Source organism: Oncorhynchus masou, chromosome 12 (assembly GCF_036934945.1).
Source record: "Oncorhynchus masou masou isolate Uvic2021 chromosome 12, UVic_Omas_1.1, whole genome shotgun sequence".
Taxonomy (NCBI): domain Eukaryota; kingdom Metazoa; phylum Chordata; class Actinopteri; order Salmoniformes; family Salmonidae; genus Oncorhynchus; species Oncorhynchus masou.
Genome location: NC_088223.1, coordinates 40270385 through 40321405, shown reverse-complemented (window position 1 = coordinate 40321405; position 51021 = coordinate 40270385). Strand labels below are relative to the sequence as shown.

At 42.5% G+C, this 51021-nt stretch overlaps 2 protein-coding genes and 1 long non-coding RNA gene across 5 annotated transcripts; 2 read left to right on the top strand and 1 right to left on the bottom strand.

The window, feature by feature from the left end:
- Positions 1-7337: 7337 nt before the first annotated feature.
- Positions 7338-10018, top strand: LOC135550072 (rRNA-processing protein UTP23 homolog). Its single transcript, XM_064980543.1, has 3 exons — positions 7338-7809; positions 7897-8068; positions 8554-10018. Exons 1-3 carry the CDS (start codon positions 7622-7624, stop codon positions 8941-8943), a joined length of 750 nt encoding a protein of 249 aa, XP_064836615.1. The 5' UTR covers positions 7338-7621; the 3' UTR covers positions 8944-10018.
- Positions 10019-11213: 1195 nt separating this feature from the next.
- On the bottom strand, positions 11214-25915 carry LOC135550071 (double-strand-break repair protein rad21 homolog A-like). Its single transcript, XM_064980542.1, has 14 exons — positions 25826-25915; positions 24792-24987; positions 24380-24509; positions 23742-23841; positions 22763-22869; positions 22211-22423; positions 19233-19352; positions 18981-19109; positions 18517-18740; positions 18080-18227; positions 17611-17756; positions 17226-17393; positions 11680-11763; positions 11214-11540 (listed from the first exon to the last, which is right to left on the bottom strand). The coding sequence occupies exons 2-14, from the start codon at positions 24933-24935 to the stop codon at positions 11349-11351; spliced, it is 1905 nt and encodes a 634-aa protein (XP_064836614.1). The 5' UTR covers positions 24936-24987; positions 25826-25915; the 3' UTR covers positions 11214-11348.
- Positions 25347-30707, top strand: LOC135550073 (uncharacterized). Of its 3 annotated transcripts, XR_010457067.1 has the most exons (8): positions 25347-25618; positions 26039-26098; positions 26668-26773; positions 28949-29010; positions 29128-29185; positions 29267-29343; positions 29421-29444; positions 29659-30707. It is a non-coding gene; the product is annotated as an uncharacterized LOC135550073 (long non-coding RNA). The 3 variants fall into 3 exon arrangements; XR_010457068.1 differs by having other exon boundaries at positions 29128-29343; positions 29740-30707; XR_010457066.1 differs by lacking the exons at positions 25347-25618; positions 26668-26773 and having other exon boundaries at positions 25948-26098; positions 29128-29343.
- Positions 30708-51021: the final 20314 nt, after the last annotated feature.

Sequence of the window (51021 nt, the reverse complement as noted above, 5' to 3'; positions counted from 1 at the left end):
TGAGGATCAGCATGGTGGATGTGTTGTTACCTACCCTTACCACCTGGGGGCGGCCTGTCAGAAAGTCCAGGATCCAGTTGCAGAGGGAGGTGTTTATTCCCAGGGTCCTTAGCTTAGTGATGAGCTTTAAGGGCACTGTGGTGATTAACACTGAGCTGTAGTTAATGAATAGCATTCTCACATAGATGTTCCCTTTGTCCAGGTGTGAAAGGGCAGTGTGGATCTGTTTGGGCGGTATGCAAATTGGAGTGGGTCTAGGGCTTCTGGGATAATGGTGTTGATGTGAGCCATGACCAGCCTTTCAAAGCACTTCATGGCTACAGATGTGAGTGCTACGGGTCGGTAGTGTTCTTGAGCACAGGGACTATGGTGGTCTGCTTGAAACATGTTGGTATTACAGATATGTTGGTGAAGACACTTGCCAGTTGGTCAGGGCATGCTCTGAGTACATGTCCTGGTAAACCGTCTGACCCTGCGGCCTTGTGAATGTTGACCTGTTTAAAGGTCTTGCTCACATCGGCTATGGAGTGCGTCATCACAGAGATGTCCGAAACAGCTGGTGCTCTCATGCATGCTTCAGTGTTTCTTGCCTCAAAGCGAGCATAAAAGGCATTTAGCTCGTCTGGTAAGCTCGCATCACTGGGCAGCTCGCGGCTTGGTTTCCCTTTGTAGTTCGTAATAGTTTGCAAGCCCTGCCAACTGTCAATCTCTTCATTCAAAGACTCAATCATGGACACTCTTATTGACAGTTGTGACTGCTTTATGTGATGTATTGCTGTCTTCAACCTTCTTGCCCTTTGTGCTGTTGTCTGTGGCCAATCATTTTTGTACCATGTTTTGTGCCGCTACCATGTTCTTATGTTATGTTGCTACCATGCTGTGTTATGTGTTGCTGCCTTGCTATGTTGTTGTCTTAGGTCTTTCTTTATGTAGTGTTGTGCTGTCTCTCTTGTGATGTGTATTTTGTCCTATATTGCCTTTTGGTAGGCCATCATTGTAAATGAGAATTTGTTCTTAACTTACTTGCCTAGTTCAATAAAGGCTAAATAAAATATAACATTAAAATCTGATGAGTGTCAGAGTCTGTGTAGTAGGATTCAATCTTAGTCCTGTATTGATTATTGACTATACTTTTTGTATTCTTCCATATTCCCAGTCACCATAAATGTGATGTTTTGCGCTTTCAGTTTTGCACGAATGCTACCGTCTATCCACGGTTTCTGGTTAGGGTAGGGTTTAATAGTCACAATGGGTACAACATCTATACACTCACTGATAAACTCAGTCACTCCGTTTATTCATCTATATTATTCTCGGTGGCAACCTGATCATATCCCAGTCCGCGTGATTTTAAAAAATCTAGAAGCGTGGATTCCGATTGGTCAGACCAGTGTTGAATAGTCCTTAGCACGGCTACTTCCTGTTTGAGTTTCTGCCCATAGGAAGGGAGGAGCAAAATTGAGTAATACAGCGAGAGTAATACAGTCAATGTGTTGATAGAACTTCGGTAGAGATTTTCTCAAATTTGCTTTGTTAAAATTCTTAGGGCTGAGATCCCTCTAACAGGATCGATATGACAACAGCCAGTGAAAGTGCAGGGCGCCAAATTCAAAACGACAGAAATCCCATATTTAAAATTCCTCAAACATAGAAGTATTTCACAACATTTTAAAGATACACTTGTTAATCCCACCACAGTGTCCGATTTCAAATAGGCTTTACGGCAAAAGCACCACAAACGATTATGTTAGGTCAGAGCCAAGTCACAGAAAAACTCTGCCATTTTTCCAGCCAAAGAGAGGAGTCACAAAAATCAGAAATAGAGATAGAATTAATCACTAACCTTTGATGATCTTCATCAGATGACACTCATAGGACTTCATGTTACACAATACATGTACGTTTTGTTCGATAAAGTTCATATTTATATAAAAAAACTCAGTATACATTCGCGCGTTATGTTCAGTAGTTCGAAAAACATCCAGTAATTTTGCAGAGAGCCACAATTTACAGAAATACTCATAATAAATGTTGATGAAAATGCAAGTGTTAAACAGTGTAGATACACTTCTCCTTAATGCAACCACTGTGTCAGATTTCAAAAAAGCTTTACGGAAAAAGCAAACCATGCAATAATCTGAGTACGGTGCTCAGAGCCCAAACAAGCCAAAAAGATATCTGTCATATTGTGCAGTCAACAGAAGTCAGAAACAACATAAATATTCACTTACCTTTGATGATCTTCATCAGAATGCACTCCCAGGAATCCCAGTTCCACAATAAATGTTTGTTTTGTTCAATAATGTCTATCATTTATGATCAAATAGCTACTTTTGTTAGTGCGTTTTGTAAACAAATCCAAACTCACAAAGCGCGATCACTAGGAGCAGACGAAATGTCAAAAGTTCCTTTACAGTCTGTAGAAACATGTCAAACGATGTATAGAATCAATCTTTAGGATGTTTTTAACATAAATCTTCAATAATGTTCCATCTGGAGAATTCCTTTGTCTGTAGAATTGCGATGGAATAGAGCTTGCTCTCACGTGAATGAGCGTCACAAGCTCAAAGCATTCTGGCAAACCTCTGACTCATTCCCCTCTCATTCGGCCCCACTTCACAGTAGAAGCATCAAGCAAGGTTCTAAAGACTGTTGACATCTAGTGGAAGCCTTAGGAAGTGCAACTTGACCAATATCCCACTGTATCTTCAATAGGAAATGAGTTGAAAAACGACCAACCTCAGATTTCCCACTTCCTGGTTGGATTTTTTCTCAGGTTTTTGCCTGCCATATGAGTTCTGTTATACTCACAGACATCATTCAAGCAGTTTTAGAAACTTCAGAGTGTTAATATGCATAATATACATACATTGCATATATTAGCAACTGGGACTGAGTAGCAGGCAGTTTACTCTGGGCACCTTATTCATCCAAGCTACTCAATACTGCCCCCAGCCATAAGAAATTAAAATCCCCAGCTACAATAAATGCGGCTTCAGGATATGTGGCTTCCAGTTCGCATAAAGTCCAGTGAAGTTATTTGAGGGCCGTCATGGTATCGGCTTGAGGGAGAATATACACGGCTGTGACCGAAGAGAGTTCTCTTGGGAGGTAATACAGTCAGCATTTGATAGTGATGTATTCTAGGTCGGGTAAACAAAAGAACTTGAGTTCCTGTATGTTATCCCAATCACACCATGCGACATTAATCATGAAACATACACCTCTGCCCTTTTCATCCTGGAGAGATATTTATTTCTGTCTGTGTGATGAACTGAGAACCCAACTGGCTGGACGGACTCAGACTGTATATCCCGAGAGAGCCATGGTTCCTGTGAAACAGAATTTGTTACAATTCCTGATGTCTCTCTGGAAGGAAGTACTCGCCCAGAGCTCGTCAACTTTATTATCCAGAGACTGAACATTAGCGAGTAATATACTCAGAAGTGGTGGGTGGTGTGCGCGCACCCTAGTCGGACTAGAAGACCACTCCGAGTACCTCTCCTCCGCTGGCGGTGTTTTGGATCAGCCTCTGGAATCAGTTTAATTGCCCTGGGGGGTACAAACAAAAGATCCAATTCGGGAGAGTCATATTCCTGGTCGTAATGCTGGTGAGTTACCGTCGCTCTGATATCCAATAGTTTTTCCCAGCTGTATGTAATAACACAAAATAAAATACTGCAAAGTTTCGTAAGCTAGAAGCACCGCAGCCCTATCTGTCGACACCATTTTGATTAGTCGTCACTGACGATCTGAAATGGTCCACCCACACAGACAGTGTGGTGAAGAAGGTGCAACAGCGCCTGTTCAACCTCAGCAGGCTGAAGAAATTTGGCTTGGCCCCTAAAACGCTCACAAACCTTTATAGATGCACAATTGAGAGCATTCTGACGGGCTGTATCACCGCCTGGTACGGCAACTGCAATGCCCGCAACCACAAGGCTCTCCAGAGGGTGGTGCGGTCTGCCCAACGCGTCACCGGAGGCAAACTACCTGCCCTCAAAGACACCTACAGCACCCATTGTTACAGGAAGGCCAAAAAGATAATCAAGGACATCAACCACCCGAGCCACAGCCCGTTCACCCGGAAGGTGAGGTCAGTACAGGTGCATCAAAACTATGACGAGAGACTGAAAAACAGCTTCTATCTCAAGGCCATCAGACTGTTAAATAGCCATCACTAGCCAGCTTCCACCCAGTTACAAAATCCTGCACCATAGAGGCTGCTGCACTATATACAAATATACTGGGAATCACTGGCCACTTTAATAATGGAACACTAGTCACTTTAATTTTTTATTTTACCTTTATTTAACCAGGCAAGTCAGTTAAGAACAAATTCTTATTTTCAATGACGGCCTAGGAACAGTGGGTTAACTGCCTGTTCAGGGGCAGAACGACAGATTTGTACCTTGTCAGCTCGGGAATTCGAATTTGCAACCTTTCGATTACTAGTCCAACGCTCTAACCACTAGGCTACCCTGCCGTATGTTTACATACTGCTTTACTCATCTCATATGTATATACTGTGTTCTATTCTACTGTATTTTAGTCAATGCCTCTCTGATATTGCTAATATTTATATATTTCTTAATTTTGTTCTTTTACTCTTAGATTTGTGAATTTTTGTGAATTGTTAGGTACTACTGCACTGTTGGAGCTAGGAACACAAGCATTTCGCTACACCCACAATATAATCTGCTAAATATGTTTGTGACCAATCAAATTTGATTTGATGGCCTTGTACAGCTCGTTGAGTGTGGTCTTAGTGCCAGCATCGGTTTGTAGTGGTAAATAGACGATGAAAACTCTCTTCGTAGATAGTGTGGTCTACAGTTTATCATGAGGTACTCTACCTCAGATGAGCAATAACTCAAAACCTCTTTAATATTACACATTGCGCACCAGCTGTTATTGACAAATAGACACACCACCACCCCTCGTCCTACCAGACGTAGCTGTCCTGTCCTGCCAACTCATGGAAAACCCAACCAACTGTATATTATCCGTGTCATCGTTCAGCCACGACTCGTTGAAACATAAGATATTACAGTTTTGAATGTCGTGTTGGTAGGATAGTCTTGAGCGGAGATCATCCCGTTTATTTTTCAGTGATTGCACATTGGCCAAAAGAACGGATGGTAGAGGCGGGTCACCCACTCGCCAACAAATTCTCACAAGCACCCCTGTATTTCTGTATTTTTTTCACGCAAATTACAGGGATTTGGGCCTGGTCTCGGAGAAGCAGTATATCCTTCACATCAGACTCATTAAAGAAAAAGTGTTTGTCCAGTTTGAGGTGAGTAATTGCTGTTCTGATATCCAGAAGCTCTATTCGGTCATAAGAGATGGTAGCAGCAACATTATGTACAAGTTACAAACGATGCGAGAGAAAAAAACACACAAAATTGCACAGTTGGTTCGGAGCCTGTTCCACTTTTTTAAAAGTGCCACTTTTTAAAAAGTGGAACAGCCCACCTCATTTTTCTTAAAATAACAGCAGTACTTCACATCACATAACGGAACTGACTTGAGACAGGAACACAAGTTGGTCAAATGGGCAGGCTGGAAAAAGATGTCGGAAGTGGACGATGAAGTGGATTCTGAATCCAGTGGCACTAGAATCAAGGAGAATTGGAGTATTGTCCAAAAGAATGGAAAACGGAGCAAATAATGTACAGTGATGAGAATGTCCCTTTGTATCTAGTAGAAGTACAGCTTGTTAATGAGGAGTAGTTGAGCAGATTTCCAATATTGAAGAAACCATTTGAGATATCCAAACTGGTGGAGAGAGTGCTGGGTAAAGTGAAGGCTGTGAGGATCACGAGAGGTTGGGCTTGTTTAGAGTTTTGAGCTTCTGCGGATCAGAAGGAATGTGCATTGCTTCTCACCCGATTTTATAATTTTGAAGTGTTGTGTGTGTGAGGCCGTTGGTAAAAGGACACAGTTCTGAGTAATGATCCACGATTTACTAATTAAATGGTAAGATTCCAACAAGGAACATATACAATAAACTAAAGCACAAACAACGAGAACCCACATGACAAACAATAACGCACAAAACAGAGAAGGAAATCAGAGGGTTAAATAATGAACATAATTAATGGAATGGAAACCAGGTGTGTAAATAATCAAGACAAAACAAAAATGAAACATGGATCGGTAGTGTCTAGAAAGCTGGTGACGTCGACCCCCGAACACCACCCGAAGAAGGAGAGGGACCAACTTCGGGCAGAAGTAGTGACAGTGTGTCTCTTCAGATAGGGCACCCCTTAAGGAGGTTAAATCTGGCAACTTGTGGGAAGTAGATTTTGAAAAGGTTAAAAATTTTCCTGTAGTGATTTTAATTTAAATTTAATTTACTAGGCAAGTCAGTTAAGAACAAATTCTTATTTTCAATGATGGCCTAGGAACAGTGGGTTAACTGCCTGTTCAGGGGCAGAACAACAGATTTGTACCTTGTCAGCTCAGGGATTTAACTTGCAACCTTCTTTGTTACTAGTCCAACACTCTAACCACTAGGCTACCCCGATGCATGTCTGATGATTCATGATGCATGTCTGATGATTGATATGGTGTCTCTCCCTACTCAAGTGCAGTTGGTGTATATAAACTACAGAGTCAGAGCATTTATCCCAAGACCAATGCAGTGTGGTCATTGTTAAGCTTTTGGTCACGTTTCAAGTGTTTGCAGAAGGGAGAAGCCGAGATATCCAAGTTGTGGAAAAGATCAAATCATGTGTTTTAAAAATGAGGAAAATGTGACATGTAATTGTGGTGGGAACCATGAAGCTACATCTTTTGATTGCCCAACAAGGGCGAAAGAGAATGAGGTGGCCAAAGTCAGTGCTGTCCAGAGCATGTCATATGCAACAACTGTTAAAAGAGTTGAGGGTTTGATTGGTGCTCCTGAAGAGTCCATGGTGCTGCATAGGCCTTCACTGCAGGCTGCAGGGGTTGCCTTTCACCAACAGGACCCTGACATTTTAAAGGTTAAGAAGGTGGACTTTGTGGCATTTATAGCTATGGTGATTAATGGCACTGCCAAGGTGGGGAGAAGGTCCAGGAATGTAGACATAATTGTGGATGCAGCGGAGCGGTTCCTGGGACTGAAAGATTTCTCGGTGGAGGAGTTACATGGAGCCTGAGAAGGGAGATTTGAAAGAAGGAAGAAGTGGGAGTTTTGTTTTTGTTAATATACTATTTTTATTTGGGTGGATTAAGTTAGTGTCCCTATATCGTATGGATTTTCTTTTTTTTGTTTTGGTTTTCAACCCGTCCAGTTGGAGGCGACAATGCAACTTTTGAGGTCGTAAGTCCGCCATAAAACCCACAGAAGAAGAAGAAACAGAAGTCTTGATTCTGACGGTTTGTTTCCAGACGAACATATTCAGCTGTTACTCAACCAAGGAAACGTGTGTTTATATTTTCCAAGCAATTTGATTTTATTGGTTATGAATCCGTGTGTACTATTAAACCGATACTGACGAAAATTTACAGAACATACGTAATGCAATTGTGTCCATTTGAGTGATATTTGTGTGATTTTTCAGGAAGTAATTCTGTCAGACAAGCTCGTTAGCTCTTTTTAGTACATTCTTGGGCTAGCGAACTAGTCACAATGACGATCAAACGACAAAAGAAAGCCAAGAAAAACGTCAATTTCTACAAACATAACTTCAGTTTTAGAGAGCCCTTTCAAATTCTCATCGACGGGACGTTTTGCCAAGCGGCTCTGAAGAATAAGATTCAAATCAAAGAGCAGATGCCGAAATACCTCATGGGGGAGGTGCAACTTTGTACTACAAAGTGAGTGGGGTTTGGTGTTGTAGTAAATGTCACACTGTCGTGAGTTTTACCCAATGTCAGTTTTTTTTGTAACCTTATGTCCTACAGTTGTGCATTGAAGGAACTCGAATCATTGAAAGACCTCTATGGTGCCAAACTCATCCTGCAGCGGTATCAGGTTAGGAACTGCAAGCATTTCAAGAACCCCGTCTCTGCGTCAGAGTGTCTGCTCTCCATGCTGGAAGGGACCAATCCACACCACTACTTTGTTGCCACACAGGTAAGTGTTATGTCATACCTTACCTGGGTCAATCAATGGTCCTGTTTCCCTGCTCAGACCTTGCATGCATCAACCGATGGTTGCATGCCACATCATTGACTGCCAAATTGCTGTAACATGGGGTCATGTTCCTCTGCGGCACACAATTGGCCCAGCTTCGTCCGGGTTTGGCCATGGTAGACCGTCATTTGTAAATAAGAAATGTGTTCTTAACTGACTTGCCTAGTTAAATAAAGGTAAATAAAGTAACCATATCATATGTTATAGCAATATGGTGCCCTTGATGACGTGCTACGCAACCATTGTTTGATGCATGCAACGTCTGAGCAGGGGAACACGACCATGTGGTTAGCTGATTTGGCATGCGTCAGCAACGCTTGTCACCTCAGGATCAACAACCAATAGTGCCGCCCACCTAACTGCATGCATCCAGTCTATACCACATTTTTTGATTCACCTCTTCATGTCGGATGTTTAATTTCTAGGACCAAGAGCTGACAGCAGGCCTGAAGAAGATCCCAGGCGTGCCTCTTATGTATATCATTGTCAACACCATAGTGTTGGACAAGCCCAGCCAATGCTCGGTTAGCCATGTGGAGGCTGTGGCTCTGGGAGAGATGGTCACCCCAGCCCAGCAGCAGAGCATCAACAGTCTGAAGGAGGTACAGGGGATCGGGCAGGATGGAGAGCGCCGGGGCAAGAAGCGTAAGAGGAAAATCTCCAATCCCAACCCGCTTAGCTGCCTAAAGAAGAAGAAAAAACAGCCACCGACACAGCCTCTTAAGACTGAGAAGAAGAAACGGAACCGTCAAAGGAAACGCAGCAAGCCAGAGGGAGGCGAGGGTCCATCCCTCAAACCGCGCCCAAACCCTTAGTGTGGTGGGAAGAAGGCTCCCATAGGTTGAAATTTGAACAGCTGAATATAAATGTATACCTTTTTTTTATAGATAAATTACTGTTTATCTTTACTAAACATATTTGCCAGATCAAAGGCATCTCATTGGAATTCAAGAGATCCAACTTCAAATGTCTGGAGAACATATTTTGAAGAAGCACACAATGAATTCAGTCTTTGTATTGCGTTCATGACGTCATGTTTCTAAAAATGTATCCTCAAACAGTTCACAATCTAGTGTTTGACCATCTGAAGGTATTGATATTCTAAGTCATTATTAAAATAAGTCCATAGCCATTATACCCAGTTTGCTGGCTCAATGAACCAGCTATGAAAAGGATCGTCATTGACATGAACTGTTACCAGTATTCATTTTATTAGAAAACGTACATCAGTTGCTGGGGCTCAGGACGACAAGCATGGCATCAAACATCTGAGTTAGAACACATTTTAGCAACAATATCTACAAGATATAATTTTGGGTTTTATACAAAAAGGAAAATGCAAGTTTACTGGCGCATAGTTTAAAAGGGGATGCACTGAAACATTACATCATATACAATTTCAGAGGGAGTCCGTTGATATCAAAACAATGCATTCATTGTAAAGGATGGTCAGAAAACCATAAATCAACTTGTCCTCTACAGCTATGAACCATAAGACGAGCAATAGTGTATTCAAGAATGACTGTCGCAATGAGTAAACACATGCAAGTTTCCATCAAAACTGTTTTAATGAGTACCAAATTAAAGTTTTCTATATACTAGAGATTTCTTGACATTCAGCTGCATCAAAGTTGAATTAAATGTAGTTTCCTGACACCCACTGGGCTGAGTTGTCTTGAAATTTAGAGATTGTGAGGAAAATGACAATAGCTTCAAAATATGCGAAAGATGCAGCGTTTAAGTCTAATTCTGACCAAACCATTAACATCTGCATTAGATAGTTGATACGAGTATTTTCATTGTCACAGTATGTGACTTCAAACAAAGGTAATTATTCAAGAAATACAATTTCAGGAGCAATTAATTGGAATAAAGTATTTCAAAATGGAACATGCAATAAGAGTAGTTATTTTTTAAATCTACATGATCCTCAAATCACAACAACAGAGACATTTTAAATGTCAAGACAATTGAAAATATAAAGTACAGTCAAGAGACACAAGCACTTGTAAACACAGAATTAAAAAACAAACCCTTTGGAATGCTTGAAACTACTAAGCTACCGTTGGTCTTCAAGATAAGATTGCTGGTTTGTTTCAGAAACTTGCCCAGTACTACACGCTTCTTTAGGTAAAGGGTATAAAACATGAGAACTTTTTTTTATGGGAGGGAAATGGAACCTCTGAATGCAACACATGATTGGATTATCGCTCACATTCTATCAAACATAAAGAGCTTTCATTGGATAACAAAAGCCAAAGACAGGAGGCATACAATAATCCCACCAACCATGACATTCAGTAACTTCATCCCCCCCACCAACCGCCACTTGACCTTTCAATTTTTTTTTATTTTTTTTTATCAAGACAAAAAAGCACATACTGAACAAAAAATATAAACACAACATGTAAAATGTTGGTCCCATGTTTCACGAGCTGAAAGAGTTCCCAGATATTTTCCATATGCACAAAAAACCTATTTCTCCAAATTAGTTTACATCGCTGTTGGTGAGCATTTCTACCTGGCAGGCATGGCATATCAAGAAACTGATTAAACAGCATGATCATTACACATGTCCACTGTGTGCTGGGGACAATAAAAGCCCACTACAATGTGCAGTTTTGTCACATAACACGATGTCTCAAGTTTTGAGGGAGCGTGCAATTGGCATGTTGACTGCAGGAATGTCCACCAAAGCTGTTGCCAGAGAATTCAATACACATTTTTCTACCATAAGTCGTTTTATGCACATCGTCATTTTAGAGAATTTGGCAGTACTTCCAACCGGCCTCACAACCACAGACCAGGTGGAGCCACACCAGCCCAGGCTTCTTCACCTGCGGGTGGGGGGATGTGCTGAGAAGTATTTCTGTCTATAATAAAGCCCTTTTGTGGGGAAAAACTAATTGGCAGGACGTGGCTCCCCAGTGGGTAGGCCTATGCCCTCTCAGGCCCAGCGCCCCTGCCCAGTCGTGTGAAATCCATAGATTTGAAAATGTTGCTGGTTGTAATGACTTATATTTTTGGCTGTTCCACTGGATGTCAGAAGGTGAATTCACCAATTTGGTATAAAAAAAAAAAATGTAAATGTAAATGTATTTATATTTTTGTTCAGCGTAGGTATAAAAAATTAAAAAAAATGTATATGCACAGTGTTAGAGAACTAAATAACATTCTATACAAAACAACAGTTTTAGAGTAAAAGCAGCCAGTGTCGAGTCTAGATTAGGTGGAAGCGGGCTCCAGGGGTGGCGATGATGTCGCTGTAGTGCCCTTTCTGGTTGAGCTCCACTGCCTGCTGCTTCTTTAGAACCAGGAAGCTGTAGAACTTGGCAGCAGCCTGCTTCTTGTTGTTGTTCCTGCACAGATCCAGCAGGCTAATTTGCTGGGCCCCCGTCTTGGCCATCACCCTCTGTTGAAGGGAGGGAGAGAACAGGTGCGTCACGGTTAAAGACCCGGTTCTGGTTAGAAATGTTGGGGTTGTTCACTTGGCGAGTCACAACAATTAGTACAGTTCTTAGTGCTCTTGTAGAAGCTCTCCTATGACATACCTGTAGGCCGTGGAGCATCTGCTGGGTTCTCTTGTTCCACCTCCTCTCCTCTCGAGCCTGTTCTCCAGCCTGACCTTCCTCATCCTTTCATGGAACACACATAACATTAACTCTACATAAATAATACACTTGTACAAGCAATGCAAGACCATAAGAGACATGCTTCTGCGTACTCCTAGGCCGACAGTGCCTTCAGAAAGTATTAATACACCATTACTTATTCCACATTTGTTACAACCCGAATTCAAAATGTATTAAAATAGATTTCTCACCCATCTACACAGAATTTTATTGCAAATTAAATACACTAAAATCGTAAATGTTGGGCGATAAGGCCTGGCTCACTGAGTCCCCAATTTATCCCAAAGGTGTTCGATGGGGTTGAGGTCAGGGCTCTGTGCAGGCCAGTCAAGTTCTTCCACACCGATCGACAAACCATTTCGGTATGTACCTCGCTTTGTGCACGGGGGCATTGTCGCTCTGAAACAGGAAAGGGCTTTTGCTGGAACTAAGGTGCCTTATTCCTCCTCCACCAAACTTTACAGTTGGCACTATGCATTTCAGGCAGGTAGCGTTCTCTTGGCAATCGCCAAACGCAGATTCGTCATCGGACTGCCAGATGGTGAAGCGTGATTCATCACTCCAGCGAATGTGTTTCCACTGCTCCAGAGTCCAATGGCGGCAAGCTTTACACCACTCCAGCCAACGCTTGGCATTGCGCACAGTGATCTTAGGCTTGTGTGCGGCTGCTCGGCCATGGAAACCCATTTCACAATGCTCCCGATGAACAGTTATTGTGCTGATGTTGCTTCCCAAGGCAGTTTGGAAGTCGGTAGTGAGTGTTGCAACCGAGGACAGAATTTCCTTTGCACTTCAGCACTTGGCGGTCCCGTTCTGTGAGCTTGTGTGGCCTACCACTTGGTAGCTGAGCTGTTGTTGTTCATAGACGTTTCCACTTCACAATAACAACTTACAGTTGACCGGGGCAGCTCTAACAGGGCAGAAATTTAACAAATGGACTTGTTGGAAAGGTGGCATCCTATGACAGTTTCACATTGAAAGTCACTCAGCTCTTCGGTACGGGCCATTCTACTGCCAATGTTCCCTATGGAGATTGTATGGCTGTGTGCTCGATTTTATACACCTGTCAGCAATGGCTGAAATTGCCAAATCCACTAATTTGAAGGGGTGTCCACATACTTTTAAATATACACTACCGGTGAAAAGTTTGGGGTCACTTAGAAATGTCCTTGTTTTTGAAAGAAAATAAAAACAATTTTCCATTAAAATAACATCAAATTGTTCAGGAATACAGTGTAGACATTGTTAATGTTGTAAATGACTATTGTAGCTGGAAATGACAGATTTGTTTTATTGAATATCTACACAGGTATACAGAGGCCCATTATCAGCAACCACTCCTGTGTTTCAATGGTACTAGCTAATCAAAGTTTATAATTTTATTTATCTTTTTTACCCTTTTTTTCTCCCCAATTTTGTGGTATCCAATTGGTAGTTAGTCTTGTCTCATCGCTGAAACTCCCATACAGACTCGGGAGAGGACTCGTACGTACTCGGGAGAGGCAAAGGTTGAGAACCGTGCGTCCCCCGAAACACAACCCAACCACAACCCAATCACTGCTTCTTGACACAATGCCCACTTAAGACGGAAGCCAGCCGCACCAATGTGTCAGAGGAAACACCGTACGCCTGGTGACAGTGTCAGGGTGCATTGCGCCCGGCCCTCCCCTAACCCAGAAAACGCTGGGCCAATTGTGCACCGCCCCATGGTTCTCCCGGTCACGGTCGGCTGCCATCGAGCCTGGACTCGAATCTCTAGTGGCACAGCTAGCACTGCGATGCAGTGTCTTAGACCACTGTTCCACTCAGGAGGCCCAAGTTTATAATTTTAAAAGGCTAATTGATCATTACAAAACCCCTTTGCAATTATGTTAGTGCAGCTGAAAACTGTTATTCTGATTAAAGAAGCAATAAAAATGGCCTTTAGACGAGTTGAGTATCTGGAACATCAGCATTTGTGGGTTCGATTACAGGCTCAAAATGGCCAGAAACAAAGAACTTTTTTCTGAAACTCGTCAGTCTATTCTTGTTCTGAGAAATGAAGGCTATTCCATGCGAGAAATTGACAAGAAACTGAAGATCTCGTACAACACCGTAACTACTCCCTTCACAGAACAGCGCAAACCAGACTAGAAAGAGGAGTGGTGTCTAGTTTGAGAAACAGACACCTCACAAGTCCTCAACTGGCAGCTTCATTAAACAGTACCCGCAAAACACCCGTCTCAACGTCAACAGTGAAGAGGCGACTCCGGGATGCTGGCCTTCTAGGCAGAGTTGCAAAGAAAAACCCATATCTCAGACTGGCCAAAAGATTAAGACGGGCAAAATAACACAGACACTGAACAGAGGAAGATTGGAAAAAAGTATTATGGACGAAGAATCTAAGTTTGAAGTGTTCAGATCACAAAGAACATTCTTGAGACAGAAAAAAATGAAAAGATGCTGGAGGAGTGCTTGACGCCATCTGTCAAGCATGATGGCGGCAATGTGATGGTCTGGGGTGCTTTGGTGGTGGTAAAGTGGGAGATTTGTACAGGGTAAAAGGCATCTTGAAGAAGGAAGACCATCCCTCCATTTTGCAATGCCATACCCTGTGGACGGCGCTTAAATTGGAGCCAATTTCCTCCTACAACAGGACAATGACTCAAAGCACAGCTCTAAACCATTCAATAACTATTTGGGGGAAAAAGCAGTCAGCTGGTATTCTGTCTATTATAGAGTGGCCAGCACAGTCACCGGATCTCAACCCTACTGAGCTGTTGTGGGAGCAGCTTGACCGTACGGCGTAAGAAGTGCCCATCAAGCCAATCTAATTTGTGGGAGGTGCTTCAGGAAGCATGGGGTGAACTCTCTTCAGATTACCTCAACAAATTGACAACTAGAATGCCAAAGGTCTGCAAGGCTGTAACGGCTGCAAATGGAGGATTCTTTGACGAAAGCAAAGTTTGAAAGACACAATTATTATTTCAATTAAAAATCATTATTTATAACCTTGTCAACGTCTTGACTATATTTCCTATTCATTTTGCAACTCATTTTATGTATGTTTTCATGGAAAACAAGGACATTTCTAAGTGACCCCAAACTTTTGAATGGTAGTGTATAAGTCTCAAAGAGCACTCCACACCTGAATTTTGCAACATTTAATTATTTTCAAAATTCTTCAACCTCTGTCAAATTGGTATTGATTATTGCTAGACAACCATTTTCAGGTTTTGCCATAGATTTTCAAGCAGATTTAAGTCAAAACTGTAACTCGGCCACTGTCTTTTTGGTAAGCAACTCCAGTGTAGATTTAGCTTTGTGTTTTGGGTTATTTTCCTGCTGAAAGGTGAATTAATCTCCCAGTGTCTGGTGGAAAGCAGACAACCAGGTTTTCCTCTAGGCTTTTGCCTGTGCTTAGCTCCATTCCATTTATTTTTTATCCTGAAAAACTCCCCAGTCCTTAACAATTACAAGAATACCCATAACATGATGCAGCCACCACTATGCTTGAAAATATGGAGTGTGGTACTCAGTAATGTGTTGCATTGGATTTGCCGCAAACAACACGTTGTATTCAGCACAAAAAATTAATTGCTTTGCCACATGTTTTGCAGTATTACTTTAGTACCTTGTTGCAAACAGGGTGCACATTTTGGAATATTTTTTATTCTATACAGGCTTCCTTCTTTTGACTGTCAATTAGGTTACTATTGTGGAGTAACTACAATGCTGTTGATCGTCTGGCACTGCAGGATTTGAGTCCCTGGCGGCGTAGTGTGTTACTGATGGTAGGCTTTGTTACTTTGGTCCCAGCTCTCTGCAGGTCATTCACTAGGTCCCCCGTGTGGTTCTGGGATTTTTGCTCACCGTTCTTGTGATCATTTTGACCCCACGGGGTGAGATCTTGCGTGGAGCCCCAGATCGAGGGAGATTATCAGTGGTCTTGTATGTCTTCCATTTCCTAATAATTGCTCTCACAGTTGATTTCTTCAAACCAAGCTGCTTACCTATTGCAGATTCAGTCTTCCCTATTGCAGATTCAGTCTTCCCAGCCTGGTGCAGGTCTACAATTTTGTTTCTGGTGTCCTTTGACAGCTTGTTGGTCTTGGCCATAGTGGAGTTTTGTAGGTGACCAAATACTTATTTTCCACCATAATTTGCAAATAAATTCATTTAAAATCCCACAATGTGATTTTTATGGATTTTTTTCTCATTTTGTCTGTCCTAGTTGAAGTGTACCTATGATGAAAACTATAGGCCTCTCATCTTCTTAATTGGGAGAATTTGCACAATTGGTGGCTGACTAAATACTTTTTTTTTTGCCCCACTGTATATATTCTTAATTTCATTCCTTTAGATTAGTGTGTATTGTTGTGAAATTGTTAGATATTACTTGATAGATATTACTGCACTGTTGTAGCTAGAAACACAAGCATTTCGCTACACCCGCAATAACATCTGCTAAACATGTGTATGTGACAAATCAAATGTGATTTAATTTGAATAGGTGCCCTTCTTTGCGAGCCATTGGAAAACCTCCCTGAGTCTTTGTGGTTGAGGGACTTTACAGATCATTTTATGTGTGTAGTACAGAGATAAGGCAGTCGTTTAAAAATCATGATAAACACTATTATTGCACACAGAGTGAGTCCATGCAACTTATGTGACTTGTTTAGCAAATTTTTACTCCTGAACTTATTTAGGCTTGCCATAAAGGGATTAAATACTAATTGACTTAAGACATTACAGCTTTTACTTTAAGTAATTTGTAAAATAAATAGAAAACATAATTCCACTTTGACATTATGGGGTATTGTGTGTAGGCCAGTGATAATATTTGTAACAAATGTTTATCTACTGGCTTCCTAAGTTGCGTAGCGGTCTAAGGCACTGCATCCCCGAGTTTTACTTGGCTCATCGCGCTCTAGTGCCTCCTTGTGGCGGGCCGGGCGCCTGCAGACTGACTTCAGTCGTCAGTTGAGCGATGTTTCCTTCGACACATTGGTGCAGCTGGCTACCGGGTTGAGTGGGTCGGTGTTAATTAAGGAGCGCAATTTGGCGGGTCATGTTTCTGAGGAAGCATGACTCAATCGTCACCTCTCCCAAGCCCATTGGGGAGTTGCAGCGATAAGACAAGATCGTAATTGGATATCAAAAAATTGGGGAGAAAAGGGGGGTAAAATACAAAACAATTATAATATCTATTTTAAATTCAGGCTGTAACACAACAAAATGTGGAAAACGTCAAGGGGTGTGAATACTTTCTGAAATCTCTGTACATATTTAGCTTCCTTTTGCAAGCTAAGACAGAATAGATCAGTTGTCACCCGCCATGGTCCAAGAGAGCCACATTGCCTTTAGGATACGCAATTCCATCAGCTGTTTAGTTCTTACTTGGAACACAAGTCTACACACCCCATAGCTCTCCAGGACCAGGAAGGTTGGCGGTGTCCTCCGGCACATCTTTATCTCTATCTCACCTCCTCGTCTGAGTCGTCCTCTCCTTCCTTCTTGTCCTTTTTCTCCCCTATCAGGTCCAGCTCGGGGAACTGGCTGAGGTTGGTGCTGTCCTCAGGGGGCAGCTCCACCGTTATGTCCAATTGCTGGGACACACCTGAATGGTTGGCAGCTTGTTCCAGAGTACCCATCTGGATAGAGAGAGAATAAGAACATTTGAGTGGTTGAGTATGGGCAAAAAGTAGAAGCAGGTCAAACTTCTACTATGAAAAAGCACTAATGAGATCTTCCAGTGGATACAATATCAAACCCCAACAAGCCTTATATGCTTGACAAACTGCCTTTGAAAGTTTCCCTAGCCATAGTTAAACAGGGCTTGAGCGAAGAGAGGAGGAAAGAGGCACTCACGGGCAAGGCTGGCTCTGTGTCCTGGGCCTTGCGTTTCTGGCCGTGCATGGAGGAGGGTGGGGGCATGACAGACTCATCCAGGGTGGTCCTGCTGCCCTCCATGACCGATGCCTGCAGTACACTGGGCTCCTCCAGGATGGTCTGGTCTGGAGCGCATACAATTACACACAGACAGAGCATTAAACTACAGTAATCAAAGAAAGGTATTGAGTACAAGTACATGAGTGTTATGGATAAGGATCAGATGAAGTGCTTATGTCAGATTGGGAGTCTGTGTTCTACTGGAGTTGAAGAAATTCCAATAGTACTACTTTGAGTGTCTACTACTTTAAATGTATCTACTTTGAATACCAGCCTATGTCTTAATGTGACCATGCCGAGAGTTGGCCCTCTAGCCTATAATGGCATCTACTGTAGAGGAATGCACTGTTGACATTCAGTAGTGAGTTAACTGAGTGGAGTATCTCACCGATGATGTCCTTCTGCATGACCTCCTCTCTGGGCACCTCAGGGTTATCCAGGTCCTTCAAGAACTCATCCAGGCTGTCTGCCTCACCTCCCTTCCGCCTCTTCCTCATCTCATCTGGAACCAGGGGGGTCAGGGTGCGGGTGAACATCTACAGAAAGAGAAAGAGAGGGGGAGAAAGATAGAGAGGATAGAGTCAGTGTTAGGCTAGGTAGAAACAACAATGCACAAACCCCCTAAAAATAGTGGCTACATTATGTCCTCACAAACTGATTGTTGAGAATAGAAACATATAGAAAAGCTCTAATGAAAGAGATTTAGGAATTAACATAAACACATCTGGGGGGGGAAACAGAAAAGCCATTGCCAGGTGCTGGATTGAACACAATAACAGTACACAGCCCTTGTTTGTCTAACTACCAGACCAGTTGCTGGGTTACCTTGAGAAGCCTGCTGTTCCAGAGGGGCTGTGCTGGCAGAGAGAAGAGCTTCTCCACGCCTCCCGTCTCTTTCCACATCATCAGCTTCTTGGTGGGTGGCGCAAGGTCCAGCGTGGTGACAATGTCAGAGTAGTCGCTGAGCTGGGCACGGATGGTCTTGCTATCCAGCTCCTTCAGGTTGTCCACAATCAGCTTCCTCTTCCTCTTGGCTTTGGTTTCCTTGACTGTGAGGAGTAAAGAGAAAATAACTTGTAAGTGAATAGTGACATTTGGTGGCAGCAGTGGGATCCAGGGTGGTAGGGATGCCTTGAAGAACAAGCAAGTGTTGAAGATCTTTTGTGTGCTACTAAACTCCAAGACCAGAGCAGTGGTGCTCCTAAGTGAATACGTTATGGCATAGATCTATGTGATGTGGAACATACATAACATGACTATCAGAATTTGAGAGATTGTGGGCTGCTGACCTGTGATGTCGATGGGCTCCAGGGCGAAAGCCTCCTCCTCGTTGTGTACCAGCGTGGTCTGCTCTGTCTGGTCCTGCATGGCGGGCAGGGGCTCTGCTGGGCCTGAGTCTGGGCTGTCTGGACCTCCCGCTATACACACACAACATTAAGAAAAATATAAAAACATACAATAACTAATACAAAGAGTTCGCTTAGACCATGTTGGTCGAAACATTGTTATGGGAACAGCATATGGTAAGTGATGCAACTTACGTGAGAGGGCATCAAAGTCATCTTCGACATCGTGTTCCTGCAGCCTCAGCACGCTCTCTGTGATGGCGGGAGGGTCATCGAAAATGCCACCCCCATCCTTGTTACTTAGGAGCTTGTCAACTAGAAACAGGCATGAAAGTGGCAATGCTCAGCAGGAATTAAAGCTGTAATATGTAACTTTTTGGGCAAACTGACCAAATTCACATAGAAATTTGAGTTATAGATCTGTGATTCATTGAAAACAAGTCTTAAAAAGTATATATGTTCTAGGTGTGCTATTTCTATGCTTCCTATTTTTAAGTTTCGTTTTTCGATTAAATCTGTATTGCTGAAGTTATTGCATGATTGAAATTTAAACGTAATTTTCGATTGAGCTGACATGTAGCATTTAAGGCGTCCGCATGCTTCCCATCTGAAATAGTCCGGAAGAGTTGGTACATATATTCTGACTACATTTTGTGACGTTTTTGTTTGTTCTTGTCTTCGGCTAGTTTTTTTTGGGCTGTTCGTGCACACACAAGACCTAAGTGGCAGGTTCTACAGACAATCACGGACTACAAAAAGAAAATCAGCCACATCACAGACACCAACGTCTTGCTTCCAGACAAACTAAACACCATCTTTGCCCGCTTTGAGGACCACACAGTGCCACCAAGGACTGTGGGCTCTCCTTCTCCGTGGCCAACATGAGTAAGACATTTAAACGTGTTAACCCTCGCAACCCTTAGCCACGTCCTCAGAGCATGTGCAGACCAGCTGGTTGGTGTGTTTAAGGACATATTCAATCTCTCCCTATCCCAGTCTGCTGTCCCCACATGCTTCAAGATGGTCACCATTGTTCCTGTACCCAAGAAGGCAAAGGTAACGGTACTAAATGACTATCGCCCCGTAGCACTCACTTCTGTCATCATGAAGTGTTTTGAGAGACTAGTCAAGGATCATATCACCTACACCCTAGACCCACTTCAATTTGTATACCACCCCAATAGGTCCACAGGCGATGCGATCGCCATCAGATTGCACCAATCCCATCTGGACAAGGGGAATAGCTATGTAAGAATGCTGTTCATTGACTACAGCTCAGCATTCAACACCATAGTACCCTCCAAGCTCATCATTAACTTTGAACTTTGAGGTCCTGGGTCTCAACCCCGCCCTGTGTGATTGGGTCCTGGACATCCTGATGGGCAGCCCCTAGGTGGTGAAGGTAGGAAACAACATCTCCACTTCGCTGATCCTCAACACTGGGGCCCCACAAGGGTGCATGCTCAGCCCCCTCCTGTACTCCCTGTTCATCCATGACTGCGTGGCCATGCATGCCTCCAACTTGATCAAGGTTGCAGACAACATAACATTAGTAGGCTTGATCACCAACAACGACGAGACAGCGTACAGGAAGGAGGTGAGGGCCCTGGGAGTGTGGTGTCAGGATAACAACCTCTCACTCAATGTCAACAAAACAAAGGAGATGATAGTGGACTTCAGGAAACAGCAAAGGGAGCACTCCCCTATCCACATCGAAGGGACAGCAGTGGAGAAGGTGTAAAGTTAAGTTCCTCAGCGTACACATCACGGACAAACTGAAATGGTCCACCCAGACAGACAGTGTGGTGAAGAAGGCGCAACAGCACCGCCACAACCTCAGGAGGCTGAATTTTTTTTGTCGTCACCTAAAACCCTCACAAACATTTACAGATGCACAATTGAGCATCCTGTCGGGTTGTATCACCGCCTGGTATGGCAACTGCACCACCCACAACCGCAAGGCTCTCCAGAGGGTGGTGCGGTCTGCACAATGCATCACCGGGGGCAAACTACCTGCCCGCCAGGACACCTACAGCACCCGATGTCACAGGAAGTCTAAAAAGATCATCATGGACAACAACCACCCGAGCCACTGCCTGTTCACCCCGCTACCATCCAGAAGGCGAGGTCAGTACAGGTGCATCAAAGCTTGGGACTGAGAGACAGCTTCTATCTCAAGGCCATCAGACTGTTAAACAGCCATCACCAGCACAGAGAGTCTGCTGCCTACATACAGACTTGAAATCATTGGCCACTAACAAAGGGATCAGTAGTCATTTTATTAATGATGTTTACATGTCTTGCATTACTCATCCCTTATGTATATACTGTATTTTATACCATCTATTGCATCTCGCCTATGCCGCTCGGATGTTATTCCATCCTTTTACTTAGATTTGTGTGTTATTAGGTAGTTGTTGTGGAATTGTTAGATTACTTGTTAGATATTGCTGCACTGTCGGAACTAGAAGCACAAGCATTTCGCGACACTCGCAATAACATTTGCTAACCATGTGTATATGACCAGTAAAATTTGATTTGAACAGATGGGACTCTTCAATGAACTGTTTGTTGTAATTCAACGAGAGACTAATCATTTTCATGCACCGTTTTTCACTTGAGAAATACTGCATCTTAGTTAGATGTGAAATTGTGCGACTAAGATCCTCTGCAAAAAAAGTATAAATTAATGACATATTTCTCGAGTGATCTTAGATTAGATCTGGCTACGGCGTCTCAAGATGAACGGACAGTACTAGTGGCACTAAGGTCTATTAAGGGAGTCAAGCACACTCGTTCGGTTTGTCTAGCTGAGTTCAGCTAGGCGCCAGTCGAACTGAATCATACAGAAGGCTTTACCGTGAATGCAGTCTCCGACGACACAGGAACATTGTCTTTAAATTTCTATGGCGCTGTATGTAGCACAGCTCTTCAGCACTACAGATTGAATCAAGCCATAGGGTTTTTACACCAGATACAACCATTATGTAAACAATTAATTGGCCACATTAGTCATGGAGGAGGCAAGGGCTATGTCCCATTTACATCTCCTTCCTCCCACACCTGTGCACACTTCAGGAGGAAGGAGATATTATTGAAACGCACCCAAGGAGACAAGGAAAGAACGAATTTGGTCATAGCCCCAACCCAGGTTATCCTTCCTTCCTTCTTACCCAGCATGCCTCCTTCGCTGTCAGCCATGGGGATCTCTCCGAAGTCATCTTTGTACTGGTCGTCATACTCCAGGTGGTTGGACTTGTCTGTGATCTGGGCCTCTGAGGTCTCTGGGTCTAGGAGCAGGTTGGAGGCTGATGCACCGTGGATGATGTCCACCTCGAAGGCACTCTCTTCCCGCATCATCTCCCGGTCATCCATCCCAAAGTCAGCTGGAGGGGAGAAAACACTGAATATGTTAGAATGAGTTTTCGGAATGTGTATGTACAGCAGTAATGAGTGGCGGGCTTTGTCACACTGGGAAGGGAGGAGCTTGGAATAGGATGGAATAGGCTGGAGTATGGGTGCATTTCAATAATATGCCTGGATATGAAACTATGGTGAAAACATGGTCGACCACTACCAAGCATTTGCTATCACCTATCCATATCAGTGCAGATGAGGTGAAGGAGATGAAAAAGGAAGCAACTACAGACTATTGAGATGCAGTCATGGTTTAGTTTGAGGAGTGAGATGGTGAAAGGATTGGACTGGGAGGCCTGGCTACATACCGAAGTCAATCTCCTGCAGCAGGTTCAGGTTGCCCACCTCCTCCCTCATGGTGATCTCTTCCACTCGACTCTGGTTCAACGTGAACTGCTTGGTTACGTCGATGTCACTGCAAATACAACATAAATCACTACCACTGAGCAAAGAAACACCTAGTGCGCTGGGTACAAGCAAACCGTTACCAGTAAGAGCATACAGAACTCCTGCAGGAGACTGAAAAGATTTGGCATGGGTCCTCAGATCCTCAAAAAGTTCTACAGCTGCACCATCGAAATCATCCTGACTGGTTGCATCACCGCCTGATTTGGCAAGTCCTCTATATCCGACCGCAAGGTGCTACAGAGGGTAGCGTGTACAGCCCAGTACAACACTGGGACCAAGCTTCCAGCCATCCAGGGACCTCTATACCAGGTGGTGTCAAAGGAAGGCCCTAAAAATTGGCATACTGTTCTTTCTGCTACCACACGGCAAGCGGCACCAGAGCGCCAAGTCAGGGCCCAAAAGGCTCCTTAACAGCTTTTACCCCCAAGTCATAAGACTGCTGAACAATCAATCAAATGGCTACCCGGACTATTTGTAATGACCACCTATTTTTTTTACGCTGCTGCTACTCTGTTTATTATGTATGCAGTCACTTTACCCCTACCTACATGTACATATGACCTCAATTACCTTGACTAACCCGTACCCCCACACATTGACTCAGTACCGGTATCCCCTGTATATAGCCTTGTTATTGTGCTACTTTTTTAACTTTAGTTTATTTCACAAATATTTTATCACTCTGCACTGTTCGCTAAGGGCTTGTAAGTACGCATTTCACGGTAAGGTCTACTACAGCTTTTGTATTCGGCTCATGTGACAAATCAAATTTGATGCGAACATATACATCAATGGAGACACAGCACTCATCAGAGCTTCATGGCAAATCTCAAAAAACATATTTCAACTTGTTGGGCTCTGATGACAAGCAGGACTTACTCTAGGTCTGGTAGTGGCTGGTCGAAGTCGTGGAACTCTTCTGGCATGGTGATGGCGTTGTAGGCAGCTTCTCTGTTCTCCTCTGGCAGATCCACCACACCTGAGAGGACAGGGATGGAGGCAGGGGTCAGGCCAGTGTAACGGATATGAAACGGCTAGCTTAGTTAGCAGTGCGCGCTAAATAGCGTTTCAATCGGTGACGTCACTTGCTCTGAGACCTTGAAGTAGTAGTTCCCCATGCTCTGCAAGGGCCGCGGCTTTTGTGGAACGATGGGTAACGATGCTTCGTGGGTGTCAGTTGTTGATGTGTGCAGAGGGTCCCTGGTTCGCGCCCGGGTATGGGCGAGGGGACGGTCTAAAGTTATACTGTTACACCAGCTCAAACCCACATAGTACACAGCCATAACATCTACCAACAATGTTAGTACTGTCTAGCAGCCCAGTGTGCCACTCACAAGTTTCATATTGGGACTCTTTTCAGGGGCCCCAATTTCAGTTCATTCAACAATATATGCCAACGAACAGTACAATCAAGATTTAAAGTAGATGGCTGTTGAGCCAAACTGTAACTCAGAGTCTTGAATGTAAATCAACAAAGAAGATGTTGGACCAGTCCAGCCGCCTAGCCAATATATTACCTGGTCTGAAGGCCATCTTGATCTTGATGAAAGCCTCGTTACAGTCAGCCAACAAGTACTTGGCTTTCCTGTTGTAGATCCTCACCACCCCCAGGAGCAGATGACCTGATGTACGCAGGGCCATTTTCACCTGGATAAATAAATAATAAGAAAGAATGTAATTGAATCTAACACCGTTCAGAAATACATGTACCCCCTATGGCAGGATAATTCACTTAAAATCTCTAGTACGCTCATCTACCAAGCCCTGACCCACAGCAAGTGAGTTGAAAATGTACACACTTCTACCGGTTCATGCAACACTAGTCTGTCAAAGTACCCATAGAGCAGCATTAACCTAGTGGAGACTAGAGAGCGCAGCACATGACAGAAACACATAATAGAAGCGCTGTATGGATAATAGCTTTTTTACCTTGGGGCAGATGATGCTCTCCACACTGCTCTCCAGGTTGCATTCAAACACATGAGCCTTGGTGAGCTTCTTATCCCAGTGGGCCGCTAGCCAGATCTTGGCCAGCGGCCCACGCTTGCTGAGTACAAAGTGGGCGTAAAACATTGACCCAGCACCTTCTCACCCAAGGGTGGAGGGGGGGGACGGGGACCGCCGACTTGCAGGGACAAAGGTTAGAGACTGCTGTTAGAAAAAACTTCCAGTCACAAGAGGTAATACACTTTGATGGTCATATTGAATAAGGAAAGATTGGACTTTCAGAAATACATTTTATATTGCCACGCATTAACCGTCATTATACTACACTTCAGCAGTTCTCAATATCTGTCAAAGTAAAATTTGACTGTGTCATCAGTCCTCGGTGCTGGCAGACCAACGACACTCTCACACTATATTGCATGACGAAAGTGCGCTGTGGATGAATGTTACTAAAATGAACGAACAACAATGATTGAATACTCAAATTAAATTAAGTCATTAAATAACTAACTAAAAATTGCGCAATTTTGTGATTTGTTTACCTGACCGAATAATTGACGGCAACATCTGTCAAACTCACTAGCTTCAAGTAGCGACTGAGGCCCAATCTGGACATTGTCCTGATTTTTTTGGTACCCTCCATGGAGGTGGAGGATTATAAAAATAATAACGGGGCCTCGATAGCGATCTTTGGGGGTCTTGCAGGAGACGTGCGCGCCAAGTGATACATATTTGTACGTTTTGGTACAATATTGCGTTCCAGATTAATAAACAAATGTGAAGCTAGCTGAATACCCACAGTACAACAGGTAAATAGCTAGTATACTAGGCTAGCTAATGTTACCCACCAGTGTTTGCGACGTAATCAACAACCCCGTGTCATTTCCAAAACAGAGCGCGTATTCTGATAAGATTTTTGGTTTGTGTATTCCATTTTTTCTTTTTTAAATCTAACTTGCAAAACATTTGCTTTATTCCAGTAGTTGAACGTATATTTAAAATGTAAATCAACTCACCAATTAGGCTCCAATTTTTCGGGGCGGCAGGACTGTAGTTTACTTTTTCCACCCCTCCTCTTCCTCCTCCCACTGAAAACAAACAAGATGGCAGCAACCATTTTTGGTCTCTTGCACGGAGAAGCCCCTGACTGCAGTCTGCAGTTCTTGGTCGAGCTCAATGTGGGCGGAGTCAAACGCGTTAAACCAGAACCTTTCCCCTTCTCCTTCAAGGTCACCCAAGTTCACCCAAATCGAACCTGACCTACATGGATAAAAATATAAACCATGGAAGTAAGTGAGATTGTCATTATGCATAATGTACTTTGTAATATTCATGTTATACCAGTGCAGTGGTACATTTTCATATTTTATTTATTTTATTTTATTTCACCTTTATTTAACCAGGTAGGCAAGTTGAGAACAAGTTCTCATTTACAATTGCGACCTGGCCAAGATAAAGCAAAGCTGTTTGACACATACAACGACACAAAGTTACACATGGAGTAAAACAAACATACAGTCAATAATACAGTTTAAACAAGTCTATATACGATGTGAGGAAATGAGGTGAGATAAGGGAGGTAAAGGCAAAAAAAGGCCATGGTGGCAAAGTAAATACAATATAGCAAGTAAAACACTGGAATGGTAGATTTGCAGTGGAAGAATGTGCAAAGTAGAAATAAAAATAATGGGGTGCAAAGGAGCAAAATAAAAATAAATACAGTAGGGAAAGAGGTAGTTGTTTGGGCTAAATTATAGGTGGGCTATGTACAGGTGCAGTAATCTGTGAGCTGCTCTGACAGTTGGTGCTTAAAGCTAGTGAGGGAGATAAGTGTTTCCAGTTTCAGAGATTTTTGTAGTTTGTTCCAGTCATTGGCAGCAGAGAACTGGAAGGAGAGGTGGCCAAAGAAAGAATTGGTTTTGGGGGTGACCAGAGAGATATACCTGCTGGAGCGCGTGCTACAGGTGGGTGATGTTATGGTGACCAGCGAGGGGGGACTTTACCTAGCAGGGTCTTGTAGATGACATAGAGCCAGTGGGTTTGGCGACGAGTATGAAGCTAGGGTCAGCCAACGAGAGCGTACAGGTCGCAATGGTGGGTAGTATATGGGGCTTTGGTGACAAAACGGATTGCACTGTGATAGACTGCACCCAATTTGTTTGAGTAGGGTATTGGAGGCTATTTTGTAAATTACATCGCCGAAGTCGGGGATTGGTAGGATGGTCAGTTTTACAAGGGTATGTTTGGCAGCATGAGTGAAGGATGCTTTGTTGCGAAATAGGAAGCCAATTCTAGATTTAACTTTGGATTGGAGATGTTTGATGTGGGTCTTTAAGGAGAGTTTACAGTCTAACCAGACACCTAGGTATTTGTAGTTGTCCACGTATTCTAAGTCAGAGCCGTCCAGAGTAGTGATGTTGGACAGGCGGGCAGGTACAGGCAGCGATCGGTTGAAGAGCATGCATTTAGTTTTACTTGTATTTAAGAGCAATTGGAGGCCACGGAAGGAGAGTTGTATGGCATTGAAGCTTGCCTGGAGGGTTGTTAACACAATGTCCAAAGAAGGGCCAGAAGTATACAGAATGGTGTCGTCTGTGTAGAGGTGGATCAGAGACTCACCAGCAGCAAGAGCGATATCATTGATGTATACAGAGAAGAGAGTCGGTCCAAGAATTGAACCCTGTGGCACCCCCATAGAGACTGCCAGAGGTCCGGACAGCAGACCCTCTGATTTGACACACTGAACTCTATCAGATAAGCAGTTGGTGAACCAGGGGAGGCAATCATTTGAGAAACCAAGGCTGTCGAGTCTGCCGATTAGGATGTGGTGATTGACAGAGTCGAAAGCCTTGGCCAGATCAATGAATACGGCTGCACAGTAATGTTTCTTATCGATGGCGGTTAAGATATCGTTTAGGACCTTGAGCGTGGCTGAGGTGCACCCCATGACCAGCTCTGAAACCAGATTGCATAGCAGAGAAGGTATGGTGAGATTTGAAATGGTCGGTAATCTGTTTGTTGACTTGGCTTTCGAAGACCTTAGAAAGGCAGAGTAGGATAGATATAGGTCTGTAGCAGTAGCAGTTTGGGTCAAGAGTGTCCCCCCCCCCCCCTTTGAAGAGGGGGATGACCGCAGCTGCTTTCCAATCTTTGGGAATTTCACACGAAAGAGAGGTTGAACAGGCTAGTAATAGGGGTGGCAACAATTTCGGCAGATAATTTTAGAAAGAAAGGGTCCAGATTGTCTAGCCCGGCTGATTTGTAGGGGTCCAGATTTTGCAGCTCTTTCAGAACAACAGCTGACTGGATTTGGGAGAAGGAGAAATGGGGAAGGCTTGGGTGAGTTGCTGTGAGGGGTGCAGTGCTGTTGACCGGGGTAGGAGTAGCCAGGTGGAAAGCATGGCTGGCCGTAGAAAAATGCTTATTGAAATTCTCAATTATACTGGATTTATCAGTGGTGACAGTGTTTCCTATCTACAGTGCAGTGGGCAGCTGGGAGGAGGTTTTCTTATTCTCCATGGACTTTACAGTGTCCCAGAACTTTTTTGAGTTTGTGTTGCAGGAAGCAAATTTCTGCTTGAAAAAGCTAGCCTTGGTTTTTCTAACTGCCTGTGTATAATGGTTTCTAGCTTCCCTGAACAGCTGCATGTCACGGGGGCATATCATATGACCAACTACCGCACCGATGTTAGCATGGGTTAATTAGCACCCATTTGCAATTGAGGTAATCTGCTCTCAATGAGGGAATCTTATTTGGACAAATTTGCCTACTTGAGCAGTAAGCCTAGGTTTGTAGTTATGTAATCAATTTGATTTTCTGTGTTCAATGTATGCCTTGTTGTGTTTGACTGGCTCTAAATGTGTATTGTTGATCCCATTCCCTTAGTTACACATAACGAGTCTACACAGCCTACACATAGTATATACAATAATGAAATCATTATTATTATTATTATTTACGATTATCATTATTGTTGTTATCATACCTATCAAACTTAACAACCTACTCTTTAACTGTACATTGCAATGGAAGCACAGTGTAATTTTACTGAGGTATGTATAAATTATGAAATATTCATCACTAGTGCATATAATGTTTTTGGGATACCCATCCGATTGTGTGATTTTCTTTTTCAAAGGAAAACATGTAGCAAATTAGGCCATGGTGGCGCCTAGTTCTCCTGCAGAACTTTCCCATGCCGTAAGTATTGAACATCATAAAAACATTTCATTTGCATCCTTAAAATCACTTGTTTCACTGTGGCCAGACTGACCTGAATATATTTTCATATTGAATGTATGTCATTCATTCACTAAGGTCTGAAGAAGAGTGGTTGAAAGATCGAAAAAGGCGGCAAAAACAAAACGCACTACAGGTAGGAGTCATATGATGAGTGGTATAGTCTTAAACCAATGTTTAAAGACTTAAACCCCCCACCCCCTCTAATATATTTCAGGATGATACAGAAGACGCAGCATGTCACTTCAGCATCCAGGTCTGCAGGATCAGCTACTGTATAGGGTATTAGCTAAAGTAAGGTGCATTCTTGTATACACATCCCTAGAGGTTCCTTTACATTACTTAATGACCACAATCTGTTTTCTTTCTAGGTGATACTGAAAACAAAATGCACGGTGAGCTGTGAACTGGTTATGTAGTCTACTGTGTGTAATGCTGAAGGCTTGATGCATGGCAAGACATACTTGAGTAGTTATAGATATCACTGAAAACCCCTTTTAGTAATAGTGGCTTTTGTTTGAATGGTGGTATTGTGAAAGTATGTTGTAATTTGACTTGATCAACCAATTAGGCACTACTCTTAATATTTATTCTTCCTTTTTCTTCAAGGAAGCAGATGTTCTTATACACCTTAGAGGCAGCAAGGTAGTGTGAACGCCAAACATTTAAAGGCACTGTTTCCCTCCCCAGTGTAATTGGGATGGACAGGGAAGACTCCATTACAGCCCTTAAAACCCTTAAAGGACTACGGTTGTATGATGGCCTGGATGAAGAGGAAAATATTCTCAAGGAACCATTCATGTTACAGAGAGATTGAGATGTTCTATGTGGAGGCAGTTGACAACAAGAACATTACTGTCTTTGCCTCTTGAGGAGCAGGAGTGAAGCAATTTTTGAGGAGTGGTCAAACCTTGTTTTTGTCTGCTGTGTAAATTGTTTCAGTTGTTAATTGTGTTAAGTTGTTTAGTAAAGATGACATTGAAGTCACCCGAGTCTCTGATCTCTGTACTGGAGCTGGTATAACTTAATGTACAAAGCACATTCAGCTTGTCAGTATGTCTATATGGTATAGTCTGTCTCCATTCTCATGAGGAAAGTAAATAGCATTATAAATAAGGATAGGTAGTAATTGTGTGTGTGTGTGTGTATATATATATGCTCAATGAAAGAATATAAGTTATAACATTTATCAACACAATTTTAACAGTACATGACATGCATAACAAGTCTGTTGTTCACTGCACTTGTCTCATAGCATGAAGTACAAAGTGTTGCAACACATCTGCTGGTACCACTTTATATAATATTTCTTAAGATCTTCAAAAATGAAATATGTTTGTATTCAACGTGTGTGTTTGTATTCAGTGTGTAACCGTCAAACCTCAGACAGAAAAATGGCGAGCCACATCGAGCCTGGTCCGAATTGCACACTGCAGTCAGTGGTACTTGGCTTCCACCTGCAAGTATGGGTAACTGCATACGTGGGTGTGTCATCAGAAGTGGGAGGATCAACAGCGATAGGCATTACACCAACCATGTGAAATAAGGTTGGGAGAGCTAAGGCACTCTATTCTTAATATTATGAGAATCATACTGTGGCTTTTGAATGTTAACAAAACACAACAAACTCCTAACTACATATGAAAATAAAAGTAATTTTTAAGTCGGTTATTTGTCTACCAGTTTTTAATTTACCAATAAATTATTATTAGGCCTATAACTCATGATGTTTGTTCGACTACCATTGGATGGCGATACAATAGTTTTTTTGTGAATAATGCTCATTACAATTACTGGGAAGCAAACAGGCTACAGGTTTTTCATTTAGAAATACATCTGTTTGATTGTTATAACCAGGGGTGAAAGTATATGTGAAAGTATATTTAATTTCTTCCCGGTACGGGATCTCCTTTGTGAGCGCACGCAGCTGCACCAACATTTTTATGGGTGGCCGCCCTAAGCGAGACAAAAAATTGCCACCCTCACTCAATTTGAGCCCTGTTTTTATTTTTGTTTAACTGGCCAAGTCAGTTAAGAATACATTCTTATTTACAATGACACCTCCCTGGTCACAAAACCATGTACATTAGTTATATACCTCACATTGTCATAAATGTCCCTCCTCCTCTCAGATACAATGGCAAAATAGTTCACAAGCCTTCTCACATTGTCTGCCACCTGTTAAAGAATCTACTACAAGCCCAAGGTCTCTCCTCTCCCTGGATAGGGACAGAATGTCCTGTAAGGAACACAGTATTCCAGTCGGTCTGACGATAGCTCCATTCGTTTCTACCAAGGAACAGAAAGTCCTTGTTCTAATTCTTGACTAAAACTACACACCTTATATTCAGTATTATGATTATAATAAGATTCATACATTCATACAGTAACAGAGTAGTATTCTGTTTAGTTATATTTCTAAGCTAAATGTATACATAATTTAGGCATTATTCATAAAAATCCCATAACAGTACTGTACTATACTGTACTGAAATATACTACTTGACTATACTGAACTCTACTCTACTTTATTGTTGTGTGCTGTACTCTACTGAGCTGTACTTTGATGTCCAAATTTGTGAAATATAGTTGTCAATGCTAGGTTCAGATGTTGCTCGGTACGGACCAACCACATTTGGTCTTGTTTGGTGGCAGAGCTCATTAAAATAATACCCAAATATGCAAAGGATGATATTTCATAGTTTTACCTTTGTATACCTATTTAGGATACATCACTATGAAGAGAAGGACATTCATTTCCATACTTATGTATTTCTGTGTACAGATCAGGGACCCATGATGAAATTCCCTTGCCAATTACAATTGGTTACAGTTGAAGTCGGAAGTTTACATACACCTTAGCCAAATACTTTTATACTCAGTTTCACAATTCCTGACATTTAATCAGAGGACAAATTCACTGTCTTAAGTCAGTTAGGATCACCACTTTATTTTAAGAATGTGAAATGTCATAATAATAGTAGAGAGAATGATTTATTTCAGCTTTTATTTCTTCCATCACATTCCCAGTGGGTCAGAAATGTACATACACTCAATTAGTATTTGGTAGCATTGCCTTTAAATTGTTTAACTTGGGTCAAACGTTCTGGGTAACCTTCCACAAGCTTCCCACAATAAGTTGGGTGAATTTTGGCCCATTCCTCCTGAAAGAGCTGATGTAACTGAGTCAGGTTTATAGTCCTCCTTGCTCGCACACAATCTTTCAGTTCTGCCAACAAAGTTTCTATAGGATTGAGGTCAGCGCTTTGTGATGGCCACTCCAATACCTTGACTTTGTTGTCCTTAAGCCATTTTGCCACAACTTTGGAAGTATGTTTGGGGTCATTGTCCATTTGGAAGACCCATTTGTGACCAAGCTTTAACTTCCTGACTGATGTCTTGAGATGTTGCTTCAATATATCCACATAATTTTCCATCCTCATGATGCCATCAATTTGATGCTGCCACCCCCGTGCATCACGGTTGGGTTGGTGTTCTTCGGCTTGCAAGCCTCCCCTTTTTCCTCCAAACATAACGATGGTCATTATGGCCAAACAGTTCTATTTTTGTTTCATCAGACCAGAGGAAATTTCTCCAAAAAGTACGCTCTTTGTCCCCATGTTTAGCTGCAAACCGTAGTCTGGCTTTTTTATGGCGGTTTTGGAGCAGTGGCTTCTTCATTGCTCAACGGCCTTTCAGGTTATGTGGATATAGGACTTGTTTTATTGTGGATATAGATACTTTTGTACCTGTTTCCACCAGCATTTTCACAAGGTCCTTTGCTGTTGTTCTGGGATTGATTTGCACTTTTCGCACCAAAGTACATTCATCTCTAGGACACAGAACACATTTCCTTCCTGAGCGGTATGACGGCTGCATAGTCCCATGGTGTTTATACTTGCATACTATTGTTTGTACAGATTAATGTGGTACCTTGAGGTGTTTGGAAGTTGCTCCCAAGGATGAACCAGACTTGAGGCATACAATTTCTTTCTGAGGTCTTGGCTGATTTCTTTTGATTTTCCCATGATGTCAGAGCAAAGAGGCATTGAGTTTGAAGGTAGGCCTTGAAATACATCCACAGGTACACCTCCAATTGACTCAAATTATGTCAATTAGCCTATCAGAAGCTTCTAAAGCCATGACATAATTTTCTGGAATTTTCCAAGCTGTTTAAAGGCACAGTCAACTTAGTGATTGTAAACCTCTGACCCACTGGAATTGTGATACCGTGAATTATAAGTGAAATAGTCTGTCTGTTAACAATGGTTGGAAAAATGACTTGTGTCATGCACAAAGTAGATCCTAACCGACTTGCCAAAACTATAGTTTGTTTACAAGACATTTGTGGAGTGGTTGAAAAACGAGTTTTAATGACTCCAACCTAAGTGCATGTTAACTTCCGACTACAACTGTATGTTACACGGTGTACATACACATCACTTACAGTAGCTCAGTAACCAAATATATATATTTTTTAATCAAAGTGAAGGTGCCATGTCATAGGTGACACCCCATTCTTTCTGCAGACATCTTTGAATTTTATTTCATAGCAGATATTTAACCTGAGGGAGATTTTACTGAAATGTTGTTACCATCTGCACAGATCCTCCAGTAATTGTGTTTTTGTCAAATGTAAATTGTTGATAGTAGTCCTTGTGCATCGAATTGTATGGTTTGAGAAACTTTGAAATCAATGTTTCTTGTTTGGCATACATTTTAAGTCAGACATCTCAGTCTCAATTCATCATTGTGGAATTGCCCATATGTTTCAACAGGGACTGTAAACAGCGAGGCACACGTCCGAAAGTGGAAGTCGTGGCACAGGGTCTCTTGCTTTTTCTCTGAAAACCATATGTGTCTGATTTTTGCCGATGGCACTGATGGTGGCTAACCAGTGGAGATGGATGACTCATAACTCATCCAAGATGAGTGTCGAAAATTGAACTGCACTTGTCAGAGCACATTATAAGTCATGTGCCCATTTATGCAGTGTTCTGTGGAGCATAAGAAGTGGTTGGCAGATTGAGCCTTTAAGGTCAAGAAAGCGAAGTAACGGAATGACCACAATGACAGGGACAAATGGCCCACTAGTTGAATTCACAGAGATTTGAGAGTGGAGGGTTTAATATAGTCACGGAGTAGCTCTGATGGACTTGTATGTTTGTTGTCCGCCAACTGATGTGTGTGCTACTGTAGGTGTATGTTCCATTCTCTTCCCCACTGCTGAAGTTCTTCGTACATTAGATGTATACAATTTTTTATTTATTGCTGTACAATATTTACATGGCTATAATCTACCAAGGTAACGTTAGCTAACGAAACCTGTTATACTATCATCACCGAGAGTCCTGTTGGCTGTGACCGACTGTTTATCCCAGTGACAGAAGTGAAGATTTTATAATTTCCCCTGATACTATGTCAGTTTGTGGGCACACATTGAGCACGGTTACATGCACACAATAATGTGATTATTGTGGATAGTCAGGTTAATATAATAGTTTGTTTAAAACGTTTAAGTTACATGCTTTGCAAGAAGAACAATTTCCCTACTAATCCTGTTTACATGGACAAATCTGAAATCAGGCTACTATTGGTACTTTTGATCAGTGGCGATTTTAGCATGTAAATCTTGGTGGGGAAAAAATAGAAGTAGGACGCATGCCAGTGTACCCGATGTGAAATTGCTAGCTAGTTAGCGGGCTGCATGCTAATAGCGTTTCAATCGGTGACGTCACTCGCTCTGAGACCTTGAAGTAGTTGTTCCCCTTGCTCTGCAAGGGCCGCAGCTTTTGTGGAGCGATGAGTAACGATGCTTCGAGGGTGGCTGTTGTCGATGTGTGCAGAGGGTCCCTGGTTCGAGCCCAGGTAGGGGCGAGGAAAGGGACGGAAGCAAAACTGTTACACCAGCAAAGTCATTACACAACACTAAGCAATACATTAATTGCACTATAACAGTGACAAACAATGCCCACAAACTGTTAGGGCCAACATAAAGCTGTCCCAAAAGCAGTCCCAACACTCGCTACATCTGGCTATCAGTGTAGCCTTGCCTGGCAGCGATACAGTTTATTCTGCCTCATTTACTGGCTTTTCAAAAACATAACTGATATGGCAGACTTGCTTAAACAAACGTGGTTTCTACTGAGAGTTGAGATGTACAAACTATGGCATAAGCGGACAACAAGCGGATAAGAGGCAATCCGTAATTTTGTTTAAGACATTAATGTACAGCAACAGAATTCAGAAAATGGGCCGTTCTTACAGTGTTCTCCTTGTACACCAATCAGAACCGTAGGATAAATAAAGGGGGCGCATATTCAGACAATGAAAGCTCTAACAATATTTGATGATTACATTTATCAAAAACAGGTTATAGACTACATGTGCAACACCGAGTCAGAACTGTAACGTTTGGCAAAATTAAGAGGGGAAAATAGACCAAATTATTAGGGTGAAGCACATTGGCTATTAACAGCTTACTAGACAATGTTGTATTACTTTCTTAGCTGCAGTATACATATCTCCCTGGCATATTACATAATTTATGCAGCAGCATATAAGACATTTTTGGACTCACCTTGTGATGTGCTCACTTGAACAGGAAGGTGGCACGGCGGTCCCATCATGTGCAAAGAGGCCGGATTTACAATTCCAAGTTGGATGACCTTTCAAAATGTATTTTCCCAGTCTGTGCTCGTTTATTCCCGACTTCCCAGTTGCCATGCTTCCTGTTAGCCACTGTCACTGATTCCTTCCAAACCACTCTTTGTTGAATTTGCGATTTCCAACTTGTATAATGTTTATGTCCAGTGGCTGATGAGCACCGATACGTTTTATCTATAATCTCTCTTCATTATTTCTCTTTATATGACAAGGATTAAAAAGGATTTGCCAGTAGATTATCAAATTGATTCAGTCAAAATGACTGCTTGCTAAGATTTTGAAAGTAAGATGTTGACATAATCAGTCCAATCAGCTACTGTACATATAACGTGATTTGACATAATTTTATCTGTGGCCAATGACCTTGAGCCTTCTTGGAAGGGCACTAATTCTATGGCAGGAGCCTAAGGGCTTGAATTTTTGATGTCTACCCTTACTACTTGGCCGTGACGTAGTGTCCCCATGAGTGACAGAACACAGCCAATCACGGCCCCACCACAGAAAGCACTGAGCTAGGCTGAAACACCTGCATTTTGGAGCTGCCTTACTCAAGAAAACAAAAAATGAGACCATGTTTGTCTGCGGCTTTATTAACTCCACGATATATATATTTTACATTGTTTGCAAACTGGTATGTGACTCATATTAATGCCAAAATAACATGCAAAACAGGCAAGCCCCCCCCCTCCATATTTATTTTAGAGTTTTTGCTAAAAATGCGGGGCCTAATACCCTGAATGACAGGTTGCCACTGCTTTTGATAAATGCAGAAAATTGGCAATCAAAATACGTTCTATCACAGTGATCATGTTATTTTTGCAAATACTTTTTGATTCTGAATTCGGTAGGCTTAATTAATGGTAGCTTCATGTGGCTAGTAGGCCTATATGTAGCAAACAGAACAATACCTTCTCACCACTGGGAAACTGTCATTTTCTTATTTAATTTGTTTATATGTTGGCGCAATTACTGTAGTTACCTGTGGTACGGAGCTCAAGTTTAGCCCACCGGAGTATTTCATATCTATTGCTTCTGATATTATGTTGCTCAGAGTGTTGTCTATTTGCAATTATATGTGACATTTGAATAATCCGTTATTGATACTCTTCTTTATATTCCTTGTTAATATGCATCGAGTCCCTATTCGCCAGTCTCTACTCAACTATCTGCATGCGCCTGTTACGTGCAGCTGGTGTGTCTTAAATTGGTCTTCTTAATTTGTTTGTACAGCGTTGGTGAAGGCATAAGGCCAAAATGTGTGCTCCATTCCTTTATATATATATATATACAGTGTATATAAATATATAGAACCTTGCACTTTTTGTATTATTTCGAGCATGGATTAAAATAAGCCTCCTTGGCTTATTCCTTTTCTCCGGCAGCTCCGGACAGATGGGAGACTCAGGCAGCTCCGGACAGACGGGAGACTCTGGCAGCTCATGACAGACGGGAAGTGTCCATTTTAGGACTGCCTGGTGCGACAAACTGAACACTACAAATATACAAAATAACAAAGTGAAACAAACGAAACGGTCCTGTGTGGTAACAAACACTAACGTACTGGTGCCAATAATCACCCACAACTCAAAAGTGAAACCAGGCTACCCGGCCGAAATGGTTCTCAATCAGGGACAACGATAAACAGCTGCCTCTGATTGAAAACCATACCAGGCCAAACACAGAAATCCCAAAACATGCTTGGTCCTTTGGTGGTGGGTGATTCTGTAAATGAGAAAAAAGTGTCCATTTTAATAAGACAAACTGAACACTACAAATATACAAAATAACAAAGTGAAACAAACGAAACGGAACATAGACAACCCACCCAACTCCTGCCCTGACCATACCAAAACAAAGACATAATATAAAGAACTAAGGTCAGAACGTGACAGTAACATCAATAGGTTTAGGCTAGTACATGATATTCAAGTTGTTCCCTGTACCCATCACGAGGTTGCTACAACCTAGTCTATGAATTAAAGTCTAAAATGCAGGTTGAGAGATATTTGAGAAATCAAGGTGACAGACATTGACACATTCAATACCGCCTTACAACCTCTTGCCTGGATGTAGCTGATCTAGCGTGTAAATCATTAGTTCAACAGTTGCAATCGAACAAAGTTTCTATTAAACAAATGTAGGTATGTTTATCCCCGTTGTGTTTAAGAAACATTTTCAACAGAATCGTTGGAATGTGCAAACACTGTCCACTTTCATATAGCTGTGTGATGAGTATAGGTAACATAGCATCCCTCTGTTTGAGATGGGTGTTTGAGTAGGCTGAACTAGCTAGCTGCATTGGCTAAGTGAAAGTGAAAAATAATATGACATATTTCTCTCTCTCTCTCTCTTGCTTCTCTTTCATTTATGAAGAAATGAAACTGTTCAACTATTGTCTTTCTTACTCTTTTTTTTCTTTTTTTCCCACCTTTATTTAACCAGGTAGGCTAGTTGAGAACAAGTTCTCATTTGCAACTGCGACCTGGCCAAGATAAAGCATAGCAGTGTGAACAGACAACACAGAGTTACACATTGAGTAAACAATAAACAAGTTAATAACACAGTAGAAAAAAAAGGGTCTATATACATTGTGTGCAAAAGGCATGAGGAGGTAGGCAAATAATTACAATTTTGCAGATTAACACTGGAGTGATAAATGATCAAATGGTCATGTACAGATAGAGATATTGATGTGCAAAAGAGCAGAAAAGTAAATAAATAAAAACAGTATGGAGATGAGGTAGGTAAAATTGGGTGGGCTATTTACCGATAAGACTATGTACAGCTGCAGCGATCGGTTAGCTGCTCAGATATCAGATGTTTGAAGTTGGTGAGGGAGATAAAAGTCTCCAACTTCAGCGATTTCTGCAATTCGTTCCAGTCACAGGCAGCAGAAAACTGGAACGAAAGGCGGCCAAATGAGGTGTTGGCTTTAGGGATGATCAGTGAGATACACCTGCTGGAGCGCGTGCTACGGGTGGGTGTTGCCATCGTGACCAGTGAACTGAGATAAGGTGGAGCTTTACCTAGCATGGACTTGTAGATGACCTGGAACCAGTGTGTCTGGCGATGAATATGTAGCGAGGGCCAGCCGACTCGAGCATACAAGTCGCAGTGGTGGGTGGTATAAGGTGCTTTAGTGACAAAACGGATGGCACTGTGATAAACTGCATCCAGTTTGCTGAGTAGAGTGTTGGAAGCTATTTTGTAGATGACTTTGCCGAAGTTGAGGATCGGTAGGATAGTCAGTTTTACTAGGGTAAGTTTGGCGGCATGAGTGAAGGAGGCTTTGTTGCGGAATAGAAAGCCGACTCTGGATTTGATTTTCGATTGGAGATGTTTGATATGAGTCTGGAAGGAGAGTTTACAGTCTAGCCAGACACCTAGGTACTTATAGATGTCCACATATTCAAGGTCGGAACCATCCAGGGTGGTGATACTAGTCAGGCGTGCAGGTGCAGGCAGCGAACGGTTGAAAAGCATACATTTGGTTTTACTAGCGTTTAAGAGCAGTTGGAGGCCACGGAAGGAGTGTTGTATGGCATTGAAGCTCGTTTGGAGGTTAGATAGCACAGTGTTCAAGGACGGGCCGGAAGTATATAGAATGGTGTCGTCTTCGTAGAGGTGGATCAGGGAATCGCCTGCAGCAAGAGCAACATCATTGATATATACAGAGAAAAGAGTCGGCCCGAGAATTGAACCCTGTGGCACCCCCATAGAGACTGCCAGAGGACCGGACAGCATGCCCTCCGATTTGACACACTGCACTCTGTCTGCAAAGTAGTTGGTGAACCAGGCAAGGCAGTCATCAGAAAAACCAAGGCTACTGAGTCTGCCGATAAGAATATGGTGATTGACAGAGTCGAAAGCCTTGGCAAGGTCGATGAAGACGGCTGCACAGTACTGTCTTTTATCGATGGCCGTTATGATATCGTTTCGTACCTTGAGCGTGGCTGAGGTGCACCCGTGACCGGCTCGGAAACCAGATTGCACAGCGGAGAATGTACGGTGTGATTCGAGATGGTCAATGACCTGTTTGTTGACTTCGCTTTCGAAGACCTTAGATAGGCAGGGCAGGATGGATATAGGTCTGTAACAGTTTGGGTCCAGGGTGTCTCCCCCTTTTAAGAGGGGGATGACTGCGGCAGCTTTCCAATCCTTGGGGATCTCAGACGATATGAAAGAGAGGTTGAACAGGCTGGTAATAGGGGTTGCGACAATGGCGGCGGATAGTTTCAGAAATAGAGGGTCCAGATTGTCAAGCCCAGCTAATTTGTACAGGTCCAGGTTTTGCAGCTCTTTCAGAACATCTGCTATCTGGATTTGGGTCAAGGAGAACCTGGAGAGGCTTGGGCGAGTAGTTGCGGGGGGGGGCGGAGCTGTTGGCCGAGGTTGGAGTAGCCAGGCGGAAGGCATGGCCAGCCGTTGAGAAATGCTTGTTGAAGTTTTCGATAATCATGGATTTATCGGTGGTGACCGTGTTACCTAGCCTCAGTGCAGTGGGCAGCTGGGAGGAGGTGCTCTTGTTCTCCATGGACTTCACAGGGTCCCAGAACTTTTTGGAGTTGGAGCTACAGGATGCAAATTTCTGCCTGAAGAAGCTGGCCTTAGCTTTCCTGACTGACTGAGTGTATTGGTTACTGACTTCCCTGAACAGTTGCATATCACGGGGACTATTCGATGCTATTGCAGTCCGCCACAGGATGTTTTTGTGCTGGTCGAGGGCAGTCAGGTCTGGAGTGAACCAAGGGCTATATCTGTTCTAAGTTCTGCATTTTTTTGAACGGAGCATGCTTATCTAAAATGGTGAGGAAGTTACTTTTTAAAGAATAACTAGGCATCCTCAACTGACGGGATGAGGTCAATGTCCTTCCAGGATACCCGGCCAGGTCGATTAGAAAGGCCTGCTCACAGAAGTGTTTTAGGGAGCGTTTGACAGTGATGAGGGGTGGTCGTTTGACTGCGGCTCCGTAGCGGATACAGGCAATGAGGCAGTGATCGCTGAGATCCTGGTTGAAGACGGCGGAGGTGTATTTGGAGGGCCAGTTGGTCAGGATGATGTCTATGAGGGTGCCCTTGTTTAGAGATTTAGGGTTGAATCTGGTGGGTTCCTTGATGATTTGTGTGAGATTGATGGCATCTAGCTTAGATTGTAGGACTGCTGGGGTGTTAAGCATATCCCAGTTTAGGTCACCTAACAGAACAAACTCTAAAGCTAGATGGGGGGCGATCAATTCACAAATGGTGTCCAGGGCACAGCTGGGAGCTGAGGGAGGTCGGTAGCAGGCGGCAACAGTGAGAGACTTATTTCTGGAGATAGTAATTTTTAAGATTAGTAGTTCGAATGGACCTGGAAAGTATGACATTACTTTGCAGGCTCTCTCTGTAGTAGACTGCAACTCATCCCCCTTTGGCAGTTCTATCTTGATGGAAAATGTTATAGTTGGGTATGGAAATCTCAGAATTTTTGGTGGCCTTCCTGAGCCAGGATTCAGACACGGCAAGGACATCAGGGTTAGCAGAGTGTGCTAAAGCAGTGAGTAAAACAAACTTAGGGAGGAGGCTTCTGATGTTGACATGCATGAAACCAAGGCTTTTTCGATCACAGAAGTCAACAAATGAGGGTGCCTGGGGACATGCAGGGCCTGGGTTTACCTCCACATCACCCACGGAACAGAGGAGGAGTAGTATGAGGGTGCGGCTAAAGGCTATCAAAACTGGTCGCCTAGAGCGGTGGGGACAGAGAATAAAAGGAGCAGATTTCTGGGCATGGTAGAATATATTCAGGGCATAATGCGCAGACAGGGGTATGGTGGGGTGCGGGTACAGCAGAGGTAAGCCCAGGCACTGGGTGATGATGAGAGAGGTTGCATCTCTGGACATGCTGGTTGTAATGAGTGAGGTCACCGCATGTGTGGGAGGTGGGACAAAGGGGGTATCAGGGGTATGAAGAGTGGAACTAGGGGCTCCATTGTAAACTAAAACAATGATAACTAACCTGAACAACAGTATACAAGGCATATTGACATTTGAGAGAGACATACAGGGAGGCATACAGTAATCACAGGTGTTGAATTGGGAGAGCTAGCTAAAACAGTAGGTGAGACAACAACAGCTAATCAGCTAGCACAACAACAGCAGGTAAAATGGCGTTGACTAGGCAGGGAGGGTCAGATTAACTACACACAGAGACTGAGTGGGGCTGGGGCCGACAGATAAAACATAAACAAGCAGAATGGAGTACCGTGATTAATGGACAGTCCAGCATGCATCAACTATGTAGCCAGGTGATCAGTGTCCAGGGGGCAGCGGTGGATGGGGCAGGGAAGCTGGACTGGCGAGTATTATCCAGGTAAATAAAAACTGGCTGGCTGTGCAGAAGGTAAAGCCGCTAGCAGTGGCTAACCATGGCTAAATAGCTTGTAGCTAGTTAGCTTCTGTAGGTTCTTGAATGTGTTCTAAAAATTAAAAATAACAGCAGATTCCGTATCACATTGGGTGAGGGAGGTATAATCGGGAGGTATAATCGAATTAAAAATCGAAAAGAGATTGAAAGTAAATATGGGTCCAGTGAGTGGTTGGGCTGGCTGGGGACGCGGCGATTCAGACAGTTAGCGGGCCTGTGCTAACAAGCTAACAGTTAGTAGGCCGGGGCTAAACAAGCTAGCAGTTAGCAGACCGGGGCTGAGCAATTTGAATTTACCACAGTGGACTCCAATCAAGTTGTAGAAACTTCTCAAGGATGAACAAATGTTTTGCTTCGTCATTATGGTTTGTTGTGTGTAGATTGATGAGGGAAAAAAGGATGTAATCCATTTAAGCTAACTACTCACCACGTTGTATGCACTGCAGTGTTAGCTAGCTGTAGCTTATGCTTTCAGCACTAGATTCATTCTCTGATCCTTTGATTGGGTGGACAACATGTCAGTTCATGCTGTCTATGGAAGGGGGTGAGAATGGGAGGGGGTGAGAACCATGAGCTTCCTAGGTTTTGGATTAAAGTCAATGTACCCAGAGGAGGACGGAAACTAGCTGTCCTCCGACTACACCATGGTGCTACCCTACAAAGTGCTGTTGAGGCTACAGTTGACCTTCATTGCAAAACAGTGAGTTTTAATAGTGATGATGCCATGGCCTGTTTTAACATTAGGTACAGTGCATTCTGAAATGTTTAGACCCCTTATTCTAAAATTGATTAAATCCTTTTTTCCCTCATCAATCTACACACAACAAACCATAATGACGAAGCAAAACATTTGTTCATCCTTGAGAAGTTTCTACAACTTGATTGGAGTCCACTGTGGTAAATTCAATTAATTGAGCATGATTTGGAAAGGCACACACCTGTCTATATGAGGTCCAACCAAGCCATGAGGTCGAAGGAATTGTCCGTAGAGCATCGAGACGGGATTGTGTCAAGGCACAGATCTGGGGAAGGGTACCAAAAAATGTCTGCAGCATTGAAGGTCCCCAAGAACACAGTGGCCTCCATCGTTTTTAAATGGAAGAAGTTTGGAACCACCAACCTCTTCCTAGAGCTGGCCGCCTGGCCAAACAGAGCAATCGGGGGAGAAGAGCCTTGGTCAGGGAGGTGACCAAGAACCCGGTGGTCACTTTGACCGAGCTCCAGAGTTTGTCTATGGAGATCGGAGAAACTTCCAGAAGGACAACCACAGTGGAGGGTGCTGAGGGGAGGACGACTCATAATAATGTCTGAAACGGAGCGAATGGAATGGCATCAAACACATGGAAACCATGTGGTGGGGATGGAAACCATGTGTTTGATGTATTTGATACAATTCCACTAATTCCGCTCCAGAAGATACCACAAACCCATCCTCCCCAATTAAGGTACCACCAACATCATGTGAATAACCATCTCTGCTGCACTCCACCAATCAGGCCTTTATGGTAGAGTGGCCAGACGGAAGCCAATCCTCAGTAAAAGGCACATGACAGCCCGCTTGGAGTTTGCCAAAAGGCAAAGGACTCTCAGGCCATGACAAACAAGATTCTCTGGTTTGATGAAACCAAGATTGAACTCTTTGGCCTGAATGCCAAGCGTCACATCTGGAGGAAACCAGGCACCATCCCTACGGTGAAGCATTGTGGTGGCAGCATCATGCAGTGGGGATGTTTTTCAGTGGCAGGGACTGGGAGACTAGTTAGGATCGAGGAAAAGATGAATGGATCAATGTACAGACAGATCCTTGATGAAAATATGCTCGAGTGCTCAGGACCTCAGACTGGGGCGAAGGTTTACCTTCCAATAGGACAACGACCCTAAGCACACAGCCAAGACAACGCAGGTGTGGCTTCGGGACAAGTCTCTGAATGTCCTTGAGTGACCCAGCCATACCCTGGACTTGAACCCAATTGAACATCTCTGGAGAGACCTACAAATAGCTGTGTAGCGACACTCCCCATCCAACCTGATAGAGCTTGAGAGGATCTGCAGAGAAGAATGGAAGAAACACCCGAAATACAGGTGTGCCAAGCTTGTAGCGTCATACACTGGAAGACTGGAGGCTGTAATCATTGCCAAAGTTTTTTTCAAAAAGGTACTGAGTAAAGAGTCTGAATACTTAGCAAAAAATGCAAAAAAATTGTTTTTGCTTTGTCATTATGGAGTATCGTGTGTAGATTGATGGCTGTAACTTAGAATAAGGCTGTAACAGGGATCAAATACTGTACGAATGCACTTTATGCCTAACTTGGTGTCTGAGGGTTTTAAAAATAGGAAATATTATTTAGACTATGTGTGGGCACATGGATACGTTGCAATTGGAACAATGCATATTTTATAATCATTTTGAATAAGGCTACATCTGTCTGTAGAAACTTTGAGAAATTATTACGGAATTTAAAATTGTATTGCTCTCCAGCACCTAAAAAAATGTGCTCTACACCATGAACGGGAGGGGGAATGTTGTGTGTATGGGGTGGGCGGGTTATCCATGTACGCTACAGTGTCCCGCGAATGTCTCGCAACATCATCCTGTTGTCCTGCCTTTGGGTATGTTAGCTAACCCTTCCCTTTACCATAAACCCAATCTTAAACCTTTTAGCCCTAACATTAACCCTTTAACCTTTCTCCTAAACTTAACTTTAACCCTAACCCTGAGCCTAACTAATGTTAGCCAAATATCAGACATTTCACAAATTCGTAACATATAATTGGGGCGACAGTTAGCGTAGTGGTTAGAGCACTGGGCCAGTAACCGAAAGGTTGCTAGAACGGAACCTTGAGTTGACATGGTAAAAATCTGTAGTTCTGCCCCTGAACAAGGCACTTAACCCACTGTTCCTAGGCTGTCATTTTAATTTAATTAAGAATTTGTTCAAAACTGACTTGCCTTGTTAAAAAATTGTTTTGTTTAAATTAATCAAAATACATATTGCAATTTGTAACATGTCATATGAAATTACTGATGGACATCCACAAATGAATACATACCATACCAAATGTAACATATCATACTAAACGGAGTGTTTGAATTTACATACAGAATAATACAAAATGCCCTGCGACCATGTTGAGTGGTGGGGAAGAGAATGTAACATGCCCCTACAGTACAGTTGCACACACATCAGTTGATGGACTACAATCATCCAAGTCCATCGGAGCTACTCTCCATCCACATTAAACCTTTCTGTCTCAAAACTCTGTGTATTCAACAAGTGGATCATTTGTTCCTGTCACTGCGGTAATTTGTTACTTCACTTTATTTACCTTAAAGGCTCAATCCTCCAACCTCTTCTCATGTTCCACAGAAAACTGCACAAATGTGCTCTTATTATGTGCTCTGACAAGTGCAATTCAATTTCCAAGACTCATCTTGGACGAGTCATGAATCATCCATCTCCACTGCTTACCCACCCTCAGCTCCATATGGTTTATAGGGGAAATGCAAGAGAGCCTGTGACATGACTTCCACTTTTGGACGTGTGCCTCGCTGTTTACAGTCCCCGTTGAAACATATGGGACTTTTTTAAACTTAAAATGTATGCCAAACAAGAACCATTGAAAGTTTAACAAACCATACAACTAGATGCACAAGGACTACATTTACAATTTACACTGAACATTTGACCAAAACACAATTACTGTGCGGATGCAAAATTTGGTAACAGAATTTCGGTAAAATCTCCCTCCATTTATTATGCGACCATATTTTCCAAAAACTATGTTAAATATCTGCTATGAATTAAGGTTCAAAGATGTCTGCAGATAAAAGTGGATAATATGACACCTTGACTTTGATAAAATATATATATATTTTGGTTATTGAACTAAAGTAAGTGAAGTGTATGTACACTGCGTAATAGAATTGTGGTAAGGGGATTTCGTCATGGGTCCCTGACCTGTACTCCACAGAAATGCATTATTATGGATATGAATGTCATTCTTTTTATGGTGATGTATCCTAAATAGGTACACAAAGGTAAAAATATGACTATCCTCCTATCTTCCTCCATATTTGGGTATTGTTCTACACACTGGCTATTATTATAATGAGCTCTGACAAACAAACAAGACCAAATTTGGTTGGTCCAGACCGGGCCAAATCTGAACCAATCATGTTTCACAAGTTTGGACATCAAAGTACAGCACTGTAGCGTTCAGTAAAGTACAGTCAAGTATAGTTCAATATAGTAAAGTAGAGTATAGTTCAGTACAGTACAGTTCTGTACAGTACATTACAGTGTACACAACTCTAGTGTGATCAACTGTGTACTGTACTGAATTCTACTCCACTCTATTCTACTCTACAGTACTTAAACTATATGCTACTTTTCTTTACTGTACTGTACTGATCTATACTCTACTTTACAGTACTCTACTCTACTGTGCTCTACTGTACTGTAATGTACTGTACTGAACTATACTCTACTTTTCTTTACAGTACTGTGCTCTACTGTACTGTTATGTACTATGCTGTCCAAACTTGGGCCAAATAAAACAAGGACCAAATGAAGCCCGATCCAAACCTCTGTGGATGTTGAGACCGGACCGGACCAAAAAACGATGTCTGTGGATGTTGAGATCAAGACTTGTCCGGACCGGACCGGACCAAAAAACGATGTCTGTGGATGTTGAGATCAAGGCTTGTCCGGACCGGACCGGACCAAAAAACGATGTCTGTGGAAGTTGAGATCAAGGCTTGTCCGGACCGGACCGGACCAAAAAACGATGTCTGTGGATGTTGAGATCAAGGCTTGTCCGGACCGGACCGGACCAAAAAAAGATGTCTGTGGATGTTGAGATCAAGACTTGTCCGGACCGGACCGGACCAAAAAACGATGTCTGTGGATGTTGAGATCAAGGGTTGTCCGGACCGGACCGGACCAAAAAACGATGTCTGTGGATGTTGAGATCAAGGCCAGGACGGGCTGACAAAATGTGAACTACTTTTCAAGGTCCATGGACGTCCGGTGTCGGTTGGTGCTCAGTGGGTGAGGATGCTGGTTACAATAAAACGGAAAGAGAGGGGGCAGATGTCATCGGGAGAGGTGACATCAATTGGAGAGAGAGAAAGGGAGAGAGAGAGGGAGGGGTTGTCCAGACTTTTCACACTAGCTTTGTGACTGGATTAATTCAGGGGCTGTACAGGGAAGCCCCTTGGCCCAAGCCGTAGGCGGTCAGAGAGGCAATATTACGCTATAATAATAATGTATTATAATATGCTATATACCATATATATATACTTTCTTGATTTTTGAATGACTACCTCATCTCTGTATCCCACATATACAATTATCTGTAAGCTCTCTGAGACAAGCAGTGAATTTCAAACACAGATTCAACCATAATGACCAAGGAGGCTTTCCAATGGTAAAAATAAAAAGCAGACATTGAAAATCCCTTTGAGCATGGTAAAGTTATTAACTACACTTTAGATGGTGTATCAATGCAGCCAGTCACTACAAAGATACAGGTGTCCTTCCTAACTCAGTTGCCGGAGAGGAAGGAAACCACTCAGCTATTTCACCATGAGGCCAATGGTGACCTAAATCTGCGAAGTATGATAAAGAAATGACATTTGGGTACAGGACGTGTGTCCTGACATTCTGGATCTCTCTGGAAACATGGTTAAATGGTTCTGTCTCTGATAAAGAGATTGAAGTAAATTTTAATAATGTATTTAGATGTGACAGATTGCAGTTAAGGGGGAGGAGTGGCAATATATGTCAAATCTAACTTCATGGCGTCCCAATCATTAAATATTTATGTTCCCAAGAAAGTTAAACTCTTGGTTGTAGATGTGTCCATAAATCAGAATACGCATTTATTTACCGCCCCCACTGCCTCCATGGCAGATGTTATTGGTGCTATATCTGAATGTTTAAGTCCTCCTTTCAAGCACAATATCTGACTTTCCTGCTGATCCTTCAAAATGTTGGAAAACAGTCAACGTACTGAAGCATACAAGTTCCTCTTCTTCCATGCCAAAGCAAATTCTGAGAATAATTGGATACAGTTGAACTCAGAAGTTTACATACACTTAGGTTGGAGTCATTAACTCGTTTTTCAACCACTCCACAAACTTCTTGTTTGAGTTTGAGTTTATTTTATTTTTGCAGGGACCGTGCACATTAATCAACGTTTCAGTAAAAGTGTCGGTTTTAGCCAGACGGCTAATTTTCAACCGCAGTCCCTAGGCAGGTTATTAAAAACAATTACAACTTATTTTTGTTAACACACTTTAGTTTTGGAAAGTCGGTTACGACATCTACTTTGTGCATGACACAAGACATTTTTCCAACAATTGTTTACGGACAGATTATTTCACTTCTAATTCACTGTATCACAATTTCAGTGGGTCAGAAGTTTACATATACTAAGTTGACTGTGCCTTTAAACAGCTTGGAAAATTCCAGAAAATGATGTCATGACATTAGAAGCTCCTGATAGGCTAATTGACATCATTTTGGAGGTTTACCTGTGAATGTATTCTGTCTCCTAGAGATGAACGTACTTTGGTGCGAAAAGTGCAAGTCAATCCCAGAACAACAGCAAAGGATCTTGTGAAGATGCTGGAGGAAACGGGTACAAAAGAATCTATGTCCACAGTAAAATAACCTGAAAGGCAGCTGAGAAAGGAAGAAGCCACTGCTCCAAAACCGCTATAAAAAATCAGACTACAGTTTGCAACTGCACATGGGGACAAAGATCATACTTTTTGGAGAAATGTCCTCTGGTCTGATGAAACAAAAATAGAACTGTTTGGCAATAATGACCATCGTTATGTTTGGAGGAAAAAGGGGGAGACTTGCAAGCCGAAGAACACCGTCCCAACCGTGAAGCACGGGGGTGGCAGCATCATGTTGTGGGGGTGCTTTGTCTGCAGGAGGGACTGGTGCACTTCACAAAATAGATGGCATCATGAGGAGAGAAAATTATGTGGATATATTGAAGCAATCTCTCAAGACATCAGTCAGAAAGTTAAAACTTGGTCGCAAATGGGTCTTCCAAGTGGCCATCACAAAGCCCTGACATCAGTCCTATAAAAAATTTGTGGACAGAAGGGAAAATGCGTGTGCGAGCAAGAAGGCCTACAAACCTGACTCAGTTCCACCAGTTCTGTGAGGAGGAATGGGCCAAAATTCACCCAACTCATTGTGGGAAGCTTGTGGAAGGCTACCTGAAACATTTGACACAAGTTAAACAATTTAAAGGCAATGCTACCAAATAGTAATTGAGTGTATGTAAACTTCTGACCTACTGGGAATGTGATGAAAGAAATAAAAGCTGAAAGAAATAATTCTCTCTACTATTATTCTGACATTTCACATTCTTAAAATAAAGTGGTGATCCTAACTGACCTAAAACAGGGAATATTTACAAGGATTAAATGTCAGGAATTGTGAAAAACTGAGGTTAAATGTATTTGGCTAAGGTGTATGTAAACCAGACATTTTTTTCCAAGGTCTTGGCTGATTTCTTTTGATTTTCCCATGATCTCAAGCAAAGAGGCACTGAGTTTGAAGGTAGGCCTTGAAATACATTCACAGGTACACCTCCAATTGACTCAATTAGCCTTTCAGAAGCTTCTAAAGCCATGACATCATTTTCTGGAATTTTCCAAGCTGTTTAAAGGCACAGTCAACTTAGTGTTTATAAACTTCTGACCCACTGGAATTTTGATACAGTGAATTGTAAGTGAAATAATCTGTCTGTAAACAATTGTTGCAAAAATTACTTGTGTCATGCACAAAGTAGATGTCGTAATCGACTGCCAAAACTATAGTTTGTTAACAAGAAGTAGGTGTAGTGGTTGAAAAACAAGTTTTAATGACTCCACCCTAAGTGTATGCAAACTTGCGACTTCAACTGTAGGTTGATATATTGCTATGTTTTCATTTGTGAAGCCTTTTTACAAAAAGTCCCACTGTACCTAACATCATTATTAAACTTTAGACATACAAGTTACCACACTCAGTCTTGGGGATGGCCAACTCTTGAAATTCCTTTGGCCTCTACTAAGTTAGGTAAATCAGCTTTTGGATTTCTTGCACCTTGTTAGTGGAACAATCTTCAAAATGTTCTTAAATTAGATTTTTTGGTGCCTCCAGGGCAGGGTTCCCCAACTGGCCGGCACTGTTTTATTTGGCCGCCCTTTCTGAACAGAATTAATATTTATATATTTAAATTCATTGGTTGACATTAAAAATACCCCTTATTTGAATTCTTGGAAATCTGTTCCCAAGTATTCACACGCGTAATAGAGAGACACGTGATCGTATGCAAATGTAAGCAATGTTTGCAATTATCATGTTTTTGTCAAATATTATATATGTTTGTGATTCTTGCAATCAATTTGCAGTCTACACATTATTTGTAATTATGGTCCAGCCCCCGGGGACCTTATTAGGGATAAATGTGTTTTGTTTTTAATGACCGTGTTTTACTTTCTGCTTGCATTTTGAATTTAGGAGACCTTGGTCTCAGTATGACTCCCTGATAAAATAAAGGTTAAATAAATAGTAGAAAACTGAGGATGGATCAACAACACTGTAGATACTCCACAATACTAAATGACAGAAAAATTTGTATTCCAAAACATGCATCCTGTTTGCAATAAGGCACTAAAGTAAAACTACAAAAAATGTGGCAAAGAAATTAATGTTATGTCCTTAATACAAGTACGACTCTTCATATTCAAGCATGGTGGTGGCTGCATCATGTTAGGGGTATGCTTGTCATTGTTCTTTCAGCAGGACAATCACCTAAAACACAAGGCCAAATATACACTGGAGTTGCTTACCAAAACAACATTGAATGTTCCTGAGTGGCCTAATTAC

Bases quoted from the DNA above. Each gene is read 5' to 3' on its own strand.
- LOC135550072 (XM_064980543.1), top strand. From the start codon at position 7,622: ATGACGATCAAACGACAAAAGAAAGCCAAGAAAAACGTCAATTTCTAC. The intron at 7,810-7,896 runs GTGAGTGGGGTT...TATGTCCTACAG, and splicing joins GTGCAACTTTGTACTACAAA to TTGTGCATTGAAGGAACTCG. The intron at 8,069-8,553 runs GTAAGTGTTATG...TTTAATTTCTAG, and splicing joins ACTACTTTGTTGCCACACAG to GACCAAGAGCTGACAGCAGG.
- LOC135550071 (XM_064980542.1), bottom strand. From the start codon at position 24,935: ATGTTTTACGCCCACTTTGTACTCAGCAAGCGTGGGCCGCTGGCCAAG. The intron at 19,353-22,210 runs GTAAGAAGGAAG...GCCTGTTTCTAG, and splicing joins CAGCGAAGGAGGCATGCTGG to TTGACAAGCTCCTAAGTAAC. The intron at 19,110-19,232 runs GTAAGTTGCATC...GTGTGTGTATAG, and splicing joins TGACTTTGATGCCCTCTCAC to CGGGAGGTCCAGACAGCCCA.